At 39.5% G+C, this 72,089-nt stretch overlaps 1 protein-coding gene across 1 annotated transcript; it reads right to left on the minus strand.

Annotated features, from left to right (window-relative positions):
• Positions 1-30,110: 30,110 nt before the first annotated feature.
• CAND1 (cullin associated and neddylation dissociated 1) lies at positions 30,111-56,397 on the minus strand. The gene is made up of 15 exons (XM_056514611.1): positions 56,128-56,397; positions 51,834-51,977; positions 45,490-45,644; positions 43,894-44,017; positions 43,215-43,471; positions 43,027-43,132; positions 42,379-42,524; positions 41,026-41,318; positions 40,256-40,397; positions 38,124-39,617; positions 37,303-37,398; positions 35,407-35,576; positions 35,149-35,313; positions 34,816-34,923; positions 30,111-33,786 (listed from the first exon to the last, which is right to left on the minus strand). The coding sequence occupies exons 1-15, from the start codon at positions 56,193-56,195 to the stop codon at positions 33,562-33,564; spliced, it is 3,693 nt and encodes a 1,230-aa protein (XP_056370586.1). The 5' UTR covers positions 56,196-56,397; the 3' UTR covers positions 30,111-33,561.
• Positions 56,398-72,089: the final 15,692 nt, after the last annotated feature.

A 72,089-nucleotide genomic window follows, 5' to 3' on the forward strand; every position in this document is an offset into this window, starting at 1 on the left:
ATTTGAAAAACCTGCTGTCATATCTATTTCTAGATTATACATGATTTTTAAATGTAGGAAAAAGGAGAAAAGCTGCAGTGGTATTTCAGCCTGCCTCTATATGGCTGAAAGGTCAGTTACCAAATAAATGAGGAATTTATAAAATCCACCCCATTGGCCCAGTCCTTCTGCCTGTGCTGCACATTCACCATGACATTTTGGTCCACAATTGATCAGTTTTGCCTTATTGCTTATGCACAGTTTGCTTGTCACACACTAACCTGTTATTTTCTCAGTAATTTCCTCTGTGTGCCTCAGTCACAGTTAACCAAGCCAAAACCAAATATTTACTGCCACTGTGGAGCACAAATAGCATTTATGGCTGCACAGAGATCTTGGTGAGGTACCTGAACTACACAGTGGTTTCCAGCAGCAAAGTCTCACACAAAATCTGGCTGTGGTCCTTTGATATCGTGAGGTCTGCATTCTCCAGATGCTGTGGGACCTCCTCTCCAGTCCCCATAACATCAACCTACACACTCCCAGCCTAGTCTGAGCTTCTGTTTTGGGGTGAGCTATGCTGACAGGCACAGGTCAAACCAATGGCAAAGCCAAGAGGCTCTCCCTGTCCCTCCATTGGGATAAAACCTGTTCTTCTTCCCTGCAAGTGCTCGTTACCACAACCCCAGCCTGGCAGATGTGAGCACCAGCATGTTTGTACCAATCTATTTGCCAGTGAAGCTGCCCCCTCTGCATCCCTGCAGAGAGCTCCCCTTTCCTTTCACTGGGTGTCAGCAATAGGTTTTAACCTCTGGGGCCCTGCTGTACAGACTTGTGTCAAGTGCAAGCACACACAGGCCATGGCTCCTGCTGAAGTGAGGACACATCCCAGCACACATTTCAGACAGTTTCTAAGCAAAGGCTTCAAAGATGGCTTTTGAAGTTATGCTCTTAGGAGGAGGATAGAAGCTCCAATTTCCAGTCTCACTGCTATCACATTCCATAGAGTCCCTTGCAGCACCTGGCAACACTCCAAAAGCCATCCACCTAAAAACAAATGCAGTGCTCCCTCTGGTCAGCTAGACACTTAACACTGTCAAGGATCTTTAGCAGTCAATCCTCTCCTGGGCTGAAGTCACAGAGCTGGAAAAAAGGAGACAGCAATGGACTTCACATCAGGTATTAGGTGAGGCAATGTGCACAGAAGTAATGGGTGGCCAGGTTCAAGTCCCACACTCTTCTTGATCTGAAGCAGGGATCCAAACTCCAGTTTCTCTGAGAAGTACTCCAATCACTAGGTCATTGGATACCTTTTAATGAAGGGTAAATTGCTCATGGTAGTTGTTCCACTGCACATAAAAGAAATAATCACATTTTAAGCTGTAGACAAAGTCAAAAGGCTTTACAGCTTGGCATTTAATCCCCTCAGAGGGGATGGCACAGTGAAAGTCTTTGTCATCCTAGCCAGAAGTGTGCACTGCTAAACTGTGTGTGCAGTTTGGGATGTGTGTAATCTCCACCCCACTCCCCCCAAACAGACACTGGCTTTGACAGCCACTTTTCAGTTCTTCCATGATAATCATTTCTCCACAACTACATCACCAAGTTTGTGAAAAACAGTTCACTTCCATAATAAATAAACAAAAAAGCAAACAAATATAATGCATTTCCTCCTGTAAGTTCGACATGAAAATACTCTGCTCTTGGCAATGGCCAGCTAGAGTAACCCATTTGAGCATCATTTCATCAGCCACTGCTGAAATAGCCAGCTTCAGAATGGAAGGACCTTTCTGCAGATCCTAATATTGCTTACTGGCATTTCATTACTACAGGATGATTTAGTAAACACAGTGAAGAGTGAAGCATGGAAAGTTCAGAAAATGTGAACTCTTTTATTTATTTGAATTATTCCTATGGATTATGGTCATGCTCCTGTTCTTTTCCAGTCTCAGCTATCTGTCAGAAGTGCCCAGGGACATCACTGTGCTTTTCTTAGAACAGCCTCTCTTAGGGTCAGGGCAAAACCCTGCCTTTGGCTCCTGTTGCCAAGACCAGCTTCCTGCCTGCCCCAGGTCAGGCTCAGGCTGTGTCTCCAGTGGCACAGGCTGGAGATGCCTTGGGAACATGCATCACCACCCTGCAGTCACTTTAGGCAGACTGGGTGGTCAATGAAGGGTGACAGGCCAGAGAGCCCAAGGCTCCTGCCCAGGGGAGAGGAGGGGGCAGCAGGGGTGAAATGTGCAGAGGCAGAAATTGCTTGTTGCTCACAGGCTGATATCCCCTCAGTGACCACCAGCAACATCAATACAATTGTCATTTCAAGTCCCCCAGCATCACCCCTCCTCCTTTTGGACCAACCATAGTGAAAATTCCTTTGCAAAAACTGACCTGTCACGAGCTGTTATGGAAGCACAGCAGCCCCAGTGAACAGAGGAGCAGTTTGAGGGTTGCTGTTCTTGGCCAGGCAGATCGTCATCCTGCAGGCATCCAGCGAGGCAGAGCTGGGCTTGCACCACTCCACTGCTCTTCCCAGCTGGGCTGCCTCTGCCCTCTGCTCCCCACTGCTGTGACATTACATATCCACTTGTCACCTTGGTGTCAGCTGCTTTGGCATCCCTTTCTAGCAATGTTTGTTAGCTTCTAGAGGGGAAGGATGGGCTGGGGGAACCTGCCTGCTTACCTTCAGACATGTCAGCCTTTGCACATAAGCTGGAGTTCACCAGCACTGATAATGTTCCCATATCCCACTTTCATGGGTTTGTTTGCTTGCTTTTCCCTTTTTCCTTTAATTTGAAAAAAAACCCCAAAACTAAAACCAAAACAAAAAAAAATCCGCAAAAAACCATACTACCACCAACAACCCCCCCCCCAAAAAAACCTATACCTTTAATATTTATTTCTCTTGAAGGTGCTAAACACAGATGACTGTACCAGATTCAGTCCAAAGGCCAACTTTTCAATAATTTTTTCCTGTGTTTGCAGTTCCTGCAGTGACCCAGAGCAGTAAAGAACATGGCACATGCAAGCCAGCATCCCCATCCAAAAGCCAGCAGCACCAGGAGCCCTCACAATTGTTTTAGTTGTCAATCTACCAGTGTCAAGGTAGTAAAACCTAGTTAGAAATTCAAAAATGCAACACAACAAATGTTTTCATTTAACCACTTTTCTAATATCTCAGTGGAAAAGCTGCTTGTTTTGATAAGACCAAACAATTTTACCACCAGTCCATATCTTCAGTTGGTTCTCCTGCAATGGAAAGCAGTCAGTGTGCAAACAAAGCAAGTGGATAAGTTTGATCAAGTTCTCTCTCTCTTGTGAAAATAGGGATGTTCTGTGCAAAACTGCAGCCTTGCAATGAAGGACATTTTTTGGCAGTCTGAAGCAGAAAGCTGTGACACAAAGAAACCATCATCTATTTGGAGACTGAGGAAATATCAAGAAAAAATAGTGAGGTGTTTTATCCCAGCATTACTTCCAGGACCTGGGAACCACTAGTGAATTTGAGTCCTTGCCAGCCCAGCTGACATCATGTTGCCTCGTTAGAGGAAATCTTTCCAGGATCTGTTGAACTGGAAAATATTTATGTTCTAATACACTCTTATGTTCATTTATGACTTTTAGGCTGCAAACTATCTTGTTCAAGGCTACAAAAGAAATTATAGAAAGATCCCTGAGATGCATTCTGGTACTGGACCCCATCCTCCTAATCCTCTTTGAAATTCCCAAATATTTGTCACAAGATAAACTGTGGTGTTTCCACTTGCAGTTTATAAATAACCTGTTTTAAACTCCCAGGTACAAGGTCTAACTCAGAAAAGAGAGAATGAGCCCAGCCCCCTCCCCTGCACAGCTACTCATGGTTATGGACTCTCTCTTTACTCTCTAGAATGGCTTTTCTCCATGCTAACAGGTAAATAACAACATTTACCTACCACAAAATTATGGCAGTGGAGACAAGACAGGATTCATAAGGCACTTCAAGGTTCTTGGAGAACAGGTATTACAGAATTACATGCTGATACTGTATCAGGCAGAACATTTATTATTTTATTTATGATTCCAAAACAAGCTGCTCTGTCTCACAGCAACATTAAGAAGTCAGATGGAATGCTCAAAGCATGAAATCCAGCACATTTCTCGTATAACAGAAGTCCCTTCATCAAAGGTTCATAAAAGGATGAATTGCTTTAACCAGTTCATGCCATATGACAGTTGTTATGGGCATTGAGCTTAACTTAGAATTTCCCCAGACTTGTGGATTTAAGTTGGAATTGGAAATGCTTTTGAATGTGCATGTGCAGAAACATGTGCATATTGCAGAGAAAAAAAAAAAATCAGTGAGCGCTGCCAGTAACTGGCTGACAACCCAGCACAGGGGGTATGTTAGAACTGATTCACAGTCTTGTGCAACAACTTTGTTTTGGGTTAAAAGAGGGCAGAAAAGATAAACTCCTTTGAGACTGTGTTATGTGAGTCCATGGATGAGGGCTTGACTTTTGATGTACGTGTTGTTGGCAGTCAGTGCTGGAGATTTATTTACAGGGTGTCATTTGAGGTTTGCTCTGATATGCCCCACAGGACAACCACTGGGGTTATTTTGCTTGGGGCTTGCTGTTTCCAGCTGCCTTCTTTAACTTTCTTCAGCTGCTCAGGAGACACTTCCTAAAGGCAACTTACTCCTACCTTGCACTGGGCTCAAATATTTCTGGTGTTCATTCCTCCACTGCTCCCTCTTAAACCTTGTCTAAGCAAATAAACAAGAGGCCTAAATATGTCCTTATGTATGCACATGCCAAAGAAAATACACATTAATTCACCCAGGGCCATACTGCCCTGCTCCTAGGAGGCTTGCAGACCCTCCTAAGGGAATGTGAGCTTTCCTTTGCTGAAAACCCCTTTACTGCTGCAGCATGGTCACTCCTGAGAAGAGGTTATGGGTATTACATTTACCCTAGGTATGCTTCAGATGAGGTAAGGCAGGAAGGTTTAATTTGTGTCAGGTAAGCATCTAACTCTGGAATATGACTTGACAGATGAAGACACTTGAAATCAGTCTCAGGTCTCATTTCAGTTCTTCATCTGAGTTGTTCAGTCCTTTGTCTCACTGTGAATTATTTTATGGTTTCCATCTACAGCTTGTTATTAAATCAGTGAGTTCAAAATATGATTCTATTACACGCTTGATGAACAACTTCTCATCAAGTTACACTTACAGTTGTGTAGCCTGTAAGAAATCAGTTGTTTTCACTTAGTGTGAGATTCCAGCAAGAGCCAGTCAGGCACAAAACATCCATCAAAAACTTTGCTGTCTGAATCAGTGGTATCAGCCTTAAGGGACTACCAGAATTGTCTGCCATCAGAGAGACTCTCACAGTCACAAAATCTGTTATTTGTAAATAGAAGCTAGGCTCTGTCTGGTGATGACACAGTCTGTTCCTGCATTAGCCTCAGCATTAAGTACTGCACAGAAATGTCACTGATGCATGGTAGTGACTCTGGCTTTCCCAATGGAGACAATACAGCCACAGCTTCAGCCTCTACAAATCCCCTCAAGGTCAGAAGGACCACGTCCCATACTCTGATGTGTCTGTGTGTGCTCCACAAACCCTTTCCTGTTATTGCAGCTAGTGATCACTGGCCACGGGGTGGGAGAGAAATGAAGGCAGGGGTTGAACTCCTGAACCCTGAGCTGCTGGACAGGCATGCCATTTTCCTCTGCTCCCCCTTCTTGCCTGGCAGGGACTGCTGTGAGCCTGTTTGTTGGGTGGTGTGGCCAAGCACAGGACCTCACCAGATGGGAAGCACCTCCCTGGGAGGTTAGATGGTGTGGCTGTCCCTGATCCTAGGCTGCACACAAGGAATGGGGCTGGTAGCAGCAGTGATGGAGACTGGGAGGAATAAGGAGAAATTTGCCTCCAGAGCACGAGAAGGACCAGTGCCAGTGGAAGGAGAACAAAAATGACCTTGCAACTACTGCCTGTAGCATGATATGCAGGCAATTCCAGGGCTCTGAGTTAGTTCCTGAATTTCCCACTCTCAAGTATTTCCTTTACTTTAATGTAGCTCGAGAATATTCAAGAGTACGTGTGCTGAAAAAGTTTCCACAAACTTGCAAGTGCAATTTTTTTTATCAGCCTCTTTTGGGTCTTCAGTTCAATTGTACAAGCAATTATTTCTGACCACTCTAGGAACAATTACTCACATTACAATAACCCTTTTCATATGAGCATGTCACCACTCAGTCTGCAATTGAAGGTGAAGACCACTCCTGCTTACCAGCTGATGATCAGCAAAGGAAATGAGCCTGATCTGTTAGAGACAGATCTAACATTTTATCTCTATAAAACATCCATATTCACTCCAGCTGCTGACTGAGAGAGACAGCATTTATTCAATGGAAAAAGGGATTCATTTATATTGATTGGACTTTCCCTCCCACCATGCACATTGTGTAACATCAGTACACTTATTCCACACCAGCAGCTCTCAGCCCTGCTGCAGTCTAAGTGCTCTTCCATTAAATTATTCAGAATGTTAGCATGGGCAACTAGCTTAAAAAGAAAATTCAGAATGATCTAAAAAGAAGAGAATGTTTTTGTCTTATTAAAAAACCCCAACAACAACAACAAAAAAATAATAAAACAACCCACAACCCCCAAACCAGGAGTTGTCATGTTATTTTTACTTACAAAGATCTAATTATGGCAATATTAACTCACTTGTTTCACTAGACAGAAGCCTATAAAAGAAATCAGTGTCATCAACATATAGGCTAATGCTAATTTTTTCTTTAGAAACCAGACCTTGCTGTAACTGAGGTTAAAAACAGAAGTGTGAACTACACGTTATTTTAATGTGTGAGAACGGAAGCCAAGGCTGGGCAGGAACAATAAATGAGTTTCTTGCTTGAAGAATAACAGTGGAGGGAGATCACTGTCTTGATGTCCTGGCCACATAATCTGGTGGTTGTTTTAAACAAATTAAAGCAGACTGCTTTCTTGTTGTGCGTTCGAGTAAAACAGAGTTTTCAGCCAGCAGATACTCAATTTTCCTGGCCAGTTTTTGGATGCAGGCCATGTGTGATTAGTGACCTATTTTCACTGCAATGAGATCAGCTATGTTTGTAGGATCCTGAATCAGCAGATCTGTCCTTATTCCTGGCTGTGCCTGCCAGAGCTCCGAGCCAGGCCCATTCTCCAAACAGACCGGCCTGCCATGGATCTGTAGCAAAGGGTCATAAAGGAGCTGTGCTGGAACCTAACAGGCCAGGAGCAGCAGGATCTATGGTGCACAAGCTGCTGGTGCTGCTGAACTCGGAATTTTGTTTGACTAATTGAAAGGGCCTAGGAACAGAAGAACCCTATGCTGTTTATAGGAATTATAATTCTTCCTGGATAATAGTGCTATTAAAAAACAGAAGGGGCAGAAGCAAGAGACAGAGAAAGATCCTAGGGCTTTAGCTTTAGATCTGAAGCAGTTTTTGGTCACAAACATCTGTGACAGCCTCTTGTCTTTGGGAAAGTACAGTATATTTACAGTTTTGATAGAACTGCATGTATTAACATGTCCAAATGCAATTTTGAGTTCAGCTCCAAAGTATTCTGTTGTTGTTTGCCACCAAAGCCCAGCACAGCATCTGTGAAAACTTGGTGGTGCTGCTTGGACTGAGCCATACAGAAATTATAGCCTCATAGGAAAATTTAGACTTGAGGGAACTCTGCAGAGGTCATCAGGTCCAACTCTCCACTCAAAGCAGGGATAGCTGAGATTGGGCTACTTGGAGACCTCTCAGCTGAGTTTTGGTGACTCAGAATTAAGTGCAGTATGTCTGGGATATGCTCTTCTGGAATGAACCTCATTTGGATTAATATATTTAAAGAAGGTTTTGAAAGAAATTATTATCCCTGTAGGGCTGCAGTGGAGACCAGAAGTCTGACTTAGTCCCACAGCTGCCAGTGCCAGCAGCACTGGGCACTCAGCTGTCAGGGGGGAGACAAGCTGGTGGCAAAGAGGCAGTGGTCAAAACCTGCCCCCACTGATCAGCCAGGATCAAGGAAAGAGAAGCAAATAAAGACAGACAGATTTTCCTCCTAGCAGCCAGGAAAACGAAGGCAATCAGCAATGCTTCACATCCTGCCTTCATTTACCTCTTACCCTGTGGCTGTTGGCAAAAAGAGCTGCTTTGTCAGGATTGCAGGATTGATTCTCACCCTCATTCCCAGTGGACCACCTCTGGGATGAAGTGATGTAAGAAGGGATGAGTTTGGTCTCGTGGTCACCAGTGAAAAGTATTGCCATGGATCACCTGAAATGTCCTCACAGTCTTGCAAAGACTGCATCACCACCAGTGGCAGTGGGGGTTTGTGGGGTGCAATGAGGGGCTTCCTGGTGATGGAGCCTTCATTCAGTCTTCTGACAGAAAAATACTTGAATCCATTGGCAGAAGTCACAACCATCTCTGGTGAGTGTTGTGTACCTGACTGTCCCTTACTGGAATCCCTTGGTGAGTAAAAACCACTGATTTCTGGGAATTTTACTCAAAAATACATATAATTTTGTGACAATCATCTGAACATGCTGCCTTCTTTCATTCTCCCCTGTAGTTCAGACTACAGTACTTCCCTGGTAACCTTTCTTTTCCACCACCACCACCCCTGTGTGATCCCTAGAGGCCATTAAAATGCCAAAGACACAAGTGTGACATGAAGAGGGCTGGCATCTCTGCCAGCACAACTTCATGGACGCCAGTACCCTGGGGAGTTGAGCTATGCTAGGGAAGCACTGAGGATTTTAAATGTGAGCAGTGTCCCCTTAGTGGCATAGATATCCTCTTTTTGCATTCACAATGAATGACAAGTTGAAATGCCTGCCCTCAGGCACGAGGCAGCAGCATGGGATACTAGGAAAAGCCAAGTTCCCTCTGAAACACGAGGAATGATTTCATTAAGTTAAAATCTCCGAGGACTCTAGGCAGATGCAGAAGAGGGAATGACAAAAGGCATCACAGGGGAGCCACGCTGTGGACAGCAGATAGAGCTGGAGCTGAGGTGAACACAGCATGGGCTAAAGCATTGTGATCTCCTGTGCCAGGTCACCTTCCTGCTGCCACAGACCAGAGGAACTCACATGCATTTTGCAAATAGCTTTGCTGTGACTGAAGTGCTGAGACTTTCCTTGTGGATAGGCAGCAGCTCTGCGTTTCAGCCATTTCTTTGTTGTCTGCTGCCTCCAACAGGATTACTGGGAAAATTTTCTCCAGTCTGACAAAAGACCTGTAATAAGAGCAGCTGCCTGTGATACTCACAGAGGAGGGCAGAATAGTCCTGAGAGACAATCCACAGATTTGCAGAGAAGTCAAGAGACGTCAGCTGGAAATCAGCACAGCTCCAGATTAAAAACTCTCTCTCTTCATAGTAGTTTAAGCATTAATGAAGCCACTGATTAAAAGTTCATTATTAAATCTGACAACAAATTTGAAAATCAATTGCTTTTTGGAGAAGAAACTAAGAAAATTCCTCCAGTGTTGTTCTTGGAGGTTTTATCTCTGTGAAAGGGCAGAGAAAACAGGAGATTGCTGTGGGCCACCCCTTCAGATGCTGCCTAAGCATCTATGTTCTTACACACCTGCTAGCACTGGATCTTTGAACCCAAGTGCAAAGTCTTGGTTCATTAGGATTAGTGAAACCTGAGCTTGAGTCCAAAGTTTCAAGAAAGGTCAAACATATTGCTGTGTGCTAGAAAAATATGAGTGCTGCTTGACTTGAAGCAGTGCAACTGCTGAACACAAACTCAAGTGTAGGTTAGCAAACGTGTGTGTGCTTGCAGATCTGCACACACACACATGAAAAGGAGAGGAGATGGAGGGAAAAAATGGGGAGAGGACATGCAATACCCATCATGTTCCCTGCAGAAGACAAGGCAAAGAGATAAAGGGGATTTCTCAGAAGTGCAATATGAGCACCGGTACAGAGTGGCCATGGATGGATGGATGGATGGATGGATGGATGGATGGATGGATGGATGCACGGATGGATGGATGGAGGCCAGCTGCAAGTCTCAGCCTGAACTCCCAACAGCTTAACTCTGGTCCACCAAACCTGTCAGTCACTACAATGATTTTCTTACCAAAAAGGTGTTACATGAAGAAAAACAAAATCAGCAAGGAAAATAAGTTCTACATTTCTGCTTTAACTCAAATTTTCCATTGTGTAAGCAAGTTTGAACCTGGGGAGACGAGCAGATCTCAGTATTAAGGTGCTGGAGAGCTGTGTGTTTATACAAAGCTGTATTTAAATTAAAACTCTATGACCTCTTAACATACACAAGTCTAAAAATAACATTTAGCACATGTTTTTTATCATGGTTAAAGCTTTTGCAATAAACCCTATCCAACATCACACCCAGCTATTTGCTGTTATGTTGCATAGTAACAGTATTTGGCAAAAACAAAAACCACTTTTGGTCAAGTGAGATGGGGAATGAAGATGTGATAATATCCCCAAAAGTTCCATTAAGCCCTTGAAGGATGATACATAGCTGATGCTGTGGCATTTAACCTGATGAGGAAAACAGACACAGGAAAGAGGCAAATGCAAACTAGAGACCAAGCCTAGTGCCATGACACCCAGTCAGGAAATGGGAGGGATAGGAGCACATTTTTCTGAGAATCAGCAAACATTTTTTCAGTCCCAGGTGTTGAGAAGACACAGCGAGGCTGCAGCATCCTCCCCAGCTCTGATCCATCTTGCTGGGAGCTGGGAACCAGCAGAGGAGCCCTTATTTCAGGCCACTCAGTGGGAAGGAAGAGGAACAGGTTGTGCCCACTTGAGTATACCTTCATGCAATTGAAACAGCATGAAATTCCATTAGTGCAGTGAATAATCCATCCACAGACACAAAAGCATCAAATACCATGATGGTTAGTTTGTTTTCAGTGTGGCCCAGCTCATGTCCGTGAGAGACATCCAAAATTTCAAATTCAGCTTTTCCTGTATAAAAAAAGGATTAACTCAATGTCCTACACTCCAAAATACCTTCAGTGACATGAACTTCAGTGTTTCTGAAACTCAGCCAATACTTCTCTTCAGTTACTGGGAGCAGAAAAGAACTGTTTCTCACATCTTTCTGTTCAGCTGAGAGGCAACAGCACATGCATTTGGCACTTTGTCAGTCAAGAAAGAAAAATGAGTTTACAGAGAAAATGCTGACACAAATGCTGGCAGAGCTGCTGGGCATCCCTGTAATAGGGGTGAGGAGCACAAGCTGTTATTGTGACTGAATGCACCCTAGGGAAGACTTGCTGCTTATGGCCACAAGTGAGGGACACTGGTGCTGGCTTTGGGCTGCTGTCAGCTTTGGAAAGGCTGCTGATGGTGTCTTCACTGATCCTAAGTTAGAAGCTAAACAGGAGGAGACAGCTAAAGGCTTGTGAGAATGAAGTCTTAACTGCAACTCATCACTGCCAAGGCAAAACTCCCTGTATTAAGGCAGAGGTGGTTTTATACCTTTGCCACACTGCTGGACATCACTGCTGTGCCACTTGCAGTCCTCAACTGATCGTTTAAAACCAGCAGGTGAAAGTCAAGCAGCATCCCTCCAGGTGAAGGATTTTCTTCAGTCCAGATTTTGCTTTATCCTTCTCTTGTCACCTCTTTATCACAGCTCCACTTTGTTCCTGGCCTCCAACTTGTTCCTTTCCATTTCCCTCTGCTTTCTTGCCATATAGCACCTCTTTGTCTACCTACATTCTCCCAGAAAAAGCTGGGGAAATAACCTGGCCTTTGCCACTGTCCTATGATCCACTTCTCCTGTCTGCATCTCCCCAGCCCTCTGAATGGCTTATTGTAGCCCAGGCTACAGGACAGAAAGTGCCTGCTGCCCTCTGCTTTGACAGAGGGTGCATGCCCAGGTGCTCATATTGTCATAGACAGAACAGGCTTTTTACCACTACTGGGGAGAGATTAATGGCTTGAGAGTCATCATTTGGGACAGTCAGCTATTTTGTTTTTTTTTTCCTTGCAGTTCATAGGGACTCCAGCCCACCCATCAAAGATCCAGTTTGTTCCACAGCTTCCCACACTAGTCAGAGGTGGTCACTGATTCCTGGACTGTGTGGGCAGAAGATGTGCTGGAAATTACACACTCTCTTTGCACCTGATTTTGTTTTCCCTGAGAAAGAAGCCACAAATTTCAGTCATTTCTGCACATACACAGAGCAGGAAGGAGAGTAAAATGAAATTAAATTACTCAAAATCACCCAGAAATGGAGTAGAGCTGCTGCCTGCTCAGGAGCTATTTCTACATCTGTGTATAAAGATTTTAGTGTGATTTTGTCCCACGTGCCATCACCTTTGGCAGGGTGAGTGGGAGCCAGAAGAGTAGAGGAAGATGCTGGAGATTATGAGCTCCACTTGTGCAGAGGGTCCTAAGAGCAGCTGCTGCAGGTCCTGCTGGCTGACAGAACTCCTCATAGTCTCTGTGTGCTAGTCTGTTATTTGTTAGGTGTTTTTCTCTGTGAATTCAGCTTTTGCTCTCCCAAGGAATGGCACAGTGCTTCCTCTTCTCCCCAGTTTCTGGGAGCACATAGCACCGAATTATCCAAGATTTGTATAAACACTACCCTGTGTGTGATACTTTCTTAAAGCTGCTGGGAAAAACAGCCCTGAGTTGTTTCTGTAAGTTTTTTTCCTATGGAAGCACCACCAATTCAAATTTGCAAGATGTTAAACATCAGCACAATCCTGTACCAGGCCCTTCTAATTAAGAGACATTTTCAGAGAGGGGGTGAGGCAAATGAGAACAGTAATTAACTGAGAAACAACTTAAGTTGTTCTCTCAATTCCCTATGCACCAGGCTGAAATGGTATTATAGCTTCTTACAAAATTACATGTACCACATCAAAAGTAAATACTTAATCTAATATTCTAATTGTGGGTATAGATAAACATCACAGTTATAAATCATTTTAATGAGTATATAAAAAAGAAGCAAATACCACATTAACTTTTCATTACCTTTTTAACATTCCCCCATGGATAAGGCAACTCATTTATGGGTATAACAGCCCCCTCTACTATATGCTGTAGATACACAGAGGAATTAAATAGTGTAGCTCTGGGGGTAGTTAAGGTGTTTTAGAGTAAGAAATGGCTGTGACTTGTTGATGCACTGCTCATAAAAATAAAGGTTATGCATCTTAACAAAGAAGTCTGGGATGGAAACATGGATAATTTGATCCAATAATTAAAAAGAAGAGTTTTCTTAATTGCTGACCCTATACAGAAAGGATTATTAATCAAGGTAAAAGTGAACTGTGGAAAACTCTGAGGGAAGTCAACTTTTCTTGACAAGCTGTTAATCTGAAGATTCTCCAGCTACAGTCATCAAATACATCCCCCCAAAAAACATAGTTAAGGCAAACTAAGCATCCCAATGGGTGGCAGCTTCTTTGCAATAGTAGTTTAACTGCTTTCAGAAGTGCAGCCACATGCTTCACTAAAGGACAGAAACATCTGGGAAAAAATCATGCTGTGCTGTGTCTCAGCAAAATTTTAACATTGACTTCAAATGTGATCAGGCACTGGGAGGTGTTTTCAGTGCTCTCTTTTAGGAAAAAATTCCTCTTAGGTCATTTGGCTGATAGTAATAGCTTAAAAACATAAAACTTCGTTTATCTGAGTAAAAGCAGTATGAAATTCCTATTTCTTTGAAATAATGTAAATACAATATGTAAATAATATACATAATAATGTAAATATACCATGAAGCCTTCCTATAGCAGTACAGCTGTTGTTTCTGATCTCACATAATTTCTTTTTGTCTTACTCTAAAATTTATATTGTAATATTTGTAGAGGCAATAGAATTTCACACAGATCTTTGCAGTAGCTGAAGCAAATAACAGCAATGATGAAGAAAATAAATTCTTTCACTGAATCCTAATTTATTACACTTGACTGAAATGGTTTAGAGGCATCTCCGAGCCACACAGCCAGTAATTCTCTGCTTCCTGGACAAGACATGTTTTCCTAGATGTAAACTGAATTATTTATATAATTCATAGAGCACATGAACCATCCATTATGTGATACCTTTGAAACAATAGGATGGAGAGCAGCCAGCATTAATTGATCATCCAACTGTCCACTTACTCTGTGTGGGCAATTTATGCCAGATGCTATATACCCACACTTCAAAACATTTTCCACAAATAAATATTCCTTATAGAGGGAGGTGGTTGTCCTTAGAAAAGCTATTTATGAGCAGTGATCTGCCAGCTGCAGCCCTTGGGTAGGACACGAGCCAAGGTCCTGTCCATGCTGAGCAGCAGGGCTGGTGCTCCCATCCAAACACACCTGGTGGAAGGGCTGAGTCAACAGGGCACTGGGTAATTCTTCTAAGACAGGTTTCTGTGAGGTGTCAGAGGCAGTTTGGCCTGGCTCAGAGGAATCAGCTGTTTAAATTATAGCTACTTCCAATCCAGTGGTAAGAGAAGCACCTTTGATGGGCTCCCCTGACACCCCTGACCCAGCAGGGCTGGCCAGGCAGGTAGACTTGCTGCTCTGTTCCCCAAGGCTGGTGGTCACCATCTGAGCAGCAGCTGGCTCCTGTGGCTGGACCAGGCACCCTGGGACAGAAACAGCTCCAGCTCTGGGGCACAGCTTGGCACAAAGCCCAGGTCAAACAAGCCAGCCAGGGCAGTGTGTCCCTGTGCTCCAGCTTGCACAGCTCCTGGCTGGTCCACAGGGGTGCCTCATGTGAATGTCACCCAGAGCATCTGGCCAAATCAGCTCCTGCAGCATCAAAGCATCACCTTCCTGTCCTATATCAGCATGGACTATTTCATCCCATGATGATTAATTATGGTGATTAATCAATTAATCAAATAACAAGTTATTCCGGCCAATAAAAATGTTGACAAGTTGTTTTTCTTTCTCTGATTAAGCCACCAGCTCTGAGAAACTTTTTGCTCTATCAGTTCTCTCCATTCAACTTCATGCCCCACATGAATATTGGGAAAAATTTTAATTCCTAATCTCAACTTTCTATTCCACCAAAGCAAATCTATTTATATCCAAGACCATCTGCCTGTTAAGTTTGCAGCCTTTGTCTGGTTGGGTTTTGTCATTTCACAAAGGTTCTTCCTTTGGGCAAATAAGCCTTGTAATATTCCTCAACCTATAAGGTGATGAGATGCTCTACACAGCTCAAATCAGGGTGAGAGATCAACACAGCATGTTTTAATAGACTCCTACAGCATGTCCATAAAAAGTTCCTGTTTTATCTTGTAAGATATTACACATAATATTTTTAATTGCATATAGAAGAATACTGAAAAATCTAATTTGTTATGACTGCAGTGTAAATCTTCATGTGGCCTCAGCAGAAGTGCCTGTGAGGAAGACAGAAACCCTGTAATGCATGAAAATAATTGCCTTTCTTCATCTTTTCCTTGCTGCTCCACAAGACCTGATAACAGGTAATCTGTATGGTCTGAGCAGCTCACAGCTAAGTCTGCAATGACAAACTTGTCTTTCCCTGTGTGCTGTGAATCCCAGTTTCCCCAGCCTGGGTGTCCAAGATTGCAGATGCAAACCATTTGGGATGTGCCACCTCCACCTACAAGGCAGAGCCAGCTGGTGTGCATGGGCCCTCCTGCTCTGGGAGGGATTTCTTTCATTTCCAATGTATCCTGTAGTTGCTCTGTCCCTTCCTTCCACTTTCAAATCAGTCCATCTTTTCCTTTCTTCCTGTTCCTCTCTTACCCTTGTTTTCCCAAGTCTTTCTATCCCTACATTTTTCATTTTTTCTTCATCTAAACTTAAATTCTCTTCACTTCTTCATTTATGCTCCTAAAATTCACTCCCTGCAATGCACTCCTGATCCCCAGGAGAGGAGGTGGTGGTGGCAGGCCCATGCTGTTCCTCCAAGACCTCTCCTCCACCAACCCCTCTTCCCCATAAACAACATTTTAATTCTACAGAAAATTATTACAGCGATTATGGGTAAAATATGACAGCATCCCTTTCCCCCCATAAGTTAATTTAGATGGATGATGCAATTTAGTAAAGGTTTTGCTGAAGTACAGAAAACCCCTACGTTTCCTGGACTTCCCAAGTAGAAAAGATTGCTCTATACAAAATTATAGTCCCTCAGATCCAAGGATACACAACCATTTGATATGGTTATTTATAGGAAGTGCCACTTAAATCAGTACTTGGGGTCTGAAGAGTTTGCAGTGAACATGAGATCAGACCTGTCCACACAGATGTGTCTGAGTACTTGAGCTCCTTCCTCCCCCTGCCATGATATCAGATTCCTACAAGGATTTGCCATGCCAATGGATTAGCAAATGGGATTCCCCATTTCCTGCCATCTCTATAGCAAACTGACAAGTCCTCCAGTGATGCTTAAACCAGAGCTGAAATAGAGCTGGTGACCAACTATTTTTTAAGAGAAGGGTTCCATGTTTTCACTCACTGTTGAAATACAAGTTGAGGCTCAGGCAGCAAGGAAAGTCCCCAGCTGAACCATCTCAGTGTGCAGGGACACTCAGTAGGTCAGAGCATGGTGCTGATAACCCTAGAGCTGTGGGCTCAACCCCCATTTGGGCCATTCACCTAAGAGCTGGACTTGATCCTTGCAGGTCCTTTCCAACTCCAAATATTCTCTGAACAAAAAGCACAGCCAATTTCCCACCCAGCAAACCTGCCCACAATCACTGGGACACCTGAGTCCTTAGCAAAGACAGGCAAAGGCTCAGCCCTCCAGTGGGTGCAGAGAAGCTTGTGGTCCAAGCCCAGATTTCCAGCCTGCCACAGGAATGAATCTGCAGACCACATTCAAAGTCTCTGAGAGAGCAAAGTGCAGAGCTGGTCAAACTGCTGATGAATGGGGGAAGCCCTACATAGCAAGAAGAAGGGGGATGGGGGCTTGCTTTGCTCCTCACTTCATTGCTTAGACCTTTCTTTCAATGTTTGCTTGGCTGGTCCCAGAGAGCTCCAGAAAATCACAGGAAGGAGATGCCAAACTACATAGCCTAGGTTAGATCCAAGATTCTCTCTAAAATTTGCTTTCGTCACATTCTTTTCTACAAAAGGGAAATTGACATACTTTTACTGAGCCTTCTTATCTTTGCAGGACAGCCTAACTACCTAACTAGCAAAATATAGGGCCATAATGAAACAGGATAATAACTGTTTATCTTAATGATAATTTATTCTCTAATGAAAGGGGCATATAGCTGTGAGATGGGAATTTATTTACAGTTCATGCCTGACCTTTTTAAAGTCTGGTAAAATCATGTTATGGAGCTGTTTGAAAATTTATTGTCCCCATTTAACAATGCTGACATTTTGTGATTATTGGCTGTGGAAAACCTACTGGCACTGTCAGACAAAGTTCAGAAATTGCTTCCAGGGAACAACAAAGCTCTGATTTTTAGAGTGCTGAACACTAACAGATCCTTTTTATTGCATATTTTTTAATACACAAATAAGGAAAAACAAGATGCAAAGCAAAGCTGAAAAAGGAAAAGAGAAAAACACTCTTGATTAAATGCAGATTAGAGCAGAGCTTCACTCCCAGCTGTCTGAAGTCTGTGGTAAAAGCATCGTGATTTCAAAGCAAGAACAATCAGGCCAGGGACACTCCAGGACAGTCCTGCCTGTGTCAGCTGGGGCTGGTGGCAGGTGGAAAATGGCTCAGAAGAGCCCCGCTGGCAGTGGAGCAGCCCCACAGGAGCCTGGGCAGTCAGGGCTTGTGGAACTCCCCAAATGCCACAAGGCACACGAACAGGGAGGGCTGAGGATGGTCCCACCAGGGTCTGCAAATCACCAGGGGCAAATTACAAATCACAGCTTTTGTGCATGGCCCAAGGTGGTGCCCCTCAGCAGGTGTCTGGCACACCTGGCAGGTGCTCAGGGTGCTGTGGAGAAATCCTCTGCCAGGATGCTTCAACTCTGCTCATGTACTACAGCAAAATGTTACTGCAGAGTGGCCACTTGCAGGCTTTGTTAGAAAGCATAGTGGTTTTACTGACCTCTTGTTCTCAATGACCTTCCTTTTCAAAATTCTCCTTTATCCCTTTACATTTTTTTCACCTAATGCTACAGCAAAATAGCATTATATTTGTGGAAAGCAATAGCTTTTTGTAAAGCAGTAAAAAACTACCTGCTCCGTCAAAGTGTTCTTAAAATTCAGAGTGATATTGATTCACAAAATCTTTTCCATTGCTGAGATGAGGCAGCAGAAATACGAGTTCCTGGTGCATCAGTGCTTCTGAAGGAATTAGCTAGGCAGGGTTATATCTGGAGGACATGGATTTTCCAACACACTCAGCTTGCTACAAAATCTTTAATGAAACCGGATAAAAAATTCTTTCAGAATTGCAGCTACAAAGAGAGCCCAGAAATAGATTTACAGCCTTTCAAATATTTACAGACTTTCAAATATTACATTTTCAGACCCAGTTTGCAAATTCACATTTGCAAATTCTGTCAGAGGAAATGGCCTCCCTGTGGCACCAGGGGAGGTTTAGGGGGATATTAGGAAAAAATTCTTCACTGAAAGTGTGGCCAAATACTGAAACAGGCTGTCCAGGGTCTCTCCATCCCAGGATATATTCAAAGGCACATGGGTGTGTCAGTTTGAGACAGTTTAGTGGTGACCATGGCAGTGATGGGTTAACAGCTGGACTTGGATCTCAGCTGTCTTTTCCAGCCTAAATACTTCTGTGATTCTTCTAAATAAAACCACAGGGTACAGCAGAGACTGTAGCAGTGTGTGACAAGAAATATATAAAACTCTACAAGTGGAAATTGTAAAATTATGTTTGTGGGGTTTTTTGTTATGATAGTTCTCAACCACTGTTATTTAGAAACACAAAAGCACTACATTGATTTCACTGAAGTGTAATGGTCTTTACAACTGTTCCTCTAAATGTAGTGACTGATGTAACAGAAAGTTCAACTGAAATTCAACTACTTTTTCATAAATTACAGAATCTGCACTTTTGAAAAAAACACTTTCACTTAAAAGACACTGCAACTCAGTAAGTGCAATAATATATCTAAATGAGTTTTTCTTCATTCATGGTACTATCAGATCTATTCCCTCTGTTCCTAATGCACCAAAGTTATTAATCAAAATCTCACAATAAAACATCTAGGAGAAATTTGGCTCAGCTACTCTAAAGATCTGAGTTGCAACACAGATCTTTGTGCACTGCTGCTGTCATTTATACCACAATAGAAATCTGTGATTATATTCTACTATCCTGCTTTGTCTGCTTCAGCACAGAATCCCCATGGCTTTTCCAGCACTTGAATTAATATTAACAATAGCTTTTGACTTGATGCAGCACCTCAAGAAGCTGTTAATTATAGGCCATCTTCAGGCTTTTTCAGCAGATACAAAAGTTGTGTTCTCTGGTGATATTTTTCATAGAACCAGTTCTTCATTCTTTCTGCAAAATGCACATCTTAAAATTAATTGCTCCATTATGAAGAATTAGAGAAGCAAGGTAAAATAATGAAACCCTTACCCCAATCCCCAATCCCAGTAATTGTTGCAGGCTTAAACTCAGCAGGAGGAGCACAGATAACTTTTGTGTAACTGAACATTCAGAGTAAGATGTTTGTAAGAGTGGCTGTTGTAAGAACTTGCCCCATTTTATGGAGGAAGTGATGCCAATTTGGATCAGCCTGTATTTTCCTCATCTAAATTTTTTCAACCTCACATGTCAGTGATGTGGTCTCTGTGCCTGGCTGGCAAGAAGACAACTTTCAAACAAAATGGGACAGAATCCCCAAAGCTAAAGTATGAAAGGAGCAACCTTCTGGCTAAGACAGGCACAAAGAGTGTTGGAAATGATGCAACAGCTTCTTTCTGCTAAGAGCCAGCAAGGTCTGCAGTATTCCTGGAGCACTCATGTTAGCCCGTGGGCTAACTCTTACTCTGAGTCAATTAATGAAGTTTGGGGGTGCAGTGAAGCTGCTGGTGGCTGTGAGGGCACCCCACACACACATTCTGCTTCAGGAGCCCAGCGTGCCTGAGCCAGCATCCCCAGGATTTTATCTGGTGTTTGTTACCTCAACAAGAGCATTCCAACAGAGCAGAACAGCTTAACAAGGCACCTTGAGGGAAACTTACCCCAGATTAATCTACAGTTTCATTTTAGACTAGTTAAATCAAAGAACAAAACCAGACTCAAGCTCCACAAGATGAAGCTGATTCTCTCACTAGAGCCTGCTATCTCCTTTTTTGAAAATTAATAGAAATGTGAAATGCTGTGGAGATATTAACATTATTATGATGCATTCAAATGTTTGAACCCACAGAAAATAATTAAAAGTTAGATTTAATTTTCACTCCTGCTCACTCTCTGCAACTTTCAATGATTACTCTGGATTTTTTGCATTTTCCAGCAGAAACAATAAAAGAGAAAAATATCACATCTCTTCCAGTATTCACAGCATCTTTGTCCAAATAAACATAGGATATATTTTAATTTGTGCAATCAATCTTTTTTTAACATAAGAGGAAAGAGAAAATATACTTCAATTTAAAAAAAAAAAAAAAGAGTCATATAATTAAATGTGGTAAGTGACCCTGTGGTAATGATATGCCAACCACTGGGAAATACCTGGCTTTTCTTTCATTAGCACCTACACCTGGCTGGTGGCCATTCTCCCTGCTCCCTTGGGCATGGGTAGGAAAGGGCTGTTTCTCATATTTTCTCATGCACCTGTCAACATGAATCAGTTATTTTAAAATAATTTTTATCTCCAGATGTGTGGTTTTTTGACAAGGAACCACAGTCCAATTTTTCTTTATTTAAAGGCTGACATTAAATCAGCTGCAAGGTCCTGACTTGGATTATACTATAGTACCTCTTGTCAGTGACATCTAAATGAGAGGCTGAGCCCAGCACTCATTATTCACTTACATGTGCCCTTTGATAAATTCCTATCAAGCAGCTCTCTGGATTTTAAAACAATAGTATTCTGCAGTGACTGGGCAAGAGCAGATAAAAATCTAGCAAGAAAAGTGCAGCAGTAGCTCTACTAATCAATATTTCCATTTACATTAAAGGAAAAATTGTTATCTTTGATTTTGGCATAGAATGTGATTCTTTCTGTTTTGCCATTACTTGCACAGAATTTAATTCTGGACAAGGCAGCCCAGTTTGCATAGATGAAACAAAGTAGAACAGGTTTGATTTTTTTTGTGGATTTTTGTTTGTTTATTTGTTTGTTTTAATGAAGGTGGTCAAACACTGGAACATATTGCCCAGAGAGGCGAGAGAGTTATTCCTGATGTTCTATTCCCAAATAATTTGATACCTCTGATACAGGGTAGCTTCTTTGCTGTTTCATGATTAGCTTGTAGTCTGGATGGATCAGGGAATGTTCCATCTCACAGCTCTCTCCCCAGCCCTATATATGAATTTATTAACCACAACCCTAGACCTGTATTTTTAAAGCCCTAAAAGCAATTATCTGAGGCTCCACAGCAGCTTCACACCATCTCACAGTTTCTTATTCAGCTGCCTCTCTTCTGACAGTAACTCTTTCCCAAATTCGAGATGCTTCCTCGCTCTGGAAAGAAAATCTTTATTGTCAAGCCAGTGCTGCACAGTTGATAAAGCACACCAGATTGTAAGAGCTGAGCCAGATAACCTCTGCAGGGACAGAAAGGAGAACAGTATTATTGTCTCTAACTTGTGCAGTTCCTATAACTACTCTGAAGCTAAAGCAAGTGCTTTAGAAAGTGTGAGATAATACGAAAATATTATTCTCAGAAGTTAACTGACATCACAACCACAGAGCATGCTCTGTCCTTTTGTTATCCATTAATATGCATTTTGTGCTTTCATGGCCTCTGTGGACACACTGAGATGTAATTTGTTTAGCCAAAATAGATATATTATTGTGGGTCAATGTAATTTGAAACTTAGAAAATTATAAAAATGGGTATTTTTTTCATACCTAGAGACATTAACTGGATTATGTACAAGATAAGTCAGAGCAGATTTATTCTCTCAATTGTTCACTGGAATAAATATCATGAAGAAACTGGATCTGGAAGTTCAAGGTGAGCATTCACATCCATGAAATGACAATTCAGGCAGCAGAGCTGTAAAAACTGCAAACAAGGGCCCATCTTGGCCAGAATGGAAGCAAACCTATTCCTGAAGCTGGAGATGCAGGCCCTGCCAGAGATGGCAACTGCTGAGCAGTCACTGTTCCTATTGTTAGAGCAATGGGCATGCTCCTGAGTGGAAGGAGCTGACAGCCTGTACATCCTAGCTGAGTTGCATTCTGTTGTACTGCTCTAACCAGTGGCACCAGACTCTTTCACACTGAATTTCAGCCATGAGAAAAAAAATTTAAATATAGAACATTTTTTTCACATTGACTTTTAACATTACTTGAACTTAGCAAGAGAGATTTTGCTTTGTCAGCTAGATACAGGGTTTTTTTAAATGGACAATATTTGCTACATCATATTGGACCTCCACATATAGGAGTACATTTGAAGTCTGAAAACAATGCTCCTCATTGCTTGCTTGCACATCTAAAATTACCCATTCACTTCTTGATAGCTGAGAGCACTCAAGCATGTCAGTTTTATGACATTCTCTACAGCTTTAGATGCTTTGGCTCTTCCAGAAACAGCACACACATGCTAATTAGCACAAAACTGCTCCATAATAAGTACTGAGCAGTCAAGTACTGTATACTTTAAAGAATATCTTTTTCCTTTTTGAAATTTCTCAGGATGTTCCAGTTTTCCTTTCCAGTTAAGGTGTGTCAGAGAGCAGTGGGGCCATCCCTGGCCTCCCTCATCTTCTGACAAAGGAAAGATATTTGGAGCATCATTATAAGAATGAGAAAAAGACAGTTCTGTCAAGTTTACTTACATTTTGTTTTAACTAAGATAAAATTTCAGTTGGTAGTTTTTACTCTGAGAGCACTGTAATAGTCATCCTTGACAAGCTGTTCATACAAAAAGAATTGTCACCATCTTAGTAAATTCATTATAATTTTGATGCCTTAAATTCAGGTTGTTCCTGTAAGGCAAAACTTCTAGTTGAAACTACAAGTGGCAAAACCAGAAAGTTCTGATGGCAGCTTAAACAATTGGAGCATTGAAATAGCACATCCAGGTGGTAGGTTAAGACTCTATCTGTAACTTGAGTTTTAAACTGTATACAAAAGCTAGTTTTCCTTCACTTTTTCCCCTCAGGTACACATCTAACTCTAAAACTGGTACCAAAGCTGCAGTTTCCTTCAGCAGTTTTTCAGCTATAATGTTCATGCAGATTAGCATTGAATTTTAATACATTTAGACCTCAAACAAGCACACAGAGCCCAGTTTCCATACACATCAGAATAAACAAATTTTAAACTGTATCATCTTCAAAATCTTAACAAATTTTGTTTCAGTTTCATTCTGAACTATTTTTCAGAGACAGAAGTTGAAGTTGCTCCCTGTGCTGTACTTGGCAGAAGAAACCACTCAGTGAATGAAATGCTTGATTTAGGTGAAATTCAGAAAAACAATCAGATCAGAGACACATCCTATCAGATGAAGAAACTCTGTTGATGTGCCACAAAAGCCAAGACACCGTGTACTTTTGCTGAGAACATTGTAAAGGAATAGCAGCAACAGTTCTGGGCTCAAAGATAATGAGTCAGCACGAGTGATGGATTTAGATCCTGCTGAGGAAGGAATCCCTCTGCAGGGGAACAGCTGTGAACAAACCATGCTGAACTGAGCAGGAAGGTCCAAGGAGAAACAGGAGGCTGGTGGCATAGAGCATGCTCTGAGCATCGTGGATGAAGCCACTGAGGAGCACAGGCTTCAAGACATTGGGAAACTAACAATGAAACTGTAATGGGAAGAGGCAAAACCTGCTCAGGACCCTGGCTGGGAGCAGGCAGTGAGAAGTCAGTTCACAGCCATGTCTCTGCAGTTTTCCCAACACCTGAGCTCAATGCTTGCTGCTCTGCCCTTTTCCCCCATTAACAAGACCCTAACCAAAGCTCCTTTACAGTGTGATGACAGACATTGTGCTATCTTTGGACAAAGCATACTCCTCAGTGAGACATAAAGGCATCCAGGATTTTTATTTGGTCTGGTGCTGGTGTGAGCTGTGGGCACCAAAGAGAAAAGCACTGCTCTGAGGGCTTGAGGAGCAGGATAAAGCTGAAATTAAAAGTAAACAAATAAAACCCTCTGCAAGACTGAAAATACCAAAATGCTAACAAGTGAGATAAAACAAGCTTCAGCCAGACATCCAAATTCTGCAATGTTTCATAGCAGTGGCTAAGAACATCTGCAAGGATGTGTTTTGGTCAGTGTTTATTCTCACACTGGACCTGACAGCTTTCTTTCTGCCTCTACTGCTGCCTGGAGCAGAAAGCAAGCCTCCATCTCCAGTAATTTCTGCTCTATTACTGTAGTGTGGACATGATTCACTACCTTTTCAATGTTCAGCACCAAGTATAGACATTTCTAGGAACTATAAGATTTTTGGGGCTTTTTTTGTTTGTTTTTGTCCACACATTTGCATTTACATTTGCATATTTCCAATAAAATAATTTAATGTTTTGGCTTTTGTAGAATTCTATCCCTAAGAGCACCTGATACAGCAGCATTTATTTCAGTACTTGCAGCATGTACAGGTCTGCCAAAACCACCTCAAAGGAGTTTGTGAGTTCCTGAAGCTGCTGTTGGGCTTGCATAGACATCTCCAAAGACAATGCTGGGCAGTTACCTTCCCCAGCTTTTATTACAATTATGGTACAAGTTGTGATTCATTAGAATCACTTACAGTTGGTTCTAGATTACTCCTCCCTTAGGTCAGCTTTACCAGAATGGAAACCCCAGTTCTGCAGCATCAGAGAATGTTACCATTGGAATTGGGGTCTTCTTGCATATTTTGTTTAGTTTATGGTCAAATTGTAAAACAGTATCTGCTCATTAAAAAATAATAAAAAAAAAATATTAGAAATATAAATTAAAAATGTACTCATCCTCTCTTGTTCAAACTCCAGACCTGCTAAGTCAGCGTGCTGTTGCCCAAGCACCTAAAGTTAAGAAGTGAATGCACTCATTCAGAGGAAGGCAATCACTGCTGACACATCCATCTGCTCACCAGAACCCCAAAGCTAGTTTTGTGAGGTCTCTCATGTTAAGAGCCACCATTCCATTACAGCTGACTGCTGAAAGGCTGCTCATTAGCAAGGTAGAAAGAAAATATGGAGCCATGCTACAAAATCTGCTTTTTCAGCCATGTAACTCAGCTGCTGGGGCCCAGGGATTTACTGCACTCCTTGCAGCAGTACCCAGCCATCCAGACTGGACCACCTGCAAACATCTGGCATTGCCTGGTGGCCACACACCTGCACAAACTTCGACAAAACTTACACTACAGAAGTGAACTTTAGAAATACCTTGCAAAGGATTGAAATAGAACTTTGGAGCAAGCCGGTCTTAACAGAATGCTTCAGTAGCTTGTCAAGGAAAATAAAATTCACTAGATCCATTTAAAATCCATTCTTCAAGCACCGGCAGTTTCTTATCTGTGAAGAAATCTTGCTGGGTTCCCCTCTCAGTTTGTTTGGTGTTTGTTAATGAGGTTACAACGCCATCTCCTGGAAGAAAACAACTCGTTGCAACTGCTGAAATTTTCCATTTCACCGTGCCCCCAGAACCAGTTTATACAGTAGATTCTGCCATGACACTGCAGCCACCTGAAGCAACTGCATGGGCAAAACAAAAGAGTGCTGACCTTTTTTTTTTTTTTCTTAGTAGATATACTGCAATAATGAACATTGGGAAAGAATGGAGAGGTTGATTTTAGCTTATACTCCACTTTAAAGAGGCAACATGAGATTTATTATTAGAAAATCAGCACTGGGAGAGCACAAGCCTGCTCAAACAGATTTGGCTATTCACTGATTCAAATGAAAATGAAAGGGTTTCTGGCCCAAGAGTACATATACCTTTTGGACAGAGGGTATAAATCCGAGGTACAAAGGCTACCACCACCCCAAAATACCTCCAGCAATTGTTTATTTTTTAGATTTGTGTTTTACTGCTTTACAAAAACACTGAGAAACTATTAGCAATAAAACTACTCTCACATAAAAAGGGCCATTGTCAGAGTTAATTTTAGCTTTTTTTATAATTTATTTTTTAAATATTACTATATGGTTTTACACCTAGCATTGGAAAAATATCAAAGAATTGTCCTTTGAATCAGATGACTGATGTAACTTCTATAAATGCAATTCTGATCATCCAGGGGGAACAGCAACTTCAAAAAGTTGAACACCAAAAGATGGAACACCCAGAAAGACTCACCTGTTCTCAGATATATGTGCATACATGTGCATGGATACTTAGTGGAGATTTTAAAGTGTTAGAGAGCCACTTGAACAAACAGAACACATTAATCAAGAATGATTAGCAAGCTGGTATTTTAATCTTGCAGCTATGTATGATATTAATAGTCCTAGGCACTTTGCTATACTCATGGTGCATTCTGAAAACTTTGTTATGAAGCATAAAGCATATACTTTATCATCCTTGGGTTGCTACTAGCATTATCAAGAAGAAATAATATCTGTTTCCAGGAGTAGTTACTTTATTTTTGTATTACCCCATTGAGTGGGACAATGAGTACACACTGTGCAGATCCAACTCTACAACTGATAGAAGAAACAAAAAAAATACTTCAGTTACTTAAATCACTTTTCTTTCATTAAAAGGCTTCAGGGCTTGATATTTAAAGCTCTTTATGAAAAATGCAAAAAGGAAATATTACAGTGATTTTAATGATCTAAGCAATGTAATATAATAGTCATGGGCATGATATCTCCCTGCACAAAAATCCCAGGGCACTAAAATTTTATTCAAAAACCCTGGTCAAAAGGGTAACTTGTGGGTACAGGAATATCCTGTACACAACCCATCATCTTGCTTTTGAGCACAAAAGGAACTGACAGCACTGTGCTGTATTCACAAGCATAGGATAGTGTATTTACAGGCAGGTACAGGCAGAAACAGCTAGATCTTCCTTTGGCAAAGGCCACTGATGGGCTTCACAGTGAACAGCCTCCCCTTCAGCCAAACAGTCAGGCAGCTGTAAGAACAGATTTATCAAAGAAATTTCTGATGTTGTTCTCAGATACTGTACTTTTAATAAATCTAATTCTCCTACTTTGTCGAAGAAATAGCTGGTCTTCAAATGGAGTGTATTAGATATGACATCTTTGTAGTCAAACATTCTATTCTGCATGCATACCTTAGACATTTCCTAGGGTTTCTGTGTTTCTCTAACATCTGCTCGTGTCAGAAATGAATGTGCTTTTATTGCTATAGGCTGAAATCTGAACAAAACTACAGAAAAGCATGCAAGATTTAAACAAGATAAGCGAGACTGGGTTTGTAGTGACATAAAGGAAACAAGCATTGCCAGTAAGAGACATAATCTGCTTACAATCCTAAAGTGCATGTGTTGGAACTTTTCTCTTGTAAACAAACAGTACAGAAGCTCAGAAACAACATTGTAACATTTAAGGCTAACTCTGCAAATAAACACTTAAATCTTGTATTATATTTTTTGCCTTTTCAAAGCACTATCCAGAGATATTTCTCCTTGATGTGTTCCAAGTATTAGCTGCACTTTTCAACACTGGCAGGTCACTTTCTGAACAGAGAGAAGTGGTCTCCTTCGAAGCTAACTGAAACAGGTTGCTAAGTCAGTCTGCAAAGAAGCATATTTTTTTATTTCAAAAAAGCAGCAGAAGCATTCTTGATTTCAATTCCTATTTATTCACTAGACCATGTTAAAACTCAAATAATTAGTCATCTCCCTAGAAACTTACCTACAACTAGGGTAAGGTCACTGTCAGAATAGTGTATAATCTTCCATGTCAAACAACTTCTTGATCTTTATACTGGCTACCTGGAGATACAAATATTCTGCCATTTTATTAGAGTTGAACTAAACCCACTTTATACGCCCAAACTGGTACCAAAAAAAAAAGCAGCCCAGAGTTTAGTATTTCATTTTGGCTGCCCTCTGTCAAGGTATTAAAATAACCATTTCTGTCCATCAGCATCTTCTGTTCTTCATTCAATTTTGATGATGAGATGGTTTTTGCAAATGAATCACATTTCAAACCAGAGTCATGGTTTTTCAACCTACAGTGTTAGGAGAAACAAGAACTCCATAGAACTCAGTAGCTTTAGTTTAGTATATTCCTCTTTAAAAAGACTCATTTGATCATCTCCACATTTGAAAAAAAATATGGTAATGATGTTTGACTTTGAAAAGGAGTTGATGATGGGAAATCCAAATTCTTTTTTTTCCCTTCTGTCAAATGTGGCTGACACTTCAAAGTTGCCAGCTGTGTGGAGAGAAGAATTGAAGTAGCTCCTACCATACATTCCATCAGTAGGCAGAAGTTGGCTGTTAGAAGGTGTTTTGAATTCTTACTGGCAAGCTGGGCTAGAGCTTTAGATCATTCAATACACTGTGAGCATTCTGAAACTGAGGGGCAGGAGAAAAATTTCCATGAAGCCACATTCCATGGAATTCTGTGGAACACGTCATTTTGTTTCGTCCCTAGATAACGTTGGGTATTTTCACTGCAGAGGAATGCTTGAGCTCTGAACCCCCCAAAAACAGCATTCAGCTACATGTAAGCATGGCATCTCTGCATGAAATCCCTCTGTAAAATGGATACTGCATGCCATAAATGAAAACATTCTCTTGCACAGTGGAAGTATTGTCAATACAGGAGGCAAGCCTGAGCCTTCTAGCAAATAACCTTAGTAAGGACTGAAGAAAAAAGGCTTCCAGAAGACTTGAGATTAAAACATCAAGAAGTCCCAGGAAGGGTGGCATCCAAAGTAACAGCAATCAGATGATTAGGAGTATTTGTTCAGTTAAAGAGAAAAAGGCTGGATGTTGAATGGAAACTACATTCATGTAGAACTGGGGCTTTTTAATCTATTAATAAAAAAGCAGTGGAAAAGAGTGAATTGCAGATTTCTTCTATAGGAATATCTTTACTGCACTGAACCAAGTGACACAGTTTATTTCCTAAAGTCTTCATCAGCTTTATTAAAACGACTCATAATTGTCAAGTGGGAGAAATCCACCTAAGAAGGGAAATAATTTCTGCACAATAAAAAAATAACAAAAATGTAAAAAAAACCAAATATAAACTCCTTCAGAATATATGTATTTTCAAAATTACTACACTTTTATCAAAATACTCTTAAGAAGAAGCAGGGAATAGAAATTACCCCTTTACATTCTGGGATCACAAGCCACCACTTGCCAATTACGTTTTTCTTTCCCTTCTCTATTTCCCATTCTTCAAAAATATCAAAGGCAGAACACAGAGAAAATTATTTTAAATTAAAATAATGCTGCTTTGGTTTTGTCTCTTTCTCAGCAAGACGTTTTCATTAATGTATTCCAGCCAGTGTCCATATTGTTCTCAGAAACAAGCTTTTATTTCTTCTGTGGTTCAGTGCCATGCTCTAAACCACAACACACAGGTGAACATCAGCAAAAATCCTTTCTTTGTTTTGGGGGATGGATGTCCTTTCTGAAGGAAGTTTTCTCCTCAGCTAAGATTATATGGAAATACTATAACCTCATGGGGTAGAAACAAATCTAAAGTCTAACTCCTTATCAAGACAAAATTGCCTGATTCTCAGAAAAGCCTCATTTGCAGAAAGCTTCCCTGTTTCACCAACACTGCTCATGGAAGATTAACTTATTCCATCATTCTTAAAAACTCCCTCCCCAAATTCAAATACAATGAAAAATTATAAATAGATACTGATGAAGAAGGTGGATTTTATGAGAGTTATAACTATACCCAAGAGCTCTTCGCTACCAGAATTTCTACCTGCTCATGTTCAGTAGTGCAGCACACAAATCTTCCCATTTCAAAGCAAGGAGGAATCAAAGAAGGTGGAAAAAGTAATAAACTGACTAGTATTTTCATTTTTTCAGAGTTAATTTTAAGAACAGCAACAACAAAACAGACATTTTATCTGCAGTTTAGAGCAACAGGGAAATAAAACCCAGAGGCTGCAGGTTTAACTGTTTGGTATTTGGCAGAAACAAGCATTATTTCAGTCAGAATGATCAGGATTCACAAAATAAAAACAACCCACACACACACATCCAAGGCCCCATGTTACTTTGCTTTTAGAAGAGGAGGCAACGGAGGGGAAGTACCAGTAAATCTGAGAACAGGTGCTAAATCCCTACTATTAAGTCCACCAGTGCAGGGTGAACTTGTTCCGAGCCTCATTAGAGAGAACATCTGTTAAGGCAAATACAATAGGAGCAGATATGGATTTTTAATTCATATCTTTGAGTTGGTGAAATTTTAAAATGGTCCTTCATTTAAAGGAAGCAATGCTGTTTACATGCCTATGTGCTGCTTTGTACACCTCATAAAAATACAACTGGAAGTAGTACAGCGCTCTTTATTTTGTCAACTGCTATATTAGATGCCATACTTTGAAGGAAAATCATATAAAAAATAAATTTACATGATTGAAGTGCAGCGTTCTTGAAGTACTCATAGATTTCAATTTATAACTTCAGAAAAAAACTCTCTTGCAAGGATGGCAAGTTCTTTCACTGAAAACCAGAGCATGAAGTATTTCTGAGATACAAAAATATTTTAACGCAAGAAACTACAATGTGAGGACTGGCCAACCACTTTCATATTACGCACAAGCTTGTTAATTGGTCTCAATTGTCTGTGTGCAAAGTGATGAAAAATACTAGAGAGAGTTCTAATTTTACCAAACATCCTAAGAGCAGCCTTTCAGAATGCTGGTTTTGTTTTAGTGAGAGAAATCTCATATTTCAGTTTCAAATATTTAGCATTTAGAAAACAGCTACAGGTATTCCTGACATCTTCTGTAAGAGAATTACATGAATGTAATTGATCTAAAATCATGAACACATCAGATTTATACAAATACTTGGATATACAGAGCGAAAACCAAATAAAACTTTCAATCTAGTGATCCAGTGAAAGTGAGTGGAATTTCAACACCCAACATGGTTAGACTTTTTAGCACTAATAAATCATCTCTGTAATTACGGTGCAGTTACAATCTTTATGAGTTTGTCTTCCCACATCACTAAAATAACTGACTGCTACGTGGACACAACCACACTCGGAATTTCTGCAATTTACAGGGAAGACTAAAGATTTTATGTTCCCACCTGCTTCGTGAGTGGTCACAGTGAAGATTACTCTTCTGCAAGAAAGCATTCACTGTGTAATATAGCTCAACTTTCCCTTCTGTCCTAAGCTTGCTCCACTGTAATGTACTGTAAAACAAAGTGAAGATGATCTGCCTCCACCGCCTCAGGTGTTTGTTACAGTAGCACAAAAGCACACAGAGATTTCTCAACTACGAATATTCTGTTCACTTACCACTGTCGTCTACTCCCTGTTTCTATTTTAGCCTCACAGTTGATGTTTATCATACCATTCTCACATCTAACTTTAGGTCTACAAAACATTTTAATATATTCTGACAATTTAATGCAAAAAGTTCAGATTAGTCTGACAACTAATTAGCACAACAGACTCTTAATTAGGAGGCCTGTATATTGCTGCAATTGAAGTAGATGAGTTATACAGTAAGATAGCATATACCTAATTCACAGTGCTTTTTCTACTGCATTGTTTCTCTCTAGTCATCCCACTCCTTTTCATGACATTTAGATATGTTTGTATGTTTAATCTCATTTATTTCTACTTCTAAAAGACAATTGTTACATTAGTATGAAGACTTTGGAGACAGAGAAAGCTACATTTTCAAAAATTTCTACAGCATAAGAATTGTTACTATTGAACGAGTTCATAGACTTCTTTGTTCAGGTCCTTCTAATAAAGTAAATTGTACCAGTATCTCCTCTGCTTTTCCCAAGCTGCAAGCATGTAAGGTGAAGATTTTGCCCCCAAGCCCCAATGCTCACAGGAAACCATCTCTGAGGTCATAAAAATGAATGCTTTTTTAGTCCCGTAGCAGCTTATGCCATGTATGTATCCATGTAACAGGTCTCCAAAATATCGAACTAGCTAAAAAATACCAGTTAACTAAAAAAATCCAAATTCGTATCTGACTTGGAAAAAAAAAAAGACAACTAAGCAGTTGCATTAAACAAGTAATGAGGCAGTGGTCCTCCATCTTTTTGTTATTAAATTCCCAAATCCAGTTCATTGTGGGACTGCCAGGTATCCATTATCTGGTCCATGTCTAAATTACCTCAGTGTATCCACTGAAGAATGTTTTCTTCTGTTTGCTCTCTATCTCTCTCCAGCCTTTTGGCCATTCCCTGTTTCCTGTCTCACCAGAATGCTGTATGACACTTGCAGCACTGCAGCCTACAGTGGTCCCATGTGCCAGAACAAAATTATGGTCTGGCAACACTTGTCTAGATCAACACATTATATGAGTGCCTTAACAAAAGCTGTCAGATGAAGAACAGGAGATAGAATCCACTGAAGAAACTTCCTTCATACTTTTATAACAAAAGCAAAGTTGAATCCTGAGTTCAGGAACCACTGAGCAGCTCATTTTCTCTGCTCATTTTCTCTCCATCTTGCTTCCTTCCAATCTTATGGTTTGTCCACCTCAATTCCAGTGGATTCAGTCTTTGGGAATGAAAACCCATGAAAACTGCAGAAACTGTAATGTTTACTCTAAGAACATCTGAAGGGTCATATTACTGGCATTTTAAAAAGGTGGGTTAAGACAACAAACCTTCATTCATCCCTTCCTGTATGAATGGCCTGTATGTCAAAATACCTGAAAACTGCACTGATACGGTAGAACTTATTTTAACTTGCATTACGAATAAACTGCACATGCTGTTTTACAGACAATATATATTTGTAAACTTGTTCATGCAAAATTAGTGTGCACAACAGGGATATTGGTTTTCTAATCCCCACATCGGCAAAAATGACATTTATGTCTGCTCTTTTTGAACTGTGCCCAAACTCTCTTTTTAATATAATAAATCTTACACATAATTCATCTGCCAGCCAAACCAATTTATGAAGCTGAAACAAAAAGAATAAAAAGTTATACAAAAAACATGGTGCACCTGGACACTTGATTCCCACCTCCCCGCCTTTTTTGTTCACAAGTAGAAAGAATGAATAAAGGAAAAAAAAAAATCATGGTCACAAAATTTTGACATTTTAATCCTAAACATTACAGGGCAAATGGATGTTGGAATTTATTTCCATACACCACGAGTCAACTTTTTAATTCCCAAATGTGGCCAAATCCACTAAAACAAGAGTGGTTAAACTCTGGACTATGGAAATTTATTTCTGGAATAAATGCTAGAAAAGCAATTATGGGAAAAGCCAACTGTCTCCATAAAGGTAAATAAAGTGGAACAATGTGAAGATTAGATACTTTTTCTGTTTCTTACTCATAACCTGTCAATTCAGTGCATCATATGGTTCAACATAATGGTCCCCATTAGACAAACATCTAACTAGTGTCCATTGATTCCAAGTTAGTGGATGATGAATCTTTTTGGATACTTTCAAAGATGGCTGCCAGCTCAGGGTTAGAGCTTATCTGTGACTGAAATTCACTCATTAACGGACTCTTCTCTGCTTCTGGAATGGTTAGAAGTGCTGCTACAGCTCTCATTGCAGATCGTTTTAGTTCATCTTGCTTTTCAAACTCCTGTTTCACTGAGTTTGCCTTTACCTATGGAAAAAATTAAAATACACTTGAAACTTTACTCAACCCTCCCTCTTTAGCAATCTTAAAAAATGTACCGTAAAAAAAACTTATTTCCTCCAAAAATTACGTAAGCTCTTAAAAAAACCAAACAAAAAATACCCCCAAATATCTTTTGAGCAGAATTTTTACCATCAGTTTACAAATAGACTGAAGGTTCAACACTGCAAGGTAAGCAGAAAAAAGTCATAAGGTGCCAAGTCAATCACCAAATGAAAGCAACTATAGCAGCCAACCTTTAGTTGGTAAGGTTAATAAATGACTTTAAACTGCTATTATCACAGTACTCCCAGCTTACAGAAAATAGAACTTTTTAAAGAAGTTGATCTATATCAGAGTAACTGCTTAACCTTCTGTTGTTATTTTCAAAGATATTTTAGCAATACAAACATATATTGTAATTAAAGGCAGTCAATTTTCCTGATGTGAAATACAGCAGACTAGAGTAATGGAAAAGCAAGGTAAATCAGGCAATAAATGACTGTCAGAGCATGCAGGTGAATCAACACCAGAGCAGGAATGGAAGGAGACTAACTACAAAGATCCAATAATCCTGTAATATAAATGAAGAAGGGGTATAAATGACAAAAAGTCTAACAAAACCAGGACTACTTTAGACTGCCTTCATGCTTGTCTGAAAAAACACCATCATAAATCAGAAAAGCTCTCAGTATTCCAGTTTCACTATTTATAATGAAGCAGGATTTACAAATTGCCCAAGTGGCATCCAAATTTTCAAGAAACATAAGAAAAGGCATGGAAGACTCAGAGCATTTTCAAAAGAAGCTTACAAATCTACCTCTCCACCTGTAATTTAAATAAATTTAACACTTGTACAAAGATCTATTCATTTCTAATCTAATTATCCTGCCTACCACAGCTTATCAACTGTAACTCAGGAAATGCAGCAGCAGTCCAGAGGTATTCTTTAAGCACAAGTTCATTTATATTTCTGTAAGAAAATACAAAATAATGAATTTAAATAAGCTGAAATACCTTAGTTGTACAGGTAGCACGCAAAGGTTCGACGAGCCTGTCCAATCTCTGCAGCACAGCGCTCGGACAAAGGGTAGACAGCCTCACCAACATTAAAAAGGTCAGCATCTAGGGCGAGCAAAAAAATCCCAATTCAACAACAGTTATGCCTGGCACATATATGCAGATATATTTCCCACAATGCTGTGTAACCTTTTGAATAGTCACACTTTAATGAAAATGGCAAATGCAGTACTTTAGCATATGAAGTAGTATTCTTACCATTTCAGTCTATTCACTATTTGAAATATTTTGACAAAGTCACTGCTTTCACAGAGAAAAATGACAGCTAACCTTAATATCATAGTGATCCTTCAGACCATCTTCAACATGGTTTAAGAATTCAAATATATCTAGTCTATCCAAACAGCTATCCAATAGAGTATACATGCACTCAAAAGCTGCTTTCCTTATGTCCAATCCATCATCAACTGTATGCTTAAATGGTCCCATTTCCACCTGTCAGTGAAAAAAAACAACAGTTTAGTAATACACTTCTTTTAAAAAATAATCTACTTACGTATTTAGCATTGTTTATCTCAGTTATCTTACCTCTCTGATTAACTCCTTTCTGACTTTTGTTTCATTGTAAAGATGAGGAAGCACAGTATCTAAGAGGTCCCTTATCAAAGATGGTTTATTGTGGGCAGCTGAATTAAATGTCACTAGGGCTACTCTCCTGACATTGAGATCTGGGTCCTCCAGAGTTTTCAGAAAATCACCTGCAATCACATACATAAAGAAAGCAACCTATGAGGATATTTTTAATTTGCAACTTTAAAAATATCTTTGCTTAGTTTTAAACTTTCAAAAATATATACTTAGTGCAGAAGGTATTTTAATGTAACAGACACCTGTTATTTCAGCTGTTATTTCACCTGTTATTACACAAGTAAAGAATTAATTATAATAATATTAAAAATATTAATATAATTGATATACATTATTTCATTGATATACAGTATTTCTACAGTAGTAGAAGAAACACCATCAAAATAAGCAGCCATCATAATGACATATAAACTTTTTTTCTGAAGATATAACATGTAAATTAATGAAAATTACATTTAACCTTTTCTCCATTTATTAAAATTCTCTCAAAATATGCATTAGAAAACCAATTTCAATTTCTGCAGTTCAGGAATTTGAGAACACCTCTTAAGGAAACTATCGACATACTAATTTTTAACCCTCAAATTGGCATATACTGAAAATACTTAAATTACTATAAAATAGGCCTACTATTAATGTATCACCACCTCTCCCATCCCACCCTATCTTTGGGCATTTTTAAATCAATTTTTCTATACTTCTATAACAGAGCCTCATTAAAATATATGACTACATGGATATACCCTCAACTTTTGTGAAGTTGTACTAGTGACTTCCATGAGGAATGAACATTCTCCAAGGAGAAAACCATCAAGGTGTAAAAACAAAGTGACTCTTACACCCATCAAAAAGCTGGGTAACAAAATGCAAAATGATTGAGATTTTTAAAGTACTATATACTGATAGCTTTTTGATTGAATAATCAATAAATATTTCCAGAAACTAAAGGGACAAGGCAGCTTCAGTGGGAGAGAAGAAAAACCTGCAAGCATAATTATTGAATATATTATTTAAGAAAAAAAAAAGATTAGCAATAAAAATAACATGCAGCAAACTAACTTTATTTCCCTATAAATAAAAACCTTGCTCTTCACGAAACTTTATGCTTTAATGCATAAATCTTTTCCCTCCTATTAGGTTAAGAAGTGTAGATGATTTTTTACAGATCTTTACACCCATAATTAATCAAGCATAAAACATTCATAACATACTAAAAAAATCCACAGTATTTTGCTATACAAATGAGAAAAGAAAAAAAGCATTGCAAGTCTTTGTCATACTGATGTTACACTGAAAGCTCTGATTAGCTTATCCCTGTATAAAAATACACACAATTCCAAATGCTTTCAGACCACAAGCATTATAGAATCATAACAACCTATATTTACAATTCAAAACCTGGTAATACTCAGAATAATTCACACAAGCAGACATGTTTTAAGCGACTGAATGTCAAATATTTCCAAGATCCCACTTCTTGGTAAATATAGCACATCTACATCAAACTGACATAATTTGGCAAAAAAACAGGAAAGGAAATCAGCTTTTGGGTCCCATCCTACACAAAACACTAGCTTCTTGTATTGCCCATCACAAAGTCAATATATATAAATTTTTAATGACACAATTTTTACTGCTCAGAATTCAAGTAACTTAGTGTTAAAAGAAATAATTGGCTACTATGGAAATATCTTGTAACTCTTCCAATAGTTATTATTAGCAGCCAATTCTAGTATCATCAAAATATTTATTTCTGGTAACACAAAAAAAACAAATTTTGAATGTAATTCTCTGGGCCTGAAAACACAAAAGCTGTCAGATAAGTAGAGTACTTACCTATGCAGTTCTTCAAGAGTGGGTCTATGGGTTGTGGATGATCAGAAATAGTGAACTTAACAGCAGTAACCACTGAACTTCGAGCATATGAGGACCCTAATATGAAACAAAAGTGTGAACATGCAAGATTAAAACAGAATTACAGAATCTAAATCATGCTCAATGCCACTCATTCTTGTTAGACTTCTAATACTCTTAAGAACAGTAAACAAGAAATGCTATTTACTACTAGCAATGCAATATGTAACTCAAATAAACCTTTAAACAGGAGAAAAATACCGTAACATTGTAATAAGCATGTAATTTCACCTCCTATAGAAAACTTGAGCAATAAGCCTATTAAAACAGATTATTCATGATCACATATAGTCCTACAAAAAATTTTCCCCTTTACAGCAGAAGCTGTAAAAAGAAAATACGTGAATACAGTTCTTGATATGAGACTGATTAATGAATTATGCACTGAGATCTTTATATGAAAATTAGGAACATAGTAATTTACACCAAAAGGTCAAAATGTTGCAATTGGTTTGTTAATTTGTCCCTTCATCACCCATGCTCCTTCCCCCTCAAGTTTATACATCTTTCTTAACATTGTTAATGGAAATATAAAGTCTGAAGGCAGAACACAAGTGATTCTTGCTGTGTATGACTAACAACTTCTAGTAAAACCAAAAAACCTTAACTTTCCATTGTTGGGGGAGGGAAGCAAAACTTCAAGACACAACATTTAAGCAAATAATTTGAAAAACTAGATCCATTTAGTAACAGGTATCATAAAGCCACCTGCTCCAATACATACATGCATTACTACTCCTCACCTGATGCCAAGTATCCCTTGAGTCGTGGAAGCAGAGTCTCTGGGTCTATCAATGTAAGCTTGCCCAAGCATTCAGCAACAACATTCCTTGTACCCTCTTCTGCACATTCACAGTGTTTCAGGAGTAAGGCCCAGATGTTCTCAACATATGGTTTGAGACCAATCACTGACGCAGAGCTAATTATTTCTTTCAAGGAATGCAGAAGAAGGTACTGCCTCTTAGGCTGGCTGGTTATTTCTTGTAGGACAAATGGCAGATACTCCGGCAGGTTGCCAACACTAATACTGCCTAAGGCGTACGATGCCGCTGACTTGACTTCTTCACTGGGAGAAGAGAACGCTTCCAGTATTACAGACTTCAGCTCGATTTGTCCACTTAAGTCAATGTGATGCCCAACTTCCCCAAGAGAAAGCAAAGCCAAAAGACGAATGGAATCTGTGGACCTCGAGTTCTTAACGTCTTGAATGAACTGACCTACAACAGCCGGTCCTTCCTTAGGGCAGGCTCGAGTAAGGGCAGCAACACATTTGGCAATGGAATAGTAAGACTGCTTGTGAGTAAGTGCTGTGCTCTGTGAGTACACCGGACCCGTTAACATGCGCAGTAAATCCATATAGCCTAAATTATTTGTACCAGTCACAACCAAAGCTTGGAAAAATTCTAGCATGGCACTAAGTGCTCCACCCTGCAGTAAGGGTGATCTTACCAGCCCAATAAGTTCATTGAGAATGGAGCCACTAATCTTTGACAGGGAGGAAGGATATACTTTAGCCAGCGTTGTCAGAAAACTGATGGCCATCTGTGATACGTGCATATCACTTTCGCTAATCAGAGGTGGAAGCTCATCCAGGACTGCATCAATCATGGCAGCTGTCAAGCTGTCACTGTAATTCTTAATTAAAATATCTAGGGCAGAAAGAGTGCCCAGCTTCAAAGCTCGCTGGTTCTTTCTCAAAAAAGAAGCAAGAATAGGAACTCCTTCCCCAAGGATTGGTCTCAAATCTATCTTCAAAGGAGAACCAGCAATCAGTGTCATGGCCTTCACTGTAGTTAACCGAGTGATCTCATTCTTCAGTCTCTCTAGAAAGATCTGAAGTGTACTAGGCAGGTCTGTGCCTAGACTGTCACCAAGGCTACAAATTATTTGACCCATGCAAGATATTGCCCTTTCTTTCACCTCCTGATCAATGTCTGCAGCCTTTAATCTCTTGATTGTACAAGTAAACAAATCTTTGATGTAAGGAGTAGCATCAAAGGAAGTAGGCTGGTCTAAAGGACGAATAACCTTCACAAGTTGTTGGGTAACCAAAAGTGCCTCTGATGTTATCTTGTAAAATGGGTCACCAACACAAGCTACAACCGGAGGTACCAATGCTTGAACATGAGGATGAAAGACTTGGGGAGAATGATTGCAGAGGATCACATACAAACAGGACAAAGCATCAATCTTCAGATTAGAAGAACTTGATTTGTCATTCAGTGAAAAAATTATTCCTGCAAGAAACCAAAAAATGTATTTTTAGGGCAGGTATTTATAGAGCCTGCTAGAACACTTCAAAATTTCCAAAGGAAGCAGCTATACTGAATTCATGCCTTCCAGCTCCCCATCTTTCTGAATGCTTCCAAACCCCTTGAATCACTTTATTCAACCAATTACCTTTTAAGCTTCCTCTGTCAAAAGAATTCAATGTTTATGACGTATTTTTCTTAATTATAAAGAAATTCTGAACCTTTAATATTTTCAACCTTAATTTTCATCGTTACTTCAAATTTCAACCTTTTAAGTTTTAAAAGCTAAACTTTGGAAAACATATTTCTCTGTTTGGATGGAAAAGAAAGCAGTTTGATTTTGTAACTACGAATCAAATTAACTTTTTTTTAATAAAGAAGAAAAAACCTTCAATCCTTTTTTTAAGATTAATGGAAATATATTACTAAAATTACTTATATGGATACACATAATGGCTGATTATTTTATCATTTTCTTTCAACAGAAGCCATGCTTCAAAGCTTTTCCAAAAAGCACAGTCGGGACTTAAAATATTTTTATGTTTCAGAACTTTCCATACGATTTATTAGTAAGTATTTAAGTATTAGTAAGTATTTATTTATTAATGCTGTGTTTCTCCTACCTGGTACAAGTACAGGAACATGTTGTGTTAGGGCTCCAGGTAACACATTTACTAGCTCAGTCAGCATGTTAAAGCAGCACTGACGAGTCTTCACACTTTTCTCCTTCATCTGTTTGTGCAAGGCTTTAACTATGTTGGGAACCTGTAATCATCACACAGCATTAATTGATTCAATAGCTGGCATTTCTTTCATTATTGATCACTGGGGGATATAAAGAAATATGTGCATCCTAACTGCCTGATTTATCTACAAAACTAGAGATGTTGTAGAAACACTGGCAAATAAAAATTCAAAATAACTGCTTTTTAAAAAAAATAGTAATTTAGCTTTCAAAGGTGATTTGTACTAATAAAACTGTGGAGAGCAACAAAGTCATCTAAATAATTCACTTGGAAGTTTTCAGCATTATCCTTTTCATTCTGCAAATAAAATGTGTTGCAGCAGATCAAGCTTTATCTTGACCATTAGTGCTTATGTCTGGATACAGAATGCAAAAAGTAACTTTCACTTTGGCAATCTGGCTGAATAACACAGGTGAGTAAGCAACTGAAATTAAATAAGCACATTTGTACGAGTCAATTTCAGTTTGTAAGACTGCTGCATTTTTTTGGGCCAGTTCACCCAGCTTCCTCTCTATGTTAGTACTACAGGAATAAAATCTAACCTGCGTATGAAGAAAGCATGATAAAGCACATTGAATGAACTATACTTAGCAAGGGTGCAATTTCAACATGTCTTCTCAAAGATAACAAAATTTTTTACAAATAACCTGACTCTGAAGCATTGTCAAAGGTGTCTCTCCTTGTTCCATTGCATCAGGATCACAAAGCCAACTCTGCACAGGTCGAGTTTGTTTTAAAAGAGAAAGATATGCATGAAAAACATCTGCTTTAACATTCTCTTCACGTTCTTTGAATCTGGCTATTAAAGCAGGAGATACAGTTTTGTAGAATTCTGGAAGCATTTCGTGTCGTGTGCTAACCACAGCATCCAGACATTTAGCAGCTGCACGTCTCACTTTCCAGCTCATGTCATCATCATCACTATATTCATCATCGCTCCCTTGAAAAAATAAATTATGCATATGTTCAAGTCTAGACAAGCAAAACATCAAGTTTTATTTTAAACAATTAAAAAGAACACACTTTTTAAACAATTAAAAAGTAGAGTTCTTTGAGTAAGACACACAAAGAAATAGGTTCAGAATTATGTTAAAAACCATACATATAAAAAGCCTTCTAAACAGCCTAACTTGTAATTCTCAGCCAATCTTTTTCATGCTAACTTCCATACATATTAATTTAAACTGCAAATACGAAAAGGAGCTGCCCATCATATTTCCAGCCTGACTACTGATTTAAAGCATATTCTTCTCTATTCATGACATAAACAACAAAGCAATAGTGGATACTAGCTGATCAAGATTCACCCAATTATTCTGTCTCCTTTTTAGGGGTCAATCAACTCATACAGCATCCCAAAAAAAAAAAAAAAAGTATAGAATAAGCATATCAGATTTTTCAGATCTTAAAGAAACAACTATGCAGTTCACTCCTTCCTTAAGTAATGAGAATTTTATGCCCTCAGTTCAGATTACTTGTGTGTCTAAATTTTCACAAAGCTTGCATCTGGCAATGCCTGCTCCCATATTAACTATAAAATATCTTATGCCTTTCAGTCTGAAACCCTTTTATCCTACCGAAAAATACTGAGTCATTTTCAATCTATTCTGATTTTATGCATTAGGTGCCAATATATTATAATGGAAAGTAGTGAAAAGCCTTTCCCATGATGTATATGGATTTTCAGTTCATTAACTGATGTTCTCACTTTAGTTAAATCATGCCACATACTGCTGCCTTGTTCCACCTTTCAAGTATCTTAAAGTTTTGTCTTGTATTTTATGTTCACTCTCAGAATTACTGATCTCCAGCAACAATGTTTTATACTTTTATTCCAAGAAGTGAGTTCATTACCCATGTTTAAAAGAGGTACAGAATTGGAATGAAAGTACACAAGCCATTCAAATGCTGGTGCTCAGGAGTATTACTACCCATACCTTTCTTAGATGGGTGCAGGATCAAAAGCTTACCCTCTCTCCCAAACCAAAAAGAGAACATACCTTGATCATCATCATCACCACCATCAGCATCCATAGCATTTTCATCTTCATCTTCATCATCATAATTGTAATTAGGATCATAAGTAAGATATTTAAGACAAATGTTTATAATAGTAGATACATGAGGATAAACTTCTTTAGGACACCTGCGTGATATAAAAATACAAACAATGTCAAATTACTTTGAAGCACTAAAATATTCCTAAAAGTTTTCATGTTGCATACTGTACTTTGGAGAAAGTAGCTAAGACAACATCAATGCATCCATCTGAACTACAGAAGTTCAAAAGGAAGGTCAGAAAGGGCAATGCCACTTTGTAACAGGATCTGCTAGACTGGAAGGCTGCAAAGGACTTAGATATGCCTTTGGACACCAATTTTTTATCACCACTGTCAGACACAAACACTATTACAATACTTCACACCTCTCGTTTGCACAAGTAGCAATGGCACAGTAGAAAGTCTGTAAAGTGCAGACATAAAATACTACTTAAGAGTTAAGTTACAAGATAGAGTTGTAGGAACTGTTCCAGCACAAAGCTTGCAAGAGTATTTTGTATGAAGTAGGCTGTCTCTTGACAGCTTACAACCAAATGACACACTATTATATCTTAATAAAGCTGAAATAGGTACCCATGAATGACTTACCTCCTAACAAAAGATTCAAAGGCTTGAATGCAGTACTCTCGTAGTTCATCATCATCTACATTACAAAACTTCACAACCAAAGGAATTATTTTCTCAAGATATTCACCTGATACGAGAAAAAAATTAGCTAAGTAATTACTGTCACTGAAAAAATACAAAGTAAAAGATAATTTATACACTTTTCTTACCTATTCTATGACCTGCTTGCCTACTGATAGCAGCAATACACTGTATATAGGTCCTAGTTGTTGACATGGAATCATTTTTAGACAGCTCTGTCAACAGATGTTCAATGAGGTCAACAAAAACCATATTGCCACAACTCATAACCAGGTGACCAAGAGCAATGATGGTTCTTTTCCTCACAGCAAGTCTTGGGCTGGTCAGCTGGGGGAGCAGACAGGTCAGAATTGAAGGGTGGAAGTTAACAAGCAGTCCTCCTTGCCTTAAAACAGACAAAACACAAACTCAAAACCAATTGAATCTAGATGATTTTGTTCATATACTGTAAAACAATTCTTCAAATATTCCCCAAACATCACAAAGATTCCCATCAAACCTTTAAATTTCAGGTTTTGGAACTTTTTTAAAAGAAGAAATGAATTTAAAATATATCCTAAAAGCAATAAACATTAAAATAAGCTACAACTACAGTTCCCAGAAGATTAAATAATAATTGAGCTTTCAACCAATTATCTTCAAAACATTCACTTATTTTTTGCTAAATTAAGATTCATCTAGAGTTAATATTACCACATTATTTCATATGACTTTGAATAATTTATTTATAACATTTGGAAAGCTGAAGTTCAAGATTTTAGGAGTATATATGAGCATTCACCAGTGTATTAAAGGAGGGATGCTTACCTGCTCAGCATATCAGCCATGATATCCAGTGCCTCCAGTTGAACAGACACATCTTCCTGCTTGGCTATAGCACTAGTGAGACGCCCTGTGATCTTTTTGCAAACATTAGCTGCTAATGCAGAACCTGAAAGTACAACAAAACCTCAGCATTTCCATAATATTAAAAAAACCCTGCTTTTAACACCAGAAATGATGTTATGGAAAGCAACCCAATCTACATAAAGAAGCTTTTTCCACCCAACAAAACAAAGCTTAAACAGCCACCCTGTTTGCTAATGCCATATATGCTCTGCATTAAAGCTGAAAAGACTATCTATTTACAAATGTACTAGGCAGGAGGGCTTCTTCTCCCATAAGGTATACACAACAGAAGAGCACTGCTTTTGGAAGTGCAAGCAATGGAAAGTGAAAGCCACAAGAAGTCCTAGAGCAATAAATGAAAGGACTATTGGTAAAAATGAAGGCATAAACTATATGGTAAGGAAAAGCACAGAAGTAGATAGAGCCACTTCTAATGGCAAAAAAAAGCAAAACAAAATTATTTAGCGCAAGAAGCTACTTAAAAATTAAGTACCTGAAAGACTACTAAAACTTCTGAGAAAAGGGGGTAAAATTTATATTCAAAGTATTTTAAAATACAAGTAAAAATGTCTTTATAACATGTTTATTTTTGTATTAGGAATATTAATTATATTGATAGACTTTGCTACATTATTGTTTGAGCTTTAACTCCACCCAAAAATCTCCTTTTGTTTTGTGTAGGCAAACAAAAGAGTAAAATCTTAAAACAACTTCCTTAAAATTAGCTATTTATATAAAGCTTATGCATCTCACTGCTGCTTGACAGATGCAAGATTTACATGTCAATTTTCAAAAAGGATATTAAAATAAGAGGTGTTTTTTTTTTTAATTCAAGAGACCTCAGTCTCTACAAACATAATTTCCAAAGCCTTTTTAATCATCCTCTATTCTTAACCATATTCTATACTAAGATATCTGGAAAGCACTTCAGTAAAAAAGTTAGGCTATTAATTGATGAGCTGTTCAACATCAGTGTCTCTTTTAGAGGAAAGACTGCCTTCATTCAAACCTGCAGGTAAGACTTTCACTAATTTAACAGGCAACTGTCAGAAACACAATGTCCCTCCCAAAACAACTCCTAGGAAGGGTGACAAGAGATCAGATGGTAAATGAAAAATATGCAGTTGTAAACAATTTTAAAGTGTGTTATCAACTAAAGACCAAGATGACATTTAGCTATTACTACAGCCTAGATGTGCTCTACCAGGCAGTTATTAAAATAGAAGCTTTTACAACTTGTTATACTGAAGTTCATGCTCTCTGAGTTTGTTTTCCACATTAATGTAATCCTTCAGTAACAAAAAAAAAAAAAAAAAGTTCTTAAACTAGTAAAATTTGGCAATATAGCCAGAGAAGGAGAAATTGAAAGGGTACTTGTGTCATGTTTTTACCTGAACTGAAACTAGCTCCAATGCTGAATTAACTGAATCCTCTCCCCTAAACCCCCAACTTTTTAATTTTTTTGAATTAGTAAATGATACAACTACATAAAGTCTTTAGTACAAAATGCCTTACCACTGGAAGCTGGGGGAAGTTCTCCAATCACAGTTTTAAGACCAATGCTTGAAATGTCACGTAACTGTTCTTTATCTGAAAGCATGTTTGTACAGAGGGTATCTACAATGGTCTCCACTTGATACTCCTTCACTTTACTCACCAGAGGCCCCAGGCTGTATAAATAAGAGAAGAATACTAAATTGGCAACAATATTATTTCAGTATTTTGCATTCAAGTCATAAACTTAAGGTTGGTTTTGGTAGCAACAAAAAGCAGAATTTTAAAAACTGAAAACTTTCATCTGGTTGGACTGATATCGTGCCTTTATAAATCTAGTAACAAAATACTTGCTTTAGTATATGTTTTTTATTTGGAGCTGGCAAATCATTTTGTATGGCTGTTCTGCTTCAGTCTCAAAACCAGACCCCCTTTTACTTCTCAGTTCACAACAAGATTTATAACAAAAATTAACCTAGCTAGAGCCATCAGTTTACATGCTTGACTATCAGTGCCTGCATAATTCACGGACAAGTAAACAATATTCTTAATTACTGCATCTTTATGCTATACAACATTTGGATTCAGTCATGGCTCTATGGAATAAGGCAAACCCAAAATACATCTTCCATCCCCAAACCTGTTGTATGTCCCCTTTTTTCCCCACGTCCAAGAATTCACAGGGGCAAGATCTAATTATTATAAAAAATGCCCAGCAGAAGCAAAAGGCAGAAAGCAAGACTTGAAAACAGGAGGAGGACATGGACAAACAAGCTCTTGCACTGAAGCACTATAACTTACTGCACCACAGTAACCAGAGCAAGATTCAAAGAAGTTTTGTCATCAGGGGTCTGCCACCATGTTAGGCAAACCTGAAGCTTCTCCTTCGACGGCCACGCTCACAATGCCTTAACTCCCATGAACTCAGAACAGTGTTTGCACTGGAGGCACAACACTTGGATTAACACCCAGGAATATGCAATTCCCAAGGAAATCACATCTAGCACTTTCTGTGCCCTCCTTCACAAACCATAACCTGGCTTGGTTTCTCACCTTACCCACCCTACTCACATGGTAAAACCTGCTGGAAATACATGGGGGGTGGGAGGGGGCAGGGGCAGGGTGGGTGGAGAGGCAGCAAAGGTAAAACATATTTGCCAAAACCAGGCACTGAAGTATCACTCACAATTAACTCAGTTTTGTTAATGCACAGAACTTGGAATTTGACTAATTTGACATCAGTCAAACTAGGGCACACACATCTGAAACCAATGCTTTATGATCACATCAATGCCACAAATTCAGAAAGATTGAAATTTATTTAACTTGCAGACCGAAAACTGAAAAACTCCTCATAAATCTGTACACAAACACTGCAAACTCAGATTGTTATCTCTAAAACACACATACATCAAGCCATCCCTGTCTGCAGTTGAAACATTTTCTCCAGTTGCTGAAAAAGCTCACAACTTGATATGACTTGAGTCCAGCTTTACTTCACCACGATTCATCGACACATCTATGCATAGTTTTCCTTCAAATACACTGACTGCCAGCCAGTGGCTACTCACAGCACTGTCGCACACATCTACTCTTGGTGCATAGTAAACTGTTTTTGCAAGCAACACAAGCACAAATCAACTCAAACAGAAACCTACAGAATTGCAAGGCACAATGACTCCACAGTAGTCCAGAGAAATCAAATTCCCTGTGCGTTTCAGTCAACAGACTACAGCATACAAGGTTAAAACCCCCTTGTTTTAAACCTGAGCAATTGAACAGCTACTGAATTCTGATTCTTTCTGGTATTTTTTAAATGCAAGCTATGAGTAATTAAAATAATCACAGCAAAGGCCAGTTAATCAGATTCATCTCGGCTAAGCATCAGAAACACTTTTTTGCTAATGTTTTAAAGGTGACCAAACCACTGGAATGATATTCACACACATTATAAATTACAGAGTCTGGAAAGCATTAAGCCATATTTTACCTGAATCAGCATCTTCAGTCCTATTTACTCAACCGATTCATTTGGCAAAGCAGACATAACAATTGTGATGTAAATTTTACAAAAGATTACCTTAAGCTTTTCTGGCCTTCGAAATCAGTAAATATCACTTATAGACCTTATTATTAGTCCCAGATTACAAACCAATCCTATCAGAAATTGAAAATAAACTATAACCTTCTTGTATCAAATCAGTTCTGACTACAATGCTTTTGCACTTAAGCATGTATTTTACACACTTGAAGGCCATTTTGGATAGTTATAAGTGCTCTTCAATCTTTTCCCTTTCATTAGCCAATAATTTGTTGCTAGGTTCTCTCAAAGTAAAAAGCTCATTCAGCTGCCTATGGAAATAAACAGTGACACTGTCTCCTTTAAGTTACACACATTTGGAAATAAAGGTCTTCATAGCATGGCTCCATATTAGAACCTGGACACCAACATACAATCAATTTTAATCTCCAACCAGCATATTTTAACAGCTATGGAATAAGCACATTTATTTACAAGGAAGAATTAAAATTCAAAAATTAAAAAAAACCCAAAATATTATTCAAATCACTAGTATAGCATGATGTGCAGTAGTGTATTACCAAAGCATACAAAAAGCTTTGAAGCTGCTGAACTGGATCAGCCACACAGCAGCCAATACATGCATCATCCTGTTCACACTAATGACTCAGACTCACAGCGTCAGGCAGAGCTCCCTATATTGAGCTAGTGCCCAGAAAAGTCACTCTGATAAATGCAGAGAAACTACAGTACCACAAGGGAGGAATCACTGAAAGTGCTTACTTTAATCCCACTTTCTGTTTCACCATAGAAAGATTTGGGTATGCTTGGCTTCTTACTGGTTTCAGAAGACATTTCAGGGTGTAAAAGAAGAAAAATTACTATGTGTAGGTTTAAATGGCACAATGTCAAGTGTTCAAAATGAGAAACTGTTCATCCTTAAACTGCAACACTGAACACATGAACATGCAATTTGGGCCAACAGAGCATTACCAAGACTATCAGCAATGAGGAACAAGCAATACCAACACAATACCTAAGCTTAAACAAACGACACTGCCTGAGTACACCAGATGCACATAATCTCAATAAAACCATAGGCAGTGTAACTACTGCTGCCATAAGGCTCTCAGGATACCATGCTGGACTACACTTACAGCCATAAACTAAGGATATGCTGTAAGAATAGCATTTTCCACACTGGCTGATGGTAAAACAACCTAAGACTATCAGGCAAAACAAACTATTCTTTCAAAAAAATGGAGACAGCAAAAATACATTTAATATTTTACATGCAATTAACAAAAACAAGGTAAACAACCTGCTGTTACTGACATAGTTTTCATCTACTGCCTGCAGTAAGAAGCTTAACAAATAAAACTCAGTTCTCTACTGTAGGATCAAAGATTAGAGCAGGCCAACTTTTACTTCAGGAATACTAATGCTGCTCATTAATTTTCATTTTCATTTAAAAATTAACTGGACAATCATTTTGCAAGGCAGCTACCCAAACACACATGAACCCAAAAACTGCCTTCTGCTTTGCTTTTATATGGCTTATCCCACCCCAAACCAGCATAATGTAATTGAAAGGAGCAAGAACAAAATCACCAGCATGTTTTGTAAAGATAATAAGAAAAATGTTCATTGGAATTTTAACCAACAGAGCTTTTCTTACTCAAGTGCAAAAGCAAGCAGCAAGCAGATAATGCAAAACCAGGAACACTGCTCACTTGTTGCTACACTTGCCTAAAAATAAATACTGCTTTACAGTTGCTCCAGATTGTTTCAAATCTGCTGTGTTCAGTGACCTCGAGAATCAAATCTTCAAAGAGAGACTCTTACGCAAGAGTTTTATTCAGAGTGTTTTCAGTGATCTACCTGTAGAGAAAGTTTCCCTAACAAACTGCAACACTTTACTCCCTTCCTCAAGGAAAAACCTATCTCAAGTGCAGACTGAAAAGTACATTGGGGTATCTTAAATCCTCTTCCTATGAGAGAGGGAATTGATACTTTAATGGGTCATCAAGGGTCTGATGAAAATTACTGCTGATAGTCTCTAAAGTTCACCACAGCATTTAAATTAGGAGAGATCTAAATAAGTTTATACTTTCCTCAGCTGGAAGTACAATAAATCCTTAACAGAAATACATCAGAGCACAAAATACTTAAAATAAAAAAAGCCAAGAAAAATATGCTGGCTGAAATTAACTTACCAATGAGTAAGGCTTGCACCCAGTGTTTTAGTAGATGGAAGACTTCAGCTTGAACTGTCTTAAAAAACCTAGAGCTTAACAGTGTTCAGCCTCTCCTATCCTTCACCCCACCAGTGTTTCTACCAACAGCTAAACTGCAGGAGAAAAACACTAAGCCAGAAGAAAAGTAAGTCCCTAAACCAGTCTGTAGCAAAACTAGGTAAGAAGCAGTGTGAGAAAAGGAAAAAGGAGTACAAAAACAGCAAACAGGAAGCAGCAGCAGCATTAGGCTTAAAACTGTCATGATCTGTATTTTGAGTATAAGCTGCTTTAAGAAGAGAATACTCTAAAAGAGTGGTGGGGTTTTTTTTTGTATTCAAAGCATAGCTGCAAGTGATTGGGACACAAACAAAAACCAAAACTGAAAAAACACAACTTGATGCATTTCAGAACGTGCACATGAACATGGATGTTCATAATTCACCTGGAAACTTTCCCATTATGTTTCTTGTCCCATCAAAGTAAATTTAACACAATTCCTTAACATTATTTGGATTTCTTAAAAACACTCCAAACTTCGAAGAGATACAGTCACATTAGTTAAATCCAAGAGTTTTACCAATATATCAAAGTAAACTTTAAAAGCTGAAGAATTGTTAATAATAACAGGATGTACACACACATGCAGGAAGTAATCTATTTTCTCTTTCCTTTGCAATCTTTCTTTAATGTTTTAGTAAGCATTACTTGTACTTTAGATCCTAAATTCTAACACTGCCATTAAAGATTGCGATATATGTGTCTATGTGTACTAATCTAAAGTTCAGGACAACTTCAGGATGCACATTAGAAATTAGTATTGCATGTATGCTAAAATATAACTTTTCCACAAAATGCTACAGCACACAAAGATAATTCTAAGTCTGAACCAAGTTTCACAACAACATGCTCTTCTGATTGAGTACAAGCAATATGTTTCAAGGCCATGAAACCATAAGGAACTCAGACACTCCAGAAGTTTGAATTAAAAAGAAACACAGTGTTTGTGTTGTCATGAAAAGGAGGCAAGACACATTTTAACAACACTGCATCTCTGGTGACAGTAGTGAAAAAGTAGTGACGTCTATAGTGCTAATATACCTAATATTGCTGAAACCTGACATTCCTACACCAGTTTGGCTGTGCAGGGTTTTGGCTACCATCACTTACAACACCTCAGAAGATGAAGCAAGCACTACTTCTAAGTACATAAACAGAGGTACACACAGGCTTTTTCTGCTTTGCTAATCTGACAGGGCAAACTACAAAGAATAAAACTTCTCAAGCTCTTGTTTACCAAGTTTACTTCAGTTCATGGAGTATAAATAGTGCATATGGAGATTAAAAAAACCCCTGAGCTCACAAACAAGAAGCATTCTCAGGAACACTATATGTCTCTTAAGACACTTTAAAACACATAAAAAGTCAGAATGGCCAAGAACAAAAAGTTGTAAGAAATGTAGCACCTCTTCAAAGGGTGCTCTGGAAAGTCACACCATATGTAAAGATCAATAAAGTGAGGAAGAGAGGGCAGTGAAGCAACAGAAGTCTCTGAAATGCAAGGAAACGCACCCTGATCCTATAAAACATTTACAGTTCCTGTAAAGCTTGTAAAACCATTAACACAGTATTCTGAATGTTAGCAAAGATGTAAGTTCCACATTTGATAACCGAGGCCATATCTTTACCATTCTATGTTTTCATGTCTGCTTGAAAACAACTCCAATACCACAATTCTTCCCCTGCACATCATCTAAGGTCTCACCACCAAGTATCAATGTGGCCACAACCACTGAATTATAAGTCTTTTGTACCTATGTAGGAATCAAGAATTTTCACCAAAGAACAAGTGTGTCACTCAAATACTTTCAGCAGGGACTGCATGTGCTATTTGGTGCCTGAAACCCCAAATATTAATTCCCAATGTCGACAAAATGTAGCTTTTTACATTACAAACATTAAGGCAGGTAGTCTACAAGAACAAGGGTTCCTCTGTGGACATTAATTTCAAAAATAATTTTCTGTAGCAGTGGTAGTTTTGAGTTTTTAAAACAGCTTTGTATTGTTCAGTCATCATATAATTCTTTACATCATAGGAAAACAATACCTACCATTTGACAGCTAAGTTTTGCACCTCACCATTTTTATCTTCCAGTAATTTCAAAATCATCTTCACCACCTTTCTTTCACTGTCATCATCCAGCTTGATAGAATCTTTCTGTAGTTCTGTCATCAAGTCATTAGTAGCCATAAACCTGACAAAAGATGTGAGATAATTATTGCAAAAGAGATATGGGTTATTCACAATGCTCAGGATTCAAGATTCTCGGTTTCCATAAATTGTTATCAAACAAATCCCATTTAACATAGAATTACTGTTGTCTGTTTTGTCATGCAAGTAGCATTTATAAAAAAGAAAGGAAGAAAAACTGTATTTGAAAATGGCAATAACTTTGAGTTAGATCATCTTTCTCTTACGAGAACAGCTATATATTTTACTTCCAACATCTGCATTATATTCCATATGATCTCCTCAAAGAAAAACTGACACTATGACAGATATTAAATAGTCCTTTCATAAGCTGTGTTGATGTTGTAAAAAACAAGAAATTGATCTCTGCTCTGAGTTTATTTTAAGACAAGTTTTAAGCAAGAAGAAAAATACTTTCTCAAACATTCTGCCATAAAATTCACAAACACCAAACTTTAATTAATGAAGGGAGAAATAAAAGTTATGTTCCATGTGGTTTTCATTTTCTTGTCTTGTACAAACTAGCTTGTTCACAGTCCAGAAAACAGCTGATCACATTTATCCAGCCCACAATACAGGGTGCCAGAGTAAAGAACAAAATTAATTCTTGAGAGATCAGGCAAATAAAATAATCTTTCATATCAATTAATTTACTATTTAATAACAGTCATATCCACCAATAGAAGAACATATTGAAAATTTAATTTCCAAAAATATTGCCTTTATGCCTTCTGTTTCTTTCCTTTCTAAAGTCTGTTTCACAATCCAATTTCCTTTTGTAAGTGCCCTCTCTTCTCAGAAGCAGCAATACAGATGTATTAGTCAATTACAAATCCCAAGGGCTTCAGTACCGACTCCAGCCCCCATTCAAAACTCCAAACACGGGTCTGCAGTTAAACAGCTAAGGGTGACTCCTGGACTTCAGGCACATCAGCCTCAAGCAGACATCACTTTAGCTCGGGTCATGCTTGGAAGGTTATCTCTGCAGCTTGACATGCCAGATACTACTTTTTACTGAAAACCAAAGCCAAGACTCTGCATAATCTTAATATGCATCAAAAATGCCAGATGTCTAACCCCACATAATGGACTTCAACTTGTCCTGTCTTTTAATAATTCCAGTCTAATGGTCTCAAGGTGTTTCTAAGATAGGATCTCACCCCTTTTTCACTCACTCCAACAGTCCCACTGAAGCTAGCCTGCAGTCTGACAGGAACCAGATGTGCACAAAAACAGGCTGTGGATGCAAAGCATCAGCTTTTAAACACAAAAAGGCTACTTGGTAAGTAAAGGTAACAGATAGGACCTAATTTAAGGATATACAGGAAATCACACTGTACAAGAACACTCAAAAACTGTCTCCATGTTACTGCTATACTTACCTCCCTTTCTTAAAAACTGAATACCATCCTCTCACTTCCTTGGTCCATAGCTCCTATTTCCTAGCCTTAGAAGTTCATGTCCACTCATCACCTACTTGTCAGCTGCTAAACTAAGCAGAGCATGCACATCCTCAGTGCACCAGCAGCCTCTACACTCAAGTACAACAGAGTTCTTCGGGTAGACTCCTCCACTGAAACATGCAAACCAGCCCTAACACCACCATTCTGTACTCAGAGCAGTCATTCTCCTGCTGCAGTGAGGACACTCCTCCCACAGCCAGACTGCAAACTGCCACCTTACCCGACTGCCCATTTTAAAACTTAAGCCCAAGTTTCCCTGTGGACAATACAACTGCAAGTATGTACATCTTCCATGAAGTACATGTTCCAGCTCTGCAGCAGACAGGCCAGATTATCCAAAAAAAGGGGGATTACATTTTACAGTAGACTGCTTACTTAAACAGCTGTTTTACACTCTGCTCCCTGATATCAGCAAGATAACTACACTGTCCTTATTCAAACAGATGTGATCTAAGAATAAATGCACTTACAATTATAAGAACTAAATACTATTTTATCCATTATGCAAATACATAGTACACATAGTTTCATAAAATGTTGCTTCTTAACAGCCAGTGGGTAAAGGTCTATCCTCATTCTTTTTTATGGTTTGTAAAGTTAGATTTTAATCTATGTTAAAAAATGTTGTAATATTCAAGAATTTCAAAGTTCTTCAAAGTTACTAGAACAGATAACTTCTGAAGTGTGCTCTACTAAAGGAACTACACAAGAAGTTTTAATTACACACAGCTGGGAGGAAAAAAGTGTTTGCTACAATTGCACTGGACAAGTATAACCTACCCCCTATATACAGAAACTCATAAAAATCACTATTCATCACAAACCAACTGGAACTTACGGTAAGCTGTCCTCCCCATGCAAAATGGAAATTTCACTTAATCATAGAAACAAATAAGCATGAAAACAGTAAAAAATCTTGTAATATTTAGAGGAAGAAATGTTTCAGTCTAGTTTCAGAACGATCTAAAAAAATCTGGCAATTTTAAATTGTCTCTTTTTAGACTAATCGGTATTTTTTTTATTTCCAAAATTTCTAGTCTGAGCTCTACAGGTAATATAATACTATTAAAATTTGAAAGAAATTGATACAGAAAGTCTTGTATCAAATTTGTGTCTAGTGCTAAAACACTTTGTCAAAACCTTATAAGATTATTCAAAACCCAACTTTATACAACTAGATTTCAATATATTAAGAAGAGACTTGTTTGGATGTCATCTACATTAATCATAAACTAAGCACTGTGATGCTGCAGCAAAGCAACAAAACACAAGTGCATTTTATGCCTTTTCCCTGTCTGTATTGATATACTCTCATTAACAACTCAACAACAAACTTGAATTTCTGGTTGCACTCAATACCAAAACAATGCAATTCTTTTTAACCTAATGCTTTGCCAGAGGTACTGTGTAAAGGTATTATCTCTGCTGTTTTTTGTTTTTACTAGTATTATTTCATTTTCTGATATTTTGCATTTTATCTGCTATTAATTTATTACAAAGCAAGCAAATGATCCAATGAAAAGTGGTGCTCCTGTGACAGATCCTGAACTCAAAATTAAATTCCAGCCTTGTCCCCATAAGACTTAACTGGATTTCTCTCCGGATGCACAGGGACAGTACCAAACTACACAAGGAGCACAATACCTCACTGTCTAAAAGATGCAGCATCCAGAAGGATATGAGCTTAGGATCACAAAATCACAGAATGGTCTGCGTTGGAAGGGAGCTCTGCAGACCATCCAGCACAACCTCTCTGCCAAGACAGGGTCACCTAGAGCAGGTGACACAGGAATGTGTTCAGGTGGGGTTTGAAATTCTCCAGAGTGGGAGACCCCATGACCTCCTTGGACAGCCTGTTCCAGTGCTCTGCCACCCTCAGTGTAACAGAGTTCTTCCTCATGTTGAGGTGAAACTTATTACGGTTTGTTTATGGCCATTCCTCTGAGTCCTGTCACTGGGCACCACTGAAAAGAGTCTGGCACCATCCTCGTGGCACACACCTTTGAAATAACTATATGCACTAATGAGGTCCCCTCTGTCCTCTAGACTAAATACACCCAGCTCCCTCAGTCTCTCCTTCCAAGAGGGATTTCCTGTCCCTTTATCATCATGGCCCTCCACTGCACCCTCCTGAGTCTGCCGTGCTGGCTGTCTCTTCCAGCTTCTATTCCTAGAATCATAGGATCCTTGTTTTTTGAAGCTGTAAAGAGACGAGGGAGGTCACCCCACCCGACCTCTGCTGCTCAAGGCAGGGTCAGCGACAGCTGGCTGCTCAGGGCTCCGTCCCTTCGCCTTCTGAGCATCGGGTAGATCAGGAATTCAGACCTCCACCCTCGCCTGTCCCTACGCGAGTCAGCACACCGGCGGCCGCCCGGCCTCTCCCGGCTGCCGGAGATCTCTGCCCACGAAGCGTGGAGGCCGCGGCGGTGCCCTCACCGCCGCGCCCCGTCCTTCACGGGCAGGAGGAGAAGCGCTCCCCGCCCGGGAACTTTCTCCCCGGGGCAGCGGCAGCAGATTGGCGCCCAGCCCCGCAGCGGCGGCGCGGACGGCCCGGGCCCGCGGCACCGGCCCCGCCGCCGGGCACCTGCCCCCGCCCGGCCGCCGCGGCACCAGGCCCGGGGCCGGCCGCAGGCGCAGCAAGGGCGCGGGGCCGGCGGAGGGCGCGGAGGGGCGGCGGCGGCGGAACCCCACCTGAAGTCCTTGTCGCTGGATGTCATTTTCTCCAGCAGGTTGGAGATGTGGTACGAGGCGCTCGCCATGTTGACGGACCCGGCCGGGGCGCGGGGGGGAGGGAAAGGAGGAGAGCAGAAGGCGGCGGCGTGTTCCCGGCCTCGCCGGCTCCACTTGGCCCGCGGCTGCAGGGGCCGGGCCGGGCCGGGCCGGGCCGGGGGCGGCGGGCGGGGGCGGCAGCTGCGGCGGACGCGGCGGGAGGGGCGGGCAGGCGCGCGCGGCCGCTCGCGCTCGGCGCCGGGTCGAAGGCCGGCGCTGCTGATTGGGTCCGCGGGCGGGCGGGAGGCGCGTGCGGCCCTGTGACACCATGTGACGTCAGAGCGTACGTGGCGCAGAGCGTGCGCGGGAAGTTCGGGCGCCGCGGGAGAGTGGCGGGAAGGGGGGAGGGGGCTGCGGTGGGGCCGGCCGGGACTGTGTGTCCCAGCGTGCACCGCGCCCGCGCCCAGCCGGGGCCATTGGCGGTGCACGCCGGGACGTGTAGTTTGGAGTGTGGCGGGTGTCCCGCGCCGCGGTGGGCGCTGGGATGCGGAGCCTCGTTGTGGCGCGGAGGAGGCGGTGGCGAGGCGGGCGTTCCTGAGGGAGGGCGGGGTGAGGTGGGGCTGGGGGCGACCCTGGCAGCCTGGGTGCTGTCCGCATCCAAAGCGGTCAGCGGGGTGGGTCTAGGGCTGCTGCGCTGTGCCCTGCGTGGCCACTGGAAGCCCGCCACATAGCCTGATGTTACAGAGGCCGCAGCTCCTGTTCCAGGCTCCCTCAGAGGTGTGCAGTGGCTCCCGTTGTAGCTGAGCACGCTGAGAAAAGTGTCAGATGAAAAGTGAAAATACTGTGAAAAATAATGTGCTGTGAAAAATAATTTTCCTGGTAAATAAATGCGTGCTTCCATTGGTCGTGCTTCGCTGGAAACAGTTTGAAAATGTGAGTGCTTTCAGAGGCCTCGGAAGCCAAAGGACGTTTCAGAGAGTGGGGCTTTTTTGTGTACACCATTACTGTCCATGTCAGTTTGTTACGTTTCTGGACCTAATCTATGATTTGTCTATGCATAGATAGATGATATGGAGCATTAGGAGAAGTGGGGAAACAGTTGCACATTACATCTTCCTCAAGGTTCATATTAAAGTTCAAGAACACAAGTAAATAGCCTTAATCCTCAGTTACATGTGTGTACAGCAAAACTCCTGAAGAAGTGGCTTTTCATCCCGTTACTAAAGAAAAGACTTAGAAGGTCAGAAACGCAGAGATGAGGGCCAGCGAAAGGACGGGGTGGGCAGCGTGGTGCTGTGTCAGTGGCACTGCAGTCGGGTGGAGCAGGCAGGAGTGAAAGTGTCCTGAGGAGAAACGGGAGCATCAGTGCAGGTGGAAGAACTGCAGGGAGGGGAAGCACTCAGAAGCAGAGCTGGCCCAGTGCTGACTGGTTTTCAAATAGGCCATTCACTCCTTTGAATTTGCAATACTTAATTTAGTGGTTACATTCCAGAGAGGGAAATTCTTTACGTCATTTTGCTTGAATGCTTGTGTTGGATATTTAATGAAGCCAGCTGGAGCAATACAGATGAAGATAGACTCAATCTTGACTTGGCTGTGACAGCTGAAAATGGTTTGTGATGATATTTTACACACTCAGAAAAACTATGTAGCTCCTCTTTGAAGTACTGAGGCATGAAAACTTGGAGTTCAAATATCTAACTTTTGGCACATTGATTCATATTTTGCCATGGCAAGTTTAGCACTCTTCTAAAACATTTTGGTGACTGACTTTTGAGCATCTTGCAACTTATTTCTGGGGTGTTAGTGTCCCACAGTTGTCACATAGTGCAGGAAAAGAATGTTCTAACCTGGTCTTTATTTGCATTCACGACTTTGGTACTAAATGGGGATTGGGTGGTAATGGGGGGGGTGAAAGATCATCTATTCCAAAAACATTCTGTCCACATGGCTACCATGATGCATTAAACTACAGAAGCATGCTAAAACCAGCCAGACAAAAGAAAATCCTTCATGGCAGTTAGGGTTGTTTTGTTGATTGTTCCTGCAGAGTAAAGCATTGCCAGTGGTTCCTGTGAGCCACTGTTGGGATTTTCCTTTTTAAATCCATACCATTTTCGGTTAGACACTAAACCAAGTTATATTCCTCTTTGGGAATCCTACATGTATCTACTTATATTAAGAGAGTGTGTGAGAGGAAAAAAAACCTCAGAATAATTCTGCTCTGGTTTGCTAGACAACCTTGAACACTTTAAAATTTTTCTTCAGTCATTTGACATCATCCTTCCCTTGCTAGTTCCCATAGCACAGTTGCCTTATCCTGCCACTGCTCAAACCCAATTACTACCAGAAACACAGGCCACCACAGAGGAAGAAAGTATTTTTTGTTCAAGTACATTTATTACAGCTGGGATTCAGCTATAGGAGATGTAATGTTCCAAAGGAAGTTAAACACAGAGAGAGACTAATTGAGTTGAGATTTTTTCCAGCTGATAGCAGACAACTTCACAGAAGGAGTGGTACTCCTGCCTTGTTCCCTGTAGACATGCATATTAGATGTTCTTCAGTTCATTCACAAAGATAGCTGAAAGCTTAATTAAATGCTGGAACCTGAAAGGATTTATCTTGCTATACACTTCCAAATACATTCCCCAAATGTTGAAGGAGTTAGAGGCACATTTGAAGCCCTAGAATTTGAACCCTCCCCATTTTGCAGTTTTGCTTTACATGGGAGGTGTGAGGCCAATGATGGACAGAGGATATTGGGAATGTGCTGCATCTCAGTCTCAATCCCAGTATGGAAAGAGTTGTACCACCCAGCTGTACTCAGCTTAAAGGGAATCCTTTTGGATGACAAGTTAAAAGCTGGTTATCATTTTTTACAGCTGGTTTTGGGGGAATAAAAGGAAAATTGCTGCTCTAATTCAAAAGCTGCTCACTGCTGCAAGCAGATATTTGAGCCAGAGAACCTTACAGTTGTGGTTTATCACTTAGATACATGGCTGACTTTGAACATACTGAACTCTGAAATTTCACAGAGATTCCTGGAAAGAGAGTTTTACAAATTTATTGACTGATTTTATTAACAAACCACAGATGGTTTCAAAGAAGTGATCTAGATTTAAATATGAAAGAAATAAAAAGGAATGGTATGGCAGTGTTTAACTTAAGGCAAACAGTTTTAAAAAGTAGCATAACCTCCACCAGAATGGTCTTATACGTAAATGTGTGTTCCAAGACATTAAAATCCTGACTATAGTCTGTCATGGGTGGGTCTTCCCCCCTCCCCCCCATTTTCTGTTTTCCTTATTTTTCAAGTTAGATGGCATATCATAGCAAATGATAGCAATTTTCAAAGTAGGATACATTTAGAACTAAATAAATAATTGGCTACCTTTAACCTCATAAGCCAAAGTTTTAGTTAACGTTTTCTTTCTTCCTAAAACAGAGAATCTGTTGATATGCAAGTAAGAAGCCCAAAGCATCTTTCCAAATGGGGCTGCTCTGCTGATTTTCAGTTAAGATTGTTTCATTTTTGAAGGTACTGTTGGCTTAATTTAGAAGATATTTCTAAACACTTACCAAGAAGAATAAACAGTATCTACAGCCTTGAACTGCCTTCCTAACCCAGATAATCCACTTCTGAAAAGGAAAGCAAAGCAAAACAAAGTGTTTGAGTATCTGATTCCACCAGCTTTAAAAAGAGAAAGATAGGAAAACAGTGCTGAAAAGAAGGTATTCATGTGGGTAAGTAATGGACTGAAACAACTGTCACATGAGCTCAAATTGTCTCTGTAAAAGAACAGAGTTCCAATAGCACCCTCATCATAAGATTAAGTTTCAGGAAACATAATATCTTAAAGGAAAAAAAATAACAGTTTTAATTAAAAGCTTAAAAAAAATTAAAACCTCTACAATAATGCTAAAAGAAATTTCCCTTCTTACTGCTTAACACTTCACAGCTTTTTGCAGCATCTGTGGTCACTTTCAAATACATACCACAACCATCCAAAAATAAAAAAAGATCAATCTTTCAAATGAAATCTGATTTGAAATATGACCCAGAAATCAAAGATTTTTATCGTCGTATTATTTTCATGCCAATTGAACTTGGTTTACAGAGCAAAAGAGTTTTCCTCCCTCAGTAGCTCTCCTGAAAATCAGTCCAGGTTGTTTTTTTTTTGCTCGACCATTTGCATTTTCATGCCTTATTCCAGCTTGAAATTTATAATTCCTTCAGAGCCAATTATGTTTCCCTTTATGTCAGCATACCCAGATTTCTTCATATAATGATCACAGCAATGCTTGTACTTGAGACACTTGTCTTCAAAAAACTTAAAAGCACTTGTTTAATTGGAATTTCTGTTATTGAACAATATTCTCTGTATTTCAGAAGTTGTGAAAATACCAATTAAGTGTTTGCACTATTTAGGTTTATTAGAACCAGAGGTAGCTGTACTATGGATTTTCTTTATTCTGGATCCCACATTTCAGGAAATCCTTGACCATACCAGTAATTTAAAGATTTCAGTGTTACTACATTGGCTAATTACAATATGAGTCAATGTTTGTCAAAGTGGACATAGGGGCTAATCTGTTTCTTTTCCTGATACAACTGAATTCTGTTGATTCTTGCCTTAGAAATGCTTCACTTCAGGCCATAGAATGTGCTGTCTCCCACATTTATGAGACACAGTAACTGCAAAGTTGAAAAAATACAATTATTCTGCATGCATCAATGTGAACAGAGAGGGCTAAAATTAAATTGGAATGAATGAATTGATGGAATGGAGTGTAACTTTGCAGAGTGATTTCTTGGAGCAGAATTGACTCATTCACAATGTCGTCCAAGGTACAGTGACTCAGTGAGTACTCTTGGAGCAGGTGATGCCTGTTGTCAGCTTACTATCACTTGAACAAGAAACACAGCCTGTCAAGATGTGTCCCTGTTGGCTGCCACAAACTGACTCATGTTTTGATCTTTTCTGTACTCCAGGAATGTTCTGCTGAAGGGCTTTATTAGTCTTTAACCTATAGATTGAAGCTGAATGGCTCTTAATATATGATTTTCTTTTAAATTTGCTATTTGAGAAGTAAATTTATAGTAATTACTCAATATGCACTGTCATCCACCTTCTCAGAGCAGAACCTAAAAATGTCCCCTGGCTTCCATAGGCTTTGCAGGAGACACTTCTCCAGGCATCCCTATGTAATTGACTGTAGTTTTTAGACCTGACATGCAATACCTGCAGTGCTCAGATCCTCCTGAGCAGAATCATGCTTGCTGATCTTTATTAGAGACTCTTCTGGGACTGGGAACTCTACGTTCAATGAGCTCAAAAGTTCTTTGATTTTTTTTGTTTTGTTTTGTTTTGTTTTAGATTTTTCTTTTAGTAAAGTATTTTTGACACATAGTAAGCATTTATTATGCACAAAATCTTGTCAGAGGAGTACTAAGTACAAGTACTGATTAGAGCCTGCCTGTTTATTTTCCTCTTACTTGGTTTTGCAAAGAGAACAAGGGCATGTACCATGCACAGAAACAGACTAGAAAGCTAAAGTAAGATTGCTTTCACTGTTTGCACTGACAGAATTGCCATTTCTCCCTTCAAAATCTCTAAGTGCTTTGAATTGAAACCTTCCAAAGGTCAGAAGTCGAGATCCAATCCTCAGACCTTATAAATCCGCTAATATGTCAGAGAGCTCTGTAACTCCTTGTCCACATTGCAGTTGTACCTAAACTTAATTAACTCATTGCTCATTTATGCCAAGACCTTTTTTCCACTCTTCCCAGGAGGCAGAACTGCTGAAGGAGCTGGGATCTCTGGGATCTTTCCATTTTCTGTCTGTCTTGCATGGAGGTGGTGGCACCAACTTAGGGATGACCAACAATGGTCTCTTCAGCTCAGCACTGAAGGTCTTTGTGGGTGTCAACTAACATTTGAACAGAAACAAGAAAGAATCTGTATTGCAGAGAAGTCCCACCATAATCTGTTGAATTGTGAGGCTTAGAGTCTTTCAACATGATTTTGTTTATTCATATAAATCATTAAGCAGATGTTTGCTTGCTAAAATTAGTTAAAACAGAGTCATAAGTGTGAAAGTTGTTTAAATGCATATATTATTAGCCTATCCATATAATTCTAGGATTTGTAACCATGTATTATATGTAGCAAGGTGTAGTCTAAGTTTAGGAGATCTATGCTATGGCATATGTTTGAACAATTCAGAGCCACCATTAGAATTTTTAAACCCTGTGCATTTGTAAAATTTCTTTTCATAATAAATACGTATTAAATTGAGGACTGCCAAGTATTGGTGGCTTATTTGTGAATTTATGTATGTGAGAGACAAGTGTGAGACAAAGTATCAAAAGAAGCAAGAACAGGAGTCAAGAATCTCATATATTTCAGGTGCATTATTCAAGCAAGAGCAGGCTCCCAAACAAAAACATCTGCAATTAGTTGTGATACTTTTGAAATCATTACATGCCTGGAAGAAAAACATATATCAATTTTAACAATCAAATTTAAACAACATGTTTAAATTTCAAAACAGTCTTAAGAAATGCCTTCCAATATTTTGCTACCTCTTGGAGGGGGGGGGTTGTTAATGATGCCAGTAGCTCTCACTGGGAGTTCTGGTATTTTTTAGTAACTTCTATCACGAAAGTCAACCCATATGCTACAGTCTGATGCAGAGGAATGTCATTTCCAAAACAAAAATAGTTCTCCAAAATTTCTTAGTCTTTTCATTCATTGGAAACTGAGTCATATTACTTACGTTAGACTGCCTGCCACAGTCAAGATGACTTATATGATTTTTAATTTTTTTACCACTTTTGTGGTACTGGCAATGTAAGGATGCCATTTTATCTCTGTATTCAGCTATAATGGTACTAGATCTGGGCTTTGCTCTGTTATCATCTTGTAGAGGCCAAAATTAGTCATTTTTCTAAGATTTTTGCATTACCAGACAGTGTTTCAGAGAGATTGGAACAAATATATTGTAGAAGCAATGTCATTTGAAAGGATGTGATACAGAAAGACAATTGTCTGCTCACATATTGCAAGACGAAGATGATTTTGTCTCCCAACAATTTGTAAGAATGTCCTTGAAGTCCATTCCTACAGTGTTTCCAGAGGCAATGCTTTCTGTAACAATAGAAATAAGTAAGTTTCTTTCTTTGTTTTCCCTTACCTGATATCATCATTTACACCAGCGTGCAGTCAGTGTGAAAAAGCTGCTCTGACAGCATTTTGCAGTCACTTTGCCCTGCTGTGAATAGTGACACCCTCTGCATCAGTGGTGGGCAGGAAGGTGGATGCAGTTTTGCAGCCTTATATTCCATCTGGAGGTCATCAAAGGGTGCTGCCCAGATGAAACTATGGTCAGGCCCGTGGATCTAGTGCCCCTCAACTCTCTCTTGAAACTTTTGCTGCCAAGGACAAGAGAACCAGATGGGAAAGCACCTACTATGTTTTCTGCCAGTCTTGTGTGTAGTCAAGTTTTTTTCTTTGGAGTACAGGTTTATTCCACAAATAAGCCACATAAGCTCATTGTTCTCAGCTCCTTGACATGTGTTGCTTTCATTCTTGTCCACTCTGCTTTTCTACATGGTGTTAACAGCGTCATTCTGAGAATCTGTCAAAGGCTGAGAGCAGTGTGAGATTTGTATTATGTTAAATTTACACAGCATGAGCAGCTGGGGCTGAAAGAGAATTTTCATTACCCCTCAGCAGTATATAGTCAGAGACTATAGCTGAGAAGCTATGATACCATCCTGAAGGAAAAGTTTGAACATGCTTCAAGGTTGGCTTGTAAATACAGATATTTCAGTTGAAAGGCCCCATTTTAGTCAATGTTCATGAGCAAGACATTACTAGAAGAATAATACTTACAGGAGTAATTTTTTTTTTCTGTTCAGAATTATTTGTCCATATCTGATGCAGGGTTTTTTGTTTCAAGAAGCCAACTCCAAAATGATACCTCCTTGAGATGATTCATCTGGTGGTGCAGTAGTTCCCCTGCTAGGCAGGCAGAGGAGGTTGGCAGTGGTCCATGGTATTTCAGGCTTCAGTGAATCATGGAACATGGATGGCTTGTGTGAGCCATCTTGGTTGATTCAAGGCTGGTTTAAATACAGCAAAGCACTTAAGCATGTTGCTGAATTTTAAACCAGAGTGGCATCTTATGGCTTCACATCTGCTTAGGCACTGTGTCGGGAAAAATATGTTACTGTGTATTGCACGTATATCAAGCAGGGAGAAAATCTTTATCACTATATAAGGTCTGAGGCTCAGGTCCTTCCTTAGTTCCTGTATTTAATTAATGTGCTTCAGATGTCAGGAAAAAATAATAGATTTTGTAATTTCCTTAATGAGTCCCCAGCTTGTCAAAGTTCTTAGCTCAAGTTAGCACTTTACAACATGAATCCCATTTTCAGCATCAAGTAGGATAAAACCCTGACACATTTGCAAAACCAAGTTAAGTCTGACGTAGCAAAAGCATTTCCAGAACTGTGGGAAGTAATCAAAGGCAGCATTAAATCTACTTGATTCTCTTTCATTAGCAACCACCTGGGTGTCCAGATAGGTAATTCGGAACAAATGTGTTCTTTGAGTGATTAGAAACAACTGGAATGAAAATCCATTTTCACATCAATTGCTAAACCCTGACAAAAGGAGCTAGTATGATGCTGAACCATGTTCTAATCTGTGGGGGCTTTAAGTCTGTCTATCTATCTATCTATCTATCTATCTATCTATCTATCTATCTATCTATCTATCTATCTCTTTCAAGATAAAGCACTGGGTTATGTATGACCCACTCTTGGAAGACAGAAGGAAAAAGAGCTACATGTCACAATTATTTCTGCATTTCCCACCAACTAAAACTTTTCCTGTAAAATTGTTCTGTTTGAGGTTTCTGCCTCAAGATAACTTTTGCAACTGCTGTTCAAAGATTAAATTGCATCTGTTGAAAATAAATTGCCATTTGGGGTCAAATATGTTATCAAATAAAGTTTTTTATTTATTTGTGTAGCTGGGGCTACTGAATTAGGAAATCTTGCTCTCCATTTTGAGCTTTACTGTGAATCTTCATCATAAAATATTTTTTGAGACAGTGAAAACACTAAGGCTCTAAGTTTTGTAGCAGGAAATAAAAGAAAAAAGGATGTGATTTCTTCCTGGATTTCTCTACAGTAATATATCTGTATTACTAATACTTCAGTTGCACAAATAGTTCTATACTCATCCAAAAACCACTCAGGTATCCCAAAAAATTATAGATTTTCATTATTAAATACTTGATTCTTTTACTGTATTCTCTTTCCTCCATGCAATCCTCAGACCTTTGAATGACATTGCTGTCAAAGTAATCTTTATGCCAAGCACCAATTGAGCATCCTTCTTGATGCGTGCAGAATATGGCATAAGAGCAATAAGAAAGTAAGAGCAGTTTCTGATTTTTTTAAAAAATAAACTTTATGTATGGATATGTTCCAAACATACAGTCTTTTAGAGTTTTTGCAGAAATCTTATGATGTGGTTACTTACTCCTAATGTAAAATTATATTGCTCCAAGAAAGTTATTTGATGACAGCAATAGTTCTATGTCTTTTACAGGTCTTTGTACAGTTATTCTAGAATAAATTCTTTATGTAACCATGCTCAACATTAAGTAACAATCAAGTAAACTAGAGTTATCTACATTTTCCATTTTTTATACAAAAAGCTGAATAGTCAGAGTTGAATTGACAGAGAAGCAGAGGAGTAATGGCTGGAAACACACTACTGTTTTTAACAAGCTGTATGAATTGCTCACTCCCTCTGTGTTGCCCCCTAAATATTGCTTTCTCTTCTGACAAGACCATTTATTCAAGCTTCCTATTTTGGCACATATAAGTAAACCCCAGGTTTTCATCCTTTTTCCTATCAGGGATTAAAATTTCCATGTAAACAGAATCAGGTGATGATACAAAATGGAAGCTAGTAATTCAATTTTATGTGCTCTTAGATCTTGTAGTGTTGGTATACATTCATAGTTACTTCCAACTGAAATCTATCTCATATTTGGTTTACCAACAATTCCCAGGACAATCTAGTGTAAGAGGTTTAAAATGAATTTACTATTGTCCACATCTCATCTTAAAATTTATGCTCAATATAAATGCTTAAAGTCAAGACTGTATTTCTAGGAATTGGAGCAAAATAGGGCTTCAGCAAAAAATATTATCTGGCTGGGTTATCAAGTGGTATACGATTGTCCAGGATATTAGCAGTGATTAAGGAATGCAAATGAAGTGCAAAAGAAATGCATGTTGTCCTAAGTGCTGAGTGATATCAAGAACTAATGGAGCAATCAGCCCCTTTTATCCAAAGAGTCATTTTACAGTAGAGGGAGAAAAATGTGGTAATCACAGCCTATAATGTGATGATGGAAGATGCAGTGAGAGTGATATTCCAGTAAAGTTCATATTACATTTTTCACTAAAGATCAACAAGTTCAACAGTAGCTGAAGTCAGATTTCTATAGGCAGTTATTGTTTCAGCTGTCATTACCTCTTCATTGCTTGCCATCAATGAAAGTTTTCAAGTAGCAGATTCAGTCTTTGGCTCAGCTGTCCTCAACTGATCCGCCAAAACACACTGAGAAAGGAAATAGTGCAAGATTATTTGATACACAGTGACTTAAACATGAGGAAGAGTTAAAGGAAAAAATAACGACAGTGTGCACTGTATCACAAAAAGGGAATAGTTTCTTTTTGCTCATAGGGTTACATAAAAGTAAAAACAAATCAGTGGACATGCTTCAGGTCCAATTGATACTGACAGAATTAAAGTTCCTGGTATTTAAGATTGAGTCACGCTGTGTGGCAGTCATGGTAGATTTTTCTCTTGGCTATAAAAAACCCTTGTGATTCCAATAATAAAAACAGTTTCACTCAAAGCTGCAGCTTAATTCTTTTCCCTTCAAACCAAACCCAAAGAGCTGATGGCACAAAAGATATGGGATTATATATCACATCAGTGCAGAATGATCTAATTTGCTCTGATGCAAAAGTCCTAAAGAAATATGCTGCTGAGGCGATCCAATCAGGCAGGGTTTCTTCTTTTCCTTTTCTAGTTTAGAAAGCAAAAAAATGATCTGAAAACTAAAGCCATGCCCTCCAGAGAGTTACCTTATCACAAAATCAGTCACACATGAAATGCATAAATCTTTCAGGGAAAATAGACATCAAATCCAACCTGGTGGTGTTATCTTCATTTTAGAGCTTCAGTAATGATAGTCCAGAGAAATTTATAATGAACTCACAAAAAGAAAGAAGTCTGGAAAAATTCACTTTAATTTCATACATGAATTAAAACAACAGCTCCCAGTCTGAGATTGTTCTCTCTAATCATAGTAAGCAAACCTATGCCTAAAGATCTGTCAAAAAAAATCTTGCTAACATAAGTAGAGTGTACCAGAATGTCTTCAGAGTTTATTTAGCCAAATGCAAAGGTACTGAAGTGTGATGTCTTTTCCTGCTACTAATAATACAACTAAGTATGAAGTTCTAGAAGGCTCAGTGTGCTCACAATTCTCTTTTGTATCTAGGGTGGCAACTCAAATCCTGAAATCAGTGAAGACACTGAATTCTGTTACCACATCTGCTCTAAGGGAATTGGTCAGAGTTCCTGATAGACTGGTATTAATCACATAGAAAATGTCTCATGATAAATTGTTGCCCTCTTAATCCTCAGAGAAAGAGATAATATAGACTGAAGCAGGCAGGAAGACCAAAATTCTCACTAGTTCTGTAGGTTGTTCCCCTTTGAGCAACAGATTTACTTTGAAGAATTGAGCCAGGAACAGCAAAAGAAATCTTGTAACGCTTCCCACCTACATCTTCTAGTGCCAGCCTTATGCTTAGCCAAACTTGGTCAATTTTGTTTAAAAATTCTTCATGAAAGGCATTTTCAGGTCTACATAGAACCACTAAATGACAGCTAGGAAAACAACTGACAGCAACTAAAAAAATTAAAGCATGAAATTTTTTTTTTTTTTTTTTTTTTTTCACTGAGGAGAATACATTTCAGATTTGCATTCTACTCATTCTCTCTCAGTAGTAATTTATTCTTTAGTCTTGTTCAACAGGTCATTAACCTGCTTAACTACCCTAAATCTAGATGTTTTCCATTTAGAGAAATGTAGTGAAAATACCAAATCGTTCTTCCACTTCATTTTCTTTGATTGTTTACAGGAATGCATGAACTGGGATTTTTCTTTCAGAGTGGCAAACAGTAGTTTAGCTGTTAACTACATGGAATCTAGATTTGGGACTGTATGTCTGTGTATAGTTTTTATATCTGCTGAGATTGATTATATTCAGATTTATATTATCTAATGACTGTTATTACTGGTAGGATATTTCAAGGATATTTCACCACCATTTGACAGTAGGCAGAAGATATCAATTTAAAATTATTTGGTCATCTTGATCTTTTTTATTCTAATCAGAAACAAGATGAAAATCCTTGAGAGTATAATTTAAATTTTTCATCCACATCTCCCATATTTTACCTGCACCAAAAGCCACATGGCTGTTTAAAACACAAATCATATGAAGAAAGCAAAAGCTAGAGCTACTCCTGAAAGTTTAGTCAAACCCCCTCCTGGGTTTTGCGTCTCTCTCATTGGAATAGGTGGACAGAAGTTGCTACTCTAAAGTTACATTTAGATTTCCTATGTTTCCTTTGATGTGCTCAGTCTTGTTCTCATATCGATGTTCTTTTCCAATGCATCACCTGGAGGCAAAGGCCAAAACCTCTCTAGCTTAGAAGCAAATGCATTACTTGTTTTTCTTGAAGGATTATAAAACCCCATCATCTCTGTGCCAGAGATGCTCACTCAGAGAGACGCCAGCCAATATGTTGTTCCAGGATTAATTAAAGAGTTTGTCTGCCAGACATTCTTTAAGTCTGCTATTTCTCATTTTATTTTTACTTTTTGGCATGTAATAGTATTTCCATACTTATTAAATCCTGACTGATAATTACATGCAAAAGAGCAATTAGCAGAAGACAATTTAGTGGCAAAGAATTTATAATTTGAACTGTTTACCATTCAGAGATGACTGAAAGTGATAGCAACTGCATCCAATGAAACTTAATCAGTGTTATTGTTCCAGTGGAGGTTCCACCTGGGGTGCTCTTTATTTCTTCAGTCTATCTTTGCATTAAGCATAAAAGTCAAATCTGTAAGTAGACAGTGGCTGAAATATCCTGCAGTATATCAGGTGTTTCCTAAAATCAAAACCTCCTTTCATTGTTCAGCATTGTGTGTGTTGAGGGACCTGTCCATGTGTTGCCTCCTTTTTTTATTAGAAAGCCCAAGTATCATGAGTTAGCATAAATGAAATTTCTTAGTCAAAGAAACCATGACTGAGTGATTGAGATCTACAGAGGCTTTTTCTGCTGGTTTTCTATACTTATTTTAATAGAAGCATTACTTTTCTGTCTTCGGGAGTATAGAATCTGTGTTCCAAAAGTAACAATGCCATTTCAAGCACAATCACTAGGCCAGCAAAAGCAGAACCCCTATCAGTCAGTTCATATCTGAAAAAATAAAAAGATTTGATGATTAATTAAAAAAGCTCATTCTGAATTAGATGTTGAGGGCAAGCATTTGAACACCTCTCTGATCATGAACTAAGCAGAAACCAAAATGTCTCACCATTTTGAAAGCCCTTTGAGCTTAAAGTGTTTCAGTCCATTTATGTATGGGCAAGAATATGCACAGGAATTTCTAGTTTTATAGGAATAATTATCAACTTTCTCTGCTTCTTCTGACACATTAGAGAAAAAATTTGAAAATAGTGCTAGATAACCAAAAAGAAGGAGAATATCTGGAAAAGAGAAGACACATCCCCCCTCCCTCAGACTTCATGGCTTGATTTTTTTCTAGCATTTGCATGGTTTAGTCTATTGCTCTTTTTCCTGAAGTTACACTGCACTCCAATTTATACTGCAGTTATCCAAGATTGCTCTTCCTGTGTATCAATTGTCACTTTTTATGGTCAGCCATCCCATTTGAAACTGCATAGAAAGCTCAGTACTTTTATAATTCGTCATCTCAAAGGAATTTGCTAACAGTTTATTAAGTAATACTAAGAAAGAAAAAGCTGAGATAAGGACCGAAATTCATAGATTCCTTCAAAATGGGCAGGTAGCAGAGTATAGAGCTGTCAGCTTTAATGCCCTTGCACCTCTAAAAAGCCATTGTGATGGGTTGTACCTGGCTGGATGCCTTGTGCCCACCAAAGCCACTCTATTATACAGCTGGGCAGGGGAGAGAAAGTGTTAGGAAAGTCTGTCTGGTTGAGATAAGAACAGGGAGTAATCATTCACCAGTTACTGTGACAGGCAGTACAGACTAAACTTGAAGACATCAGTCTAATTTGTTACCAATCAAATTCAAGTAGGATAACGATGAATAAAAACTAATCTTAACATACCTTCCACCTCTGTCCCTCCCTTTTCCCATCTCAAGTTTAGTCACACATTTTCTATTCCTCCCCTGAAGCAGCACAGTGGGAAGGGGAATGAGGGCTGTGGTCAGTTCACCACACATTGTCTCTGCTGCTGCTTCCTCCTCGGGGGAAGGACACCTTACACTCTTCCCCTGCTCCACTGTGGGTCCTCCCACGTGAGACAGCCTTCCACAAGCTTCTCCAAAGTGATCCTTCCCACAGGCTGCAGTTCTTCACAAACAGCTCTGGCATGGGTCCCTTCCATGGGGTGCTGTCCTTCACGGACAGACTGCTCCAGCACTGGTCTCCCTTAGGATTACAGACCTGCCAGCAAGCCTCTCTCCATGGGGCAACAGGTCCTGCCAGGGCCCTGCTCCAGTATGGGCTTCCCACTGGGTAACAGTGGGTGGGAGGGTCACAGCATCCTTCCAGCATCCCCCTGCTCTGGCATGGAGTCCTCCATGGGCTGCAGGTGGATCTCTGCATCCCTGTGGACCTCCATGGGCTGCAGGTGGATCTCTGCATCCCTGTGGACCTCCATGGGCTGCAGGTGGATCTCTGCATCCCTGTGGATCTCCATGGGCTGCAGGTGGATCTCTGCATCCCTGTGGACCTCCATGGGCTGCAGGTGGATCTCTGCATCCCTGTGGATCTCCATGGGCTGCAGGTGGATCTCTGCATCCCTGTGGACCTCCATGGATTTCAAGGGGACAGTCTGTCTCCTCATAGTCTGCACTACAAGTTGCAGAGGAATCTGCTCCAGCAGCTGGAGCACCTCCTGTGTCTACTGCACTAACCTTGGTGTCTGCAGAGCTGTTGCTCTCACATATTCTCACTCCTCTCTTCTAGCTGCATCTGTGCAGGTTTTTTCTCCCTTCCTAAATCTGCTAACCCAGAGGCACTTGCCATTCTCACTGATGGGCTCAGCCTTGACCAGCAGAGGGTCCATGCTGGAGCTGTCTGGCACTGTCTGTCAGGCATGGTGGCAGCTTCTCACAGAAGTCACCCCTGTAGTCCCTTGGCTACCAAAACCTTTCCACACTAACCCAATACAGTCACGTAGGTCTCTATGTTGACATGGAGACTGCAGTGGCATAGCACCCTTTCAAGTACTAGTTTAAGGCTCATACAAAAGGGAGTCTGCTATCTACTGGTGAACGTTTCCTTCCTGATTCACCTACTACGTTTTCAACCAAGTATTGACCTAATCAAAGCTCATTTAGCCTATGAGATCTGATGTGACTGCAGCCTGGCAGGTATGATTTGGAATATTTCAGAACTCAGCAGAAGAAAACATATTCCACTTCGTACTTCAAACATCCAATCCTAAGCATGCATTTAGATTCATTATGAAAAAGTACACTGATGCTCTTAATAGGAAAGCAGAGAGGATCAGTTTTGAGGCTGTGTTATTTTTCAGATTTAT

This window comes from Oenanthe melanoleuca, chromosome 1A (assembly GCF_029582105.1).
Source record: "Oenanthe melanoleuca isolate GR-GAL-2019-014 chromosome 1A, OMel1.0, whole genome shotgun sequence".
Lineage (NCBI taxonomy): Eukaryota > Metazoa > Chordata > Aves > Passeriformes > Muscicapidae > Oenanthe > Oenanthe melanoleuca.

What these genes read in the sequence shown, in the direction of transcription:
- CAND1 (XM_056514611.1), bottom strand. Translation starts at nt 56,195, where the DNA reads ATGGCGAGCGCCTCGTACCACATCTCCAACCTGCTGGAGAAAATGACA. An exon ending in TGTTCCTGTACTTGTACCAG is followed by an intron (nt 39,618 to 40,255) that starts GTAGGAGAAACA and finishes GGTTTCTTGCAG; the next exon opens with GAATAATTTTTTCACTGAAT. An exon ending in CAAGGGATACTTGGCATCAG is followed by an intron (nt 37,399 to 38,123) that starts GTGAGGAGTAGT and finishes GTTTCATATTAG; the next exon opens with GGTCCTCATATGCTCGAAGT.